Below are 71,696 nucleotides of genomic sequence, written 5' to 3'. Positions count from 1 at the left end.
CTGCATGGCTAAGCCTTGAGGAGCAGGCCTGCTCCAGACAGGTCCAGCAGGTTCTCCTGAAAAAGCAGAAAACTGTTCACCAGGGCTGCTTACCTGGTTAAGTGGAGGTCCTTCATGGCTGGGTGTCTGAACGGAATATTTCTCCAACTCAGTCATCTCTACAATCCATCCTGGAATACCTGCGTCATATAAAGCACTAAGGTCTGGCACTCTCACTGATCAAGGTGCACCTGGAAGCCATATCGGCCTTCCACCCTCACGTCCAGGGCAAATCAGTCTTCTCACATGCAATGATGATTCCTTAAGAGCCTGCAGAGGCTCTTCCTGCAGATCCATGGTCCGGTCCCCCAGTTCTGGTTCTATCTAGGTTCTATCTGGTTCTATCTAGGTTCACTGCTCCTCCCTTTGAACCTCTGGCATCCTGTTTTCTTCTGAATCTTTCATGGAAGGTTGCAACAGGGCCCCCATGTGAGGACCCTGTCATGCGATTGCAAGTGGCTCAGAAGCACATGTAACGGCAGAGAGATGTTGGGGTAAAATTCAGTCGCTTTAGCCTGTTTGCCCCAAAATTCTCCTCCCTCTCTAGGACTTTAAAACCATGTTTATACCATGTTAGCAGCTCAGGTGTTACACAAGTTATTCTCCAGTGCAGAGATTTCCAGGCAGGGAGACACAAAACCTTCAACAGCTGCTATTTTCCCAAGGCCTGGTAAGTAATTTCCCCAAATGATCTGATCCCACACACTCTTCCCTAGATAGGTCCTCTCACCCCTCCCCCGTTTGGAAAGTTTTCTTCCAGTTTCAGTAAAAAGAAACACTCAGACTGAACTTTCCCCGATCCTATGTCATGTATGATCCCATTGCAATCTATGACCCTGTTTAATAGCTAAAGAAAGGAGCAGGAGATAAGTGGGGGCTACAAAGAGCAGTGATCAGCTGCTGCAGTAAGTGAGATGCAGCATCCAATGGAGGCCTCGGGAGTATTAACTTCCAGACAAGGCCTTAGTTAAGGGAACGTCCAGGCTGCATGTAAAGGGGAATGATGCTCACAGGGTCATGCCAGGCCATTGATGGAGAGAGCCACTGACTGCATCACACTGCTCCTTAGAGTAACCTGCTGAGACCTACCTGGGCCCATCAGATTTCCCAGGCAGAGAGCACCCAGACAGGAGGAAGGGGGGTCCAGGCCTAAGGCCATAGCAGGCAAGGGTCCAACCATCACAGAGGTGTTACCTTCCAGTCTCACTCAGCAAAGCTTGTGTAATTGTCTCCACCTGATGAGGTCACCAGACCCCCTGAAGATATCTGGAAGCTCACCAGCTGGACCACAGCCCCATGAGAAGCTCTGAAGGTGCCTCAGGCACAAGGTCCCACAGGTTATGGTACAGAACAGCTGTCCCTATTGGTAGAGTGTGACCCAGAGAGTCACCAGGGTCACCACAGGGCACCCACTGTTTCTAACCCACTGCGTGAGCAGAGTGAGCTGGGCCAGCTGAGAGTTTTTTTATCTCTGTGCAGACATACCCAGAACTGCCAGCCCCAATCAGATGAGTTTTCATGAGGCTCTGACTGGAGCAGTCGACTCATAATGCTGCTGAACTGGTTGCTTACCCTCAGGTCTGGCATTTCCTAACATTTCCTTGCTTGACTTCACCAGCATGGAATCTAGTATCAGTTGTGCAAGTCTGACTGTACTGCAGGCCTGCAGAGACCCTTCACTGCATGCAAGGACAGCTCAGGGACTAAATGTTCTCCACTTTACACTGTCTAAAATCTGGGAGAATGTGGCCAAAGCCTGCCATAGAAAGCAAAGGGAGGTTCAACATGGGAGAGGCTTTGAATCTTTAGTGTTCTGTAACATTTATATTTGCCAAAATTTCCACCCCTGACTGCCTACATAAGCTTTGTGACATACCTGCCTCTCCTGGAGGAGCAGAAAAAACCCCTCGGTGCATTTGTAACCCTCTGGTGAATGTGAGTTACACATCCCCCTCTGGTCCCAAGCCACATCTTTTATACCTCTCTACTCATTGTCCACCCTCCTTCCTTCACCACCTGCTCCTTTCTCCTGCTATTAAACAGGACCTAAATTGTAATCAGGTCATAAACTTGTGGAAAGTTCAGTCTGAGTGTATCTTCGCACTGGGTGAGGAGATTGGGTGGGGTCAGATCAGTCAGGCAAATTATTTACCAGGCACTCTGAGAAATAGCAGCCAGTGAAAGTCTCGTGTCCTCTGCTTGGCAATTGAGGCATTTCTACATTTGGGAGTAACCTGCCTGTCACTGAGCTGCTAACATGGTATAAACACAGTGTGGATGGGGGCGTCCCTATTTAATCACCAGGTTTAAAAGTCTGATTCTGTTCTAGGAGAGGGAGGACAGTTTGGGGGCAAAAAGGCTGAAGTGACTAGATTTTGCCCCAACATCTCTCTGGTGCCATGTGTAATACTGAGCCACTGGCAATCACATGGGAGGTTCCCGCATGGGGCCCAGCTACAGCCCCCATTGACATCAGTGGGGGTTTTAACCATTCATCCAATGGGAGCGGGATGGGGACTCACGGGTTGAAGTATCTAGATGAGGAGTGTTGATTCCCCCTCCCAGCATCAGGAACAGACACACAACCGGGGGATGGGGGGGTGGATCATGCCAAGGACAGAAGGGAACAGGCTAAGATGAGAGGAGAAGGGTGGGACACTGGAAGGGGACACATGGGGTGGGTCGGTCGGTGACAGCAAGAGTGGGGGTGATTAGGGCAGGGTGAGAGCTTACCCCTTGAGGGGTTCTGAACTGTTATCCCTGTCCTTTGTGTGAGCCAGTATCCGCCGCTATTGTTACATTGTTCAGTGTTAGATGAAGTTTACTAATTTTTCTTCCTTCTCAAGAATGAAACTTCCCAAGAGCCAGACAGTTAATGTGTCCTTGTGCATCAAGCAACTGTTGAGTTTATTGATGTAAAGTCTGAAGGAAACAATTCCTGCCTCCAGAGACAAGGAGCCTTTCTGCACAAACTGGTGTGAAGAAAAGCTACCAAATACAGAGGTGACTCATGTCCATAGGCGGCAGGTTTATATAATTTTTGGTGGTGCCCAAAATGATGGTGCCCTCCCACCCCGCTCCCGCCCTGTAAGCCAATATAAAATGAAGCTACAACGCGTCGGCACCACAAGATTACAAGGGTCAATTAAAAGTGGAAAGTCAGAAGCAGCATTTGCCTGCTTCAATATAAAGTATTATATTTTGTTGCACCTGTTGTGATGAAGTGGGAATGTTCTTAATATTTTCTCTGAATACTGTGTGGGTGCCTCAGTTTCCCCTGCAAGGTGCCAGCTGAAGGTGTTGGGGACAAAGAGATCAGGTGGCCTCCTTCTCCGGAAGAGACACAAAGCCCAGAGGAGGGAGTGTCAGTTTGGACCTGGCTGGGGAAATGGGGAGAGGCCCAGAACTTGGGTCTAGGTTTCCTACCCTCCAAGATGGACATGACTGAGGGGTCCTGTTTTCTGTACCTACAAACTCTGTTTTAGACTGTGATCCTGTCGTCTAATAAACCTTCTGTTTTACCGGCTGGCTGAGAGTCACATCTGACTGCAGAGTTGGGGTGCAAAGACCTCTGGTTGCCCCAGGACCTGCCTGGGCACACTCGCTGTGGAAAGCGCACGGTGTGGAAGGGCATGCTGAATGCTCCAAGGTCAGACCCAGGAAGGTGTGAGCTTCTTGCTCTGGAGACAGTCGGCTCAGAGAGAGGAGGCTCCCCCAGAGTCCTGACTGGCTTTGTATGGAGTAGTTCCAAAGCATCCCAGCATCCCCTTCCACACCATGCGCTTCCTGGAAGTCCACACAGGCACTGACGCTCCCTCCTCTGGCCTTTGTCTCTTTTCCAGGCATTAGGAGGCCACCTGATCTCTTTGTTCTCCAACACCTTCAGTTGGCACCTTGTAGGAGAGCGCCCCAGGCCATCAGTTGCCCAGAGACAGGGTTTCAGCCATTCTCTGTGCAGATGCCATCACACTGGCCCTCTAGGGCTCTACAACAGTCACACCCCCTTATCCCACCATCTAGATCCTTGAGAAATGCATAGGGGAAACTGAGGCACCCACACAGTATTCAGAGAAAACATTAAGAACATTCCCACTTTGTAACACCTGTATATGACTAGTTATATACTTTAAAGGGTGTAAAATAATCAAGTATTGTGCTAAACACAATGATACTCCAAACTGACCACCAAATTTAACTTGCATGTTTTTCCCCTCAGGTGAGGGTTCTGGGGTGGGGCTGGGGATGAGGGGTTCACAGTGCAGGAGTGTGCTCGGTGCTGGGGGTGCAGGCTTTGGGGTGGGGCAGGGCTGAGGATGAGGAACTTGGGGTGCAGACAGGCTGCCCCAGGGCTAGGGCCAGAGAGGACTCCCCCCCACCACTGGCAGCAGCAAGCTCCGGGGGAGGGATCCCTCCTCTCCCCCCCTCCCCCCATAGCACACTCACTCTGCACCACAGTCACTGCACATGCTCCTAGGGCCCCTCTCAGGTCCAGTAAGCTCACTCACCTCTCCTATGGTGGGTACCGGGGGCGGGGGGGGGGGTTGCCATCACGTGTGGCCTCCCCTGCTGCTGCCGCTCACCATAGCCTCACTGGGGATGGGGCTGCCACTTGCCCAGCGTGGGGCAGGAGTGGGGGCTGGGGGGGGAGATGGTAGTGGCTGGGGGGGGAGGGTGTCACAAAATTCACCCAAGCCCCAGCTGCTCAGGTCTAGGAAGCCTCCCTCCCACATCTCCCCTGTGGTAGGTGCTGCGGGGCAGGGGGACTGCCAGCACATGTGACTTCCTTACTCCTCTGCTGCAGCCTGCTGCCCCTCACCCTTGTCTCACTGGGGATGGGGCTGCCCCTTGCCCAGCACTGGGCAGGAGTGGGGGCTGTGGGGGGAGGGGGTGGATCACAGGGTCAAACCTCACTGAAGCCCCAGCAGCTTCTCAGGTGAGTGAGGTCCACTCCAGATGTCCATCTCTTGGCCGAAAGTCCCCTTGGGGTCTCTTCCAGGTGGGTGCCAGGGGGCAGGAGAGAGGGCTCCCAAGCACATGCATGCCTCCTCCCCCCTCCTCTTTCCCTCTTCCCCTCCCCCTGCTGAGGTGCTCCAACAGTCTGCCGGCCTTAGGCAGAAGCAGTAGCAGGCAGCACAAGCAAGGGAGAGAGGCACCGGCTGGTTTTTTTTCAGGCAGGGAAGCTCTGAGGCGGGGGAAGGGGGAGACGCTCCAGGCAGGGCCAGGGGAAAAACCCAGCTCCAAATATTGGTGGAGCACAGCCCCCTGCCTTGAATATTCCTGGTGTTCGAGCACCTTGAGCCCATATAACCTGTCGCCCCTGCTCATGTCCCCCTGCCCAGATTTGCTCTCACAAGAAACCTCTGTGCCCGGGTCTCCCTGCTTCCATGTGAACAAGGCTCAGAGGTCTCTGTGGCACTGCCCACCCCCGCTGCAGAGTGTGCTCCATGGGTCCTACAGCAGATGGTGAGCGGAACAGGTGGGTCAAGAGCTGGGGGCACCTATTGTCCCTCCCTCAGCCCGGTGCATGTTCCTTGGAAAAGACAATATCACCTGGGGCTGTATGATATTTTCTGCACTCCCTTGTTCATAGTGGGGATCCCCCTTTCAGGGGTTCCCCGGGGGCAGCTGTGATCACAAGGGACTCCCTGCTAGTGCTGCTCCCTAGGAGCTGTGTTTCTAAGCAGTGGCCATAGGGACTGCCTGGGACTTGGGGCCTCCATACAGAAGGTCCTGACTTCCTGCTGATCTTCCAGCACCAGCTAGATTTGGAGCAGGTCTCCAACTCACTATGTGGTAGAGCAACCCCCACCCATTCACAGAGCTATGGGGGATCCCCTGTGGGCCCCCATGGAGACTTCCTCTAGCTACAACCTCTCCAGCAAGTTTTACCACAACAGAGGTGATCCCTTCTGCTCTATTCAGGTTCTGATACTGCACCCATCACCGTGATCTCTGGGCCCTTATTATTCATATATTTATTCTTTCATTAATTTTGGAAGAGTTTAATCAAGAAAAAGAAAGCAACCTGACAAGAAAGTAGAATATCAATGTTCCCAGCAATAATTTGTGTAAAAGATTCTGGGGAAATCCAGGGGAGATATTGAGGTATCAAAGCAGCTGGAAGTATAAATATAATCCAATGATCCTGCTTCAAAAGGTTTCTGTAGCAGAGAAGTAGCTGAGGATTGGCACGCACAAGGCTTTCACTGCTGGGGCACTGGTACAGTCGGTCACTAATAGCACAGACAATAATACGTGGACAATGTATTTCAACTACCTGAAAGGGGGTTCCAAAGAGGATGGCTCTAGACTGTTCTCAGTGGTAACAGATGACAGAACAAGGAGTAATGGTCTCAAGTTGCAGTGGGGGAGGTTTAGGTTGGATATTAGGAAAAACTTTTTCACTAGGAGGGTGGTGAAGCACTGGAATGGGTTACCTAGGGAGGTGGTGGAATCTCCTTCCTTAGAGGTTTTTAAGGTCAGGCTGGGATGATTTAGTTGGGAATTGGTCTTGCTTTCAGCAGGGGATTGGACTAAATGACCTCCTGAGGTCCCGTCCAACCCTGATATTCTATGATTCTGTGAATGTCTGGTGACCTGTTGTGTTTTTGTCTGTTTCATAGGGAACTGGAGCCCACATCACCTCATCCACCATCACAATCGGCACCGATGCAGATGCTGTTTGGAGTCGCAGCACAGAGGCAAAACATTCACTGGACACAGAGAGTGACTGATTCAGATCCCTATAGGGGGCCCAGCCCTGTCTCAGCCTGTGGGGCTGAACGAAGGGAACATGACCACAGACTCTGCTAAATTGTTTTATTTTACTTGTGCCGGGAAACCTATGAAGGAAATTGACACTGTGCAGAGGGTTTTCTCTGATGATCTTGGGCTGCTGTTGAGCTTCTGTCCAGCTGCCTGCCCTTGTCACACTCCTCACAACCAGAACTTTGTAGGGGTTTCTCTCTAGTGCGGAGGGAAGCCTGGGCAGGTGTGTGTTATATAAACATTATTTCCTTTATTATGGCTGGGCCTAGTGTATTCCTCAGTTCTTAGGCTGCAGAATTCATCTCATGCTGCAGAACTGGGCTCCAGAATCTCCATCTGTATCTTCAGAAATCATGGGGTGAGTGTGTTTTCAAAGCCACATAAAACATTTGGATGCTCATTCTCATTTGAAATTAATGGGAATTGGGCACCTAATTCATATAGACTTCAAGGCCAGAAGGGGTCATCATGATCATCTAGTCTGACCGCCTGCACATTGCAGGCTAAAAGAACCTCACCCACCCACTCCTGTAATAGACCCCTAGACTCTGGCTGGGTTACTGAAATTCTCAAGTCATGACTTAAAGACTTTAAGCAATAGAGAATCCACTATTTACTCTAGTTAAAATCAGAAAGTGACCTGTGCCCCACCCTGCAGAGGAAGACAAAAAAAACCAGGGTCTCTGCCAATCTGACCTGAGGTAACATTCCTTCCTGTCCCCCAAAATGGTGATCACTTAGACTCTGAGCATGTCAGCAATACCCACCAGCCAGACACCCAGGAAAGAATTGTAGCAACTCAGAGCCCTCCCCATCTAATGTCCCATCTCTGCCATTGGTGATATTTGCTACTAACAGTCAGAGATGGGGTACATGGCACTGTAGGCAATGTCATCATACCATCCCCTAGGTGGCTGTGAAATCTCAGCCTATATATCTAGCTTTATGGTTGCAGAGATAACTTTGAAAATGAGAACAGGCAATGACAGCCAGAGTCTGCAGACAGCCTGAGATAGTAGCTCTGAAAAGAGTGAACTGCCCCAGGCCTCTGAGTCAAGGTCTGTAGACGGGCCAGACTCACCCCTGCGGCGCCTCCTGCTGGTGACTCCGGGAATTAGCTCTGTCCAGCACTGGAGTGCCCTCTGCAGGCCAGTGATCCGCCTGTCCTCTGGCCCCTGTGTCCCTCCCTGGACCCGGTGCCCTTTCACATGGGGTGCTGCCCCTGGCAGTAACCCCTTTCTCTCTGGGTTTCCCCTCCTTGGGGAACCCCCACCCTCTAGCCCCACCTTGCCTCAGTATTGGCTACTGCCAGTCATTGTCTAGCCCCACACGCTGGGGCAGACTGCAGTATCAGCCACTCATCACTGGCAAAGGGGTTTGGACCTGCTGCCTTGGCCTACCCCTGGGCTGCCTCTGCAACCCCTAGGACCTGTTAGCCCACTGCTAGGCTGCGGCCTGGGGCTTTCTAGGCTGGAGCTCCCCAGCTCCTCAGCCTTTTCCCAGCCCTGCTTTACTCAGGTACCTAGTCTCTAGCTCCCTGCAGCCAGACCCATCTCCCTCTGAATGCAGAGTGAGACTGTCTTGGCTTCTGGCTTCCCTGGCCTTCTTATAAGGCCCTGTTGCTTAGTTTGGGGCGTGGCCCCAGCTGCAGCCATTTCCCCAATCAGCTCAGCCTTGAAAGCAGCTGCTCTCAAGCCCTGCCAGGCCACTTTTTAAACCCCTCCGGGCTGGAGCGGGGTCCACCCCGCTACAAGGTCCAATGGAGCTTATGATTGCATGTTATACTATTTGTTGTATTAATTTGGATGGAATAAATGGGCCCAAAGAACCAAATGTGTTAACATGACTCTGTCACTGTCTAACATTAAGCACTTTTAAACAAGGTTCAGGGTTTGGTTTTCAGAGACCTCAGCCTGCTGAGTCCCATGGCAAACACACCATTAAATATCCTTTTAACCTTTTATTAAAGATACAGAAAAGAAGGGCATATAGGTAAACCATTTGAAATATAAAGCCACATAAAAATTGGCTCATGTATTGAGTCAGGCTCATGTAGAGAGATTTTAGAAGGAAGCACCCCCCTTATGACAGTCTTTAGCTGGTATCACAAATGGTAATACTTTCCTTTTGAGAAAAAAGGGAAGAAGTTAGTTGAGATGGGCTGGAGCTGCCATCGCTGCTGTGAAAGTCCGATCCCGTTTCCTAGAAGACCAAACAAGACAAGCTCACGAGGGGAGAGAAAAGAACTGCAAAGAGAAAATGCAGCTTCTGTCTGTGAGTCTGACTCTGATTTGTAGCCTCACTGCTGGAGAATCACAGCACATGGTCTCATCAGCCACTCCAAGGACAGAGCAAACTTTTACCAGCGTTGGGCTCCTTAGGGCATTGCTTTTAGCTCCTTCTTTCTGGCCACAGGCTTAAAGCTGTGTTGCAAAATATACAGAAGGCAAAAGGAGAGGGATAGGACAGAGAAGTTAAGTTAGGGAAGGAAAAGGACACAGAGGGTATGTGTGTGACAAAGTCTTATAGCCCAGGTGGTGTCTGGGATTTAGACAGAGTCCATGGAGGTGGTGATGTCACCTGGATCCCTCTCTACCTCGGTCTGGTCTGCACATCTTTCCTGATCAGGACTGTGAAGGCCCAACCATGTAATGGTGGATTCTGAGGTCCCAAGAGATGGTGGGGGTGGCAGCCATGACTGTGAAGCTCGCTCTTTCCAGCTCACCCATTTCCCAGTCAGCCAGTGGCTATTTTTCCCAAAAAATTCTCTTTTAGAGGACCCCAAGGGGGAGCACTGGGTGGAATAGCCTATCCTCTCTGTATTATATTCACCAGCTAGGCCTAATTTCAGACACACCCATTGTGGTCCATTGATTTCCCATCCCGTACTTCTCATGTTTACCAGGCACGATCTGAACACAGTCCTGGAGTTAAACCAGGAGCCCGTCTGTGGGGATTAATTCAGTCGGCCTGCCTCCCACCAGAGCCGGCGCTCAGCATAAGCAGACTAAGCAGTAGCTTAGGGTCCCAGGCAGCTCAGGGGCCCCCGATTTGTGAAAATAATGCAGTTAGAATTCTCAGGGGTGGGTCAGGGCCACCCCCCACTATTCCTGCTTAGGGCCCCCAATGGGGTAGCTCTGGCTCTGTTTGCAGCTCTTCCTATCAGCATTTATTGTTATAGACTATTGTGATATTTTATTAATGTTTGCTCACTTCTCACAGCTCAGCTCACAGTTCAGGGACATTTTTACCCTGATTATCACAACATTCCCCGGTGATGGAATTTAGCATTTTTCCAAGATCCCAGAGAATTCAGCTGGTTTGTTGCATGCATCCAGGCACCATCTTGCTTTTTTGTTTCCCTAACTTGCTGGCACTTGCATCTTGGAGAAGAGCAGAGCAGCTGGGGCCCAGGAGAGGAGTGTCTGAGCCAGGCTGTCTGAACAATATTGCAGGAGCTGAGGCCCAAAGGGTGGGGCTGGGCCACCTGGAGAGTATAGCAACAAACCCTGTCCCCCAAATAGTCATTGATTAATTTTGCATCAATGCGCCACGAGTCCTGTATGTGTTTGGAGGGTGGGGCTGGGAATGAGGAATATTTCAGGGCACTAGAGTAAATTAACCTGGCCACTGAGTCTAGTGGCTGCTGAAGCAGACTTTGGTCCCATTTTTTACTCAGGGCTGAGGAAATTACAGCGATTCCTGGAGCACAAGAAAAACAGCAGAACTGACTGTGTCACCAGTCAAAGTTAAGAGCTGAGGCTGCTGGCACCAAAGCTGCTCTCTCACTAGCCCTGTGGGTGTGTCAGAGGAATTTGATCTTTGTGCCATCCTGATGAAGAATCAGTCACGGTCATGTTCCAGCCTCGATCCTTCTTTCACTTTTGAAGCTGGTGGATGTGCCAAGAGAGGACGGGGCTTCCATTCAATATAAACTGCATTAACTGAATGAAAAGCTCAGGGACAGGCTGGAGTTAACCCCTGCGGCTCCCTGACCCCTCCGGCGGGATGGATGTCACAGCCTGGGAAAGGGAACCAGTCACTGGGAGCAAGTGCTCTGCCTAGAGGGAATGGCTCTGGGTGCTAGCGAAGCTGGAAGCCCCCTGGAGAGACTGGAACGGCTCAGAAACAACTCCACAGGACTCCACAGGTAAGGGGTCACTCACTGCAACCCCAACTGAACTGCTCCCCTGAATAGTTCCAGCTTGTGGTGCTGATTAGTCAGAGGAGCTGCTGCTATGAAAGGGCCTCGCTCCTGGGATTTGGGGGATAAAGTGTCACTTTCCCACGGGGATCGCAGCTGTGGCTGTAGATATGCCCACACAGATTCAGAGGCCTGCCCAGTCCCTTCTCCACTGCCAGGTTCACATTTGTTTGCTGTTCTGCTCCATTTACTGACAGCTGTAGGAACCGGTTGCCAGTTGTAATTTTCCTGTGGGGCACTGTTGGGAGTGTGCCGCTGTTTTCATCAACTCGCTACCGTGAAGCTCCAGAGCGAGAGGGTGAAAGATGGAAGGGAAACACCTGGGGCCAGCTTGGGTGCAACTCTTTCAGGGAGGGGGAGATTTTCTAAAGCTCCTAAGGGATTTAGGAGCACAACTCCTGTTGATCCTAACTCTCTTGTGTTTGTGAAAATATGCCCTTATGAGTGTGAAGCCTGGTCTATACTAGGCGTTTAAATCGGTTTTAGGAGCGTAAAACCGATTTAACGCCACAACCGCCAACACTAGGAGGCACCTTATATCGATTTTAATGGCTCTTTAAACCGGTTTCTGTACTCCTCCCTAACGAGAGGAGTAACGCTAGTATCGGTATTACCATATCGGATTAGGGTTAGTGTGGCCGCTGATCGACGGTATTGGCCTCCAGGCGGTATCCCACAGTGCACCAGTGACCGCTCTGGACAGCATTCTGAACTCGGATGCACTGGCCAGGTAGACAGGAAAAGCCCCGCGAACTTTTGAAATTAATTTCCTGCTTCCCCAGCGTGGAGAGCTCATCATCACAGGTGACCACGCACAGCTCATCAGCACAGTTAACAATGCAGTCTCCTGAGAATCGTAAAAGAGCCCCAGCATGGACTGCATGGGAGGTACTGGATCTGATCGCTATCTGGGGAGAGGATTCAGTGCTAACAGAACTGTGTTCCAAAAGACGAAATGAAAAAGTATTTGAAAGAATTTCTAAGGCTATGACGGCTAAAGGCCACAGCAGGGACTCAGTGCAGTGCAGAGTGAAAGTTAAGGAGCTCAGACAAGGCTACCAGAAAACCAAAGAAGCAAACGGAAGGTCCGGGGCAGGTCGAAAAACATGCCGCTTCTATGCTGAGCTGCATGCAATTTTAGGGGGCTGCGCCACAAGTACCCCACCCCTGATCGTGGATTCCGAGGTGGGGGTTGTAATCTCTGCCATGGCTGAGGATTATGCAGACGGGGAAGATGAAGATGAAGAAGAGGAGGAAGACCTAGCAGAGAGCACACAGCACTCCGTGAGCCCCAGCAGCCAGGAGCTTTTTATCACCCTGACGGAATTACCGTCCTCCCAGCCCTCACAAGCCACTATCCCAGACAATGACGCCATGGAAGGGAGCTCTGGTGAGTGTACCTTTGCAAATAGCAAACATTGTTTTTTAAGCAAGCCTTTTTTAATGATTGATTTGCCCTGAGGACTTGGGATGCATTCGCAGACAGTATAGTTACTTAGAAAAGTTTGTTAACATGTCCGGGAATTGAGAGGAAATCCTCCAGGGACATCTCGATGAAGCGCTCCTGTAGGTACTCCAGAAGCCTTTGCAGAAGGTTTCTGGGCAAGGCAGCCTTGTTCCGCCCACCATGGTAGGACACTTTACCATGCCATGCATGTAGCAAGTAATCAGGTATCATTGCGTGGCAAAGCATAGCAGCGTATGGTCCCGGTGACTGCTGGCATTCAAGAAGCATCCGCTCTTTATCTTGTTCTGTTATCCTCAGCAAAGTGATATCGTTCAGGATAACCTGGTTAAAAATCAGGAATTTAAGTAAGGGGGGTGGCCATTTTTCTACTGGGTTCGTGGAATGCAGCAGCTTAAAAAAAACAATTTCCTGCACGTAGCGAAGCGGGGGGAGGGGAGGAGTGAAATGCCGATGATCTTTTCTGTGTTTGGTCACCGGCGATCTTCCCCAAGCTACCAGACACGCAGTGGGTAGGGGGGAGGGGGAAGGTTAGCAGGGAGCTAGCGTGGTATTAGCCATGCATTGGGGGGAGGGGTAAATCACTGCAGAAGCCGAAAGACAGTGGCTTACCATGGCCGCATGCAAGCTGAATTCTGATGCCTGGACCTGTGTCTGTGAGATCTGTAACTCCAGAGCTGCAAGCACTCACTATTAAGATGAAAAATGCGACCTTGTAGGGAAATCACATGTGCTAGGTGAATAGTGCTGTTCACTGTGAAAGAGTATAACCATTGTTCTGTAAAATGTATCTTTCTAAATATTTATCTCCCTCATGCAGCTGCAAATTTTTCAACCATCCCTCCTCCATCCCAAAGGCTAGCACAGATAAGGCGGAGGAAAAAGAAGACGCGAGATGAGATGTTCTCGGATATTATGGAAGTTACACGCAATGAAAGAGCTCATCTGAATGAGTGGAAGGACGTGGTTTCAAATTACAGGAAAGAGGCCAGTGAACGTGAGGACAGGAGGGATGAACGTGAGGACAGGAGGGACAACCGAGATGAGAGGTGGCGGCAGGAAGACCGGCAGGAAAATCAGCGGTGGCGGCAGGAAGATCAGCGGTGGCGGGATGCAACTCTGGGGCTGCTGCGTGATCAAACTGACATGCTCCGGCGTCTTGTGGAGCTTCAGGAACGGCAGCAGGATCACAGAGTGCCGCTGCAGCCCCTGTATAACCACCCTCAACCCTCACCATGTTCCACATCCTCCTCACCCAGACGTGTAAGAACGCATGGGGGGAGGCTCCGTGCACCTGCCCACTCCACCCCCGTGGACAGCCCAACCAGAAGGATGTCGTTACTCTGAATTTTTTTTTAATGGCCTTCTCCATCCCTCCTATCCTCCTCTCAAACCACACCCTTACTTCTCTCCCTCTTTTTATAATGAATCAATAAAGAATTCATGCTTTTTAAATGAGAGTGACTTTATTTGCATAAGTAAGCTGTACTTGAAGGGGGAGGGGGAGTTGCTTACAGGGACTGAGTCAATCAAGGGGGTTGGGTGTTCATCAACAAACACAGCAGTCACACTGTACCCTGGCCATTGATGAAGCTCGTTTTCAAAGCTTCTCTGATGCGCACCGCTTCCTGGTGTGCTCTTCTAATCTCCCTGGTGTCTGGCTGCGCGTAATCAGCGGCCAGGTGATTTGCCTCAGCCTCCCACCCCGCCATAAAGGTCTCCCCCTTACTCTCACAGAGATTGTGGAGAATACAGCAAGCAGTAATAAAATAGGGGACATTGGTTTGGCTGAGGTCTGAGCGAGTCAGTAATGTGCGCCAGCGTGCCTTTAAACGGCCAAATGCACATTCCACCACCATTCTGCACTTGCTCAGCCTGTAATTGAACAGATCCTGACCACTGTCCAGGCTGCCTGTGTATGGCTTCATGAGCCATGGCATCAAGGGGTAGGCTGGGTCCCCCAGGATAACGACAGGCATTTCAACATCCCCAACTGTTATTTTCTGGTCTGGGAAGTAATTCCCTTGCTGCAGCCGTTTAAACAAAGTAGTGCTTCTGAATACGCGAGCGTCATGAACCCTCCCTGGCCATCCCACGTGGATGTTTGTGAAACGTCCCTTGTGATCTACCAGTGCTTGCAGCACCATTGAAAAGTACCCCTTACGGTTTACGTACTGGGTGCCCTGGCGCTGCGGTGCCAAGATAGGGATATGGGTTCCATCTATCGCCCCCCCACAGTTAGGGAATCCCAGTGCAGCAAAGCCATCCACTATGGCCTGCACGTTTCCCAGAGTCACAACCTTTCGTAGCAGCAGCTTAGTGATTGCTTTGGCTACTTGCATCACAGCAGCCCCCACAGTAGATTTTCCAACTCCAAATTGATTCCCGACTGACCGGTAGCTGTCTGGCGTTGCAAGCTTCCACAGGGCTATCGCCACTCGCTTCTCTACTGTGAGGGCTGCTCTCATCTTGGTATTATGGCGTTTCAGGGCAGGGGCAAGCAAGTCACAAAGTTCCATGAAAGTGCCCTTACGCATGTGAAAGTTTCGCAGCCACTGGGAATCGTCCCACACCTGCAACACAATGCGGTCCCACCAGTCAGTGCTTGTTTCCCGGGCCCAAAATCGGCGTTCAATGGATAGAATCTGCCCCATTACCATCAGGATCTCCAAAGCGCAGGGGCCCGCGGTTTGAGAGAATTCTGTGTCTACGTCCTCATCACTGTCATCGCCGCGCTGCCGTATCCGCCTCCTCCTCGCCTCGGATTCAAGGTCCTGGTTCACCATAGACTGCACGAGAGTGCGTGAGGTGTTTAAAACATTCACGATTGCGGTATGGAGCTGAGCAGGGTCCATGCTTGCTGTGCTTGCTGTGCTATGGCGTCTGCACAGTTCACCAAGCAAAAAAAGGCGCGAAACGGTTGTCTGCTGCTCAGGGAGGGAGGAGTGAGGCTGTACCCAGAACCACCCGCGACAATGATTTTTGCCCCATCAGGCACTGGGATCTCAACCCGGAAATGCCAAGGGGCGGGGGAGGCTGCGGGAACTATGGGATAGCTACGGGATAGCTACCCACAGTGCAACACTCCAGAAATTGACGCTAGCCTCGGACCATGGACGCACACCACCGATTTAATGTGTTTAGTGTGGCTGCGCGCACTCGATTTTATAAAATCTGTTTTACAAAACCGGTTTATGCAAATTCGGAATAGTCCCGTAGTGTAGACGTACCCTAAATTGCTCCTATCTGTGCCCACAAGGCCATTTGCATCCCAGGGAGGCCCTCACCCCAAGGGAGGCAGGGGAGGCTGCTGCTGCGCTCAGGGGGTTTCTGGCAGGGAGGGGGAAGCTTTGCCTCTCACTGGCATCTATCAGCAGCTACCACTGAATGCAGGTGCTCAGTGAGTGACTCACCCACCAGCCCTGCTCTCACCTACTTCCTCCCCAGTATGGCTGCTCTTTGGGCCATGCCAGCCCCAGTAGCCATGCTGGCCTGAGGCAGGTTACAGCCACTTCGCTTTGCCACAGTCCAGAGCCAGCCAGAGCTTCCATCAGTGCTATGTAGTGTGAGCCCCGAGTCAAGTCAGCCCTTGTCGGAAGCCCACTGCCCTTTACAGCAATACAGCCTCTTGCAGGTGCCAGCGGCCATAGAGGCCTAGGGCCACGTTTCCAAGAGAGCTCAGCTCTGAACTGCTCCCAGGCAGGCACCGGGCAGTTTTCCGGGGGCTCTGAGCAGCCACACTCGGGAGGGTAGTGCAGGCAATGGAGCAACCCCTTACAGGTCTGGATTGCACCCCAAAATATCACAGACACTGCAGAAAGGGGTCACAAACATGATTTGGGGGCTGGAGCAAACACCTCACAGTAGTAGACTGGAGGAGATCAATCTGTTCAGTTTAGCAAAGAGAAGAGTGAGAGATGACTTTCTGTCATGGATTCACAAAGTCTGGTCTGTGTCCTGGCCTTCAAGAGTGATCCCTTGATTGTGCTGGACCCCACGATCCACACCATTCCACAGAGGCAAGTTCATGGCTTCAGTGATTCAGAAACTGGGCCTTTGAGCACCGGTGACCCCTGGCTTTCTCCATGGCTCCCTGCAGCAAGTCCAGCAAGCCAGGCTCCTGCTGGGGACTTGTTCTACCTCTTCAGGGTTGAATGCTCTCAGTGCAGGGCCGCCCAGAGGATTCCGGGGGCCCGGGGTCTTCGGCGGCGGGGGGCCCTTCCGTTCCGGGACCCGCCGCCGAAGTGCCCTGAAGACCCGCGGCGGGACCCCCCGCCGCCGAATTACCGCCGAAGCGGGACCCGCCGCTGAAGTGCAGCCCGGTCTTCAGCGGTAATTCGGTGGCGGGGGGGGGTCCCCGCCGCGGGCCTTCGGGGCACTTCGGCGGCGGGTCCCGGAACAGAAGGGACCCCGCCACCGAAGACCCCAGGCTGCGCTTCGGCGGCGGTGGCGGCGGCGGCGGCGGCGGGTCCCGGTCCCGCTCCCCCCCCCCCTTACCCAAGCGCGTCTCCGGCGGGGCCTGAGCCCCGCCCCGCTCAGAGCCGCGTGGTGAGGAGCCGGGCTGTGAGCTCCACACCGAGCGGAGGCAGCTGCCCCGCTCCCTCCCCACGCCGCTCGGAGCGGGGCGGGGCTCAGGCCCCGTTGGAGCTCCCAGCCCCGCCCCCTCACCACGCGGCTCGGATCGGGGCGGGGCTCCCGGGCTCGGCCGGAGTCTCGGCGCTTGATGCGCTGAGGCTCCAGGAGAGGGGCGGAGGCGGGAGCCTCCGCTGTTCTCTTGGGGGCCCCTGCGGAGCCCGGGGCCCAGGGCAAATTGCCCCCTTTCCCCCCCCCTCTGGGCGGCCCTGTCTCAGTGACTATCTGCAGTGACACCAGGCAGCCTTTCCAAACAATCTAACGATGTGTTAGTCACCTGGCCTATAGAATCTGAAAGTCCTTAGTTCAGCACAGAGAAGCAAAGTTTAAGAGAGGGTTCAGCGTGGCCAGAGATGGGACTCTGCCGAGCCAAGCTGCTGGAAGGTCCAGCTTGGCTCAATCTCTCCCTGTCCCTTATTTTGTCTCTCAGTCCCAAGTGAGTTCCTGTGTCCCTGTCAGCCCAGTTCTTTAACACGCACACCTGACACCTTCTCCCTTTGTGCTCCAGCTCTGGGATATTGCTCCTCTTCCCTGCAGAAAGGTGGGGGAAAGAAACTTGCTCTTGGATTTGATGCTAGACAAGGCCTTTGTAGTGTATCATTGAGGCTTTCCGTTGTCTTTTCAAGATCCACCACTGATATGTGTTGATTCCAGCCCAGACAATTTGAGTGGCTCTACATCTCAGATACCTAGCCTGTTCAACCATGTCCCAGTGAGAGAAACAATTCTTTCCCCCAAAGCAGTAGCAATGCCAAGGGGATCGGTACAAAGTCCTACCAATAGTTCATAAAAATATTTCAGTAAAGTTCCTCATCTGCCATCTGGTACTAAAGTTCTCTTTAATACAATGGAGAAAGACGTAACAAGAACCAATGGCTGGAATTTAAAAATGAACAAATTAAAATTAAGGCACAGAATTGTAACACTGAGGTTGATTAATCATTGGAACAAACTACCAAGGAAACCGATGAATTGTCCATCTCTTGCTGTCTTCAGATAAAGGCTTGGTGACTTTCTGGAAGATGCTTCAGTCAAACACAAGTTTGGGTTCAGTACAGGGGTAAATGGGTGAGAGTCTTTGGCCTGTGGCACAGATCACATTACATAATCTAATGGTCCCCTCTGACCTTAGTCTGTGAACACTGGGAAGTGGGCTAATGTAAACATAACTGATCAATAGACCAGGTCTATGAAAGTCAGACAACCGTGGCACTGTCACTGCATCCCACTCACTCACCCTCTGGTTTGTTATTTCTCCTGTTCCCCAGACCCAGCTACGATGATGGGGAAGGTTCCCTCATTCTCACCTGGCTCCACAGTGAGCTCCGCTCTGCCCGGCTACATCGCTCTCTGCCTCACTCTACAGGTTCACAGGCTGGTGTCAGGTAGGAGCTCCGGCCTCCTCGCTGGGTTTGCTGCTGTTGGTATTGCTGGTCATTAACATCCATCTCACATCACTGCCTTGTCTTATAAACCACTGCTCAACCTGCCAGCAACATGGAGAGACCGCAGGACGCAGCAGGGTCCCCACTGACCATGGTTACTATCTATACACCATCATGTCAGGCCTATATACTGCATCCATCCTACTGCTCTGGCTGATTTCTGTCAGCTTCTAAAACACAGAACACAGTGAGCAACACTACAGGACTCACAAACTATTTAAAAGGACACTACCCAATCCTATACACTGCACTGACAGACCGTATACGTCACAAATCAGACTCTTCAGTCATGAAGGAGTCCTGAATCCTAGGCTCTCCGGTTTAGACGTAACAACCCACAAGTCATTCATGCTGCACTAGGCACATCTGACTAGGGCTCAAAGCTAGACCTCATCTCACAGTGAGGATTTGAGGTTATTTGCCGACTTCTTCATTCTGTGCCCTAAGTGAACCCTTATAGTGACCCACTCCAGGCTCCACAGCTACTCAGGCATTTTGGTTCCCTCATGCTGTGGTTTCCATCCTGCTAATTTAACCAGCTCTCTCCTAATGCTGAGTCTGCATCGAGACCCCCACATCCTGTGCAGTTCCACAGAGACCAGTTCTCTGTTTCTTGCACTTTTCTATCTGCCTCTTCCCCCCTTCTCCATTATTTGACCTCTGACTTTACCTTTAAAGCCATTGCCTGCATAGTGATGATCCGTTTTCATCTCTTTACACCTTGCTGGCTATTATACCACCCCTCCTGCAGATGAGGAGTCCCCTGTGCTGGAGCAGCACAAAAAGGCCTTGGTGTATCAGAGACCCAGGCCCCCAGCACCATTATCCCCAGGGTGCCCATGAGAAGTTAGAGCCCCATTCAGAGATAATGGGGACAGTGTATAACACTCACGTGACCTCTGTGTGACAGATATTGCAACCACATATGGCATTTTGGGAACTATCAAATTCACTTTATGCATGTTCTGTTTATTTTTGTACCCCCTTTATCAATGGTATCGATACATGTTATATGTGTCTTTGTGAGTTTGGGATTGTAATCTATGCCGTGGGGGAGGGTTACCGCATCTCCTTCAGAATTTATAAACCATGGGGGATAATTACTTGTGGAACAGGTAACAGCTCCAGAGAAGTACCGCCCCTAGGGAGAATTGCATAAATTGGGTTAGACAAGGTCCCAGAAGCCCAAGAGAACAAAGATGTTTGGTATAAAAGCTGGATTTGAACTGACCAGAAGCCCGAGATCTTGGGCTGCAAAGTGACAGGACCTGTTAACCAAGTGGACAAATCCTTAGAGAAAGGTCTGAAAGACTTTGGAACCTACCAGAGAATCCTATGTGTCAGATGAGAATCCTTTGGGATAAGTGTAACATGTCCAGACCTTTATGGTTTATGGTAAATTTGCTCTGTCAGCCTTTTGTCTTTAAATGGTCTCACTTCTAATGCAGGGTGCTCTCTTACTGTGTGTCTAACTGCTGAATTAATGTCACCCCCAGCCCCTCGCCGATTTAATTTCCTTTTCTCATTGTACATTTCACAGCACAGTTCACTGTGGCTGGACCTGGCCACCCAGTCACTGCCTCTGTAGGTGGGGAGGCCGTCCTGCCCTGCCACCTCTCCCCCAGGATGAGCGCTGAGAACATGGAGGTGAGATGGTTCCGATCTCAGTTCTCTCCAGCTGTGCACTTGTACCGTGATGGGCAGGATCAGTACGGACAGCAGATGCCGGAATATCGAGAAAGAACTGAGCTCTTGAGAGATGACATCACCAATGGGAGAGTTTCTCTGACAATACGTGATATCCGACCCTCCAACCATGGGCAATACGTGTGGTTTTTTCAGTCCAGTGTCTTTTATGGAGATGCTATATTGGAACTACAGGTGGCAGGTCAGTAACTTCTTCTGATGATTTAATATCTTCAATGGGGTAATAAGTGGAGTCAAAGGGTTAATTGTGAGATGACACAATTTTTCTCATTATAGTGGGGCAGTAGCCGTGCTCTGGATATGGTTGATTCTAGTTTGCTGTTTAATATCCATTTTTCTAAGTTCTCTAAAACCCAGACAAATACTTGGATTGTCTTGAAAATTGCTGTGATTCACTGGAGTCTGGGATTGGCTTAGTGGCCCAAACTTGGGGTCTTTAGAGCAAGGAATTAATGAGACACACATATACCCCTAAACAGTCAGGTGATATTAACATGTTGTGGTTATTACAACTATTTTGTGCACACCTGGGACTGAACAATGACTCTGATCCTCCCCACACTGATGCCACCAGCTGGGATTGATCTCAGCTCATGTCTGGCCCCTTCAGGGTAACAGTGGTTGAGCCTGGTCTAAGAGTGGGAGAATTGAGGAATTCCCCACCCCCAGCATATGTAGAGGCAGGAGGCCTGACCCCTGAAGATGCTGTCAGAGAGACCAGCAAGGGGGCAGAGGTGCAGCTAGTTCTGTAACCATGACATGAGGTTTAGGTCAGGTGTAGCAAACTCCTGGTCTACATTCACACACTGAGAAAACACCCCTGACTTGCAAAATGTTATCACCTCATCGCCCTTGCCCTGAGGATTTCTTCTGGGACATTGCCTTCACTTACCCCTCACCAAGCTTTGGAGATCACTGGCATATCCAACACCAAACTGCTGACAATCCCCATGGCAGAGTCTGTGCTCTGCTACTGACACAACCTGCACAACTCAGCACTGAAATGAGGCATGATTGATCCCTCAAGTACACCTGCGCCTCTCCGCATATCACAGTGACAACTCTGCCAATATGCTCCAAATAATCCCCTCCACTAGTCATTACAGCTACACCAAGCACAGTGCATGCAGCTTTAGTGCATGTAGCCAATTCCCAGTGGTTATTGCCATCTCCAAAGGGGCAGAGTAAAGGTTGTTTGAGTGTTTACCTTCACTATGGATTTCCTTGTTTTAGAGGTCTGAGTTTTGCTGAACTCAGCATTCTGGAAGGGCAGGAGATAACACAAAGTGAAAGTTGCCTGGAGGTAACTAAGGCCTGGTCTACACTACACATTTATACTGAATTTAGCAGAGTTAAACCAAATTAATCCTGCACCCGTCCACACAATGAAGCCCTTTATATGGATACAGATACAGGTGAGCAACCGTTTTCATGTTCTCTCCACAGGTATTAGTGCAGAGAGTGGAGTGGATGATGCACCTGAGGGAACAGAGCAGAAGGAGACTCCACTGACTGGAAGGCATAAGATGCACCTTCCTAGGGATGGGGGTTCCACGACCACCACTCCCAAGAGGAGGAGGAGGGTGGTGGTGGTCGGGGACTCTCTCCTCAGGGGGACTGAGTCATCTATCTGCCGCCCTGACCGGGAGAACCGAGAGGTGTGCTGCTTGCCAGGGGCTAGGATTCACGATGTGACGGAGAGACTGCCGAGACTCATCCAGCCCTCGGATCGCTACCCCTTCCTGCTTCTCCACGTGGGCACAAATGATACTGCCAAGAATGACCTTGAGCGTATCACTGCAGACTACGTGGCTCTGGGAAGAAGGATAAAGGAGTTTGAGGCGCAAGTGGTGTTCTCGTCTATCCTCCCTGTGGCAGGAAAAGGCCAGGGTAGAGACCGTCGAATCGTGGAAATCAACGAATGGCTATGCAGATGGTGTCGGAGAGAAGGGTTTGGATTCTTTGACAATGGGATGGTCTTCCAAGAAGAAGGATTGCTAGGCAGAGACGGGCTCCACCTCACGAAGAGAGGGAAGAGCATCTTTGCAAGCAGGCTGGCTAACCTAGTGAGGAGGGCTTTAAACTAGGTTCACCGGGGGAAGGAGACCAAAGCCCCGAGGTAAGTGGGGATGTGGGATACCAGGAGGAAGCACAAGCAGGAGATTACAAGAGGGGAGGACTCCTGTCTCAGACCAAGAAAGCGGGACAATCAGCGGGTTATCTTAAATGCCTATACACTAATGCAAGAAGCCTGGGGAACAAGCAGGGAGAACTAGAAGTCCTGGCACAGTCAGGGAATTATGATGTAATTGGAATAACAGAGACTTGGTGGGATGACTCACATGACTGGAGCACTGTCATGAATGGATATAAACTGTTCAGGAAGGACAGGCAGGGCAGAAAAGGTGGGGGAGTTGCATTGTACGTAAGAGAGCAGTATGACTGCTCAGAGCTCCAGTATGAAACTGCAGAAAAACCTGAGTGTCTCTGGATTAAATTTAGAAGTATGAACAACAAGGGTAATGTCGTGGTGGGAGTCTGCTACAGACCACCGGACCAGGGGGATGAGGTGGACGAGGCTTTCTTCCAGCAACTAACAGAAGTTGCTAGATCACAGGCCCTGGTTCTCATGGGTGACTTTAATCACCCCGATATCTGCTGGGAGAGCAATACAGCGGTGCACAGACAATCTAGGAAGTTTCTGGAAAGTGTAGGGGACAATTTCCTGGTGCAAGTGCTGGAGGAACCAACTAGGGGAAAAGCTCTTCTTGACCTGCTGCTCACAAACAGGGAAGAAATAGTAGAGGAAGCAATAGTGGATGGGAACCTGGGGGGCAGTGACCATGAGATGGTCGAGTTCAGGATCCTGACACAAGGAAAAAGGGAAAGCAGTAGAACAGAGACCCTGGACTTCAGAAAAGCAGACTTTGACTCCCTCAGGGAACTGATGGGCAAGGTCCCCTGGGAGAATAACATGACGGGGAAAGGAGTCGAGGAAAGCTGGCTGTATTTCAAAGAAACCTTATTGAGGTTGCAGGAACAAACCATCCCGATGTGTAGGAAGAGAAGTAAATATGGCAGGCGACCAGCTTGGCTTAACAGTGAAATCCTTGCTCGTCTTAAACACAAAAGAACAGCTTACAAGAAGTGGAAGATTGGACAAATAACCAGGGAGGAGTATAAAAGTATTGTTCAGGCATGCAGGTGTGAAATCAGGAAGGCCAAATCACACTTGGAGTTGCAGCTAGCCGGAGATGTTAGGAGTAACAAGAAGGGTTTCTTTAGGTATGTTAGCTACAGGAAGAAAGTCAAGGAAAGTGTGGGCCCCTTGCTGAATGAGGGAGGGAACCTAGTGACAGAGGATGTGGAGAAAGCTAGTGTACTCAATGCTTTTTTTGCCTCTGCAGCACGGTATGGGGAGGAGGTGACCAGCTCTCTGTGGAGAAAGAAGTAGTTCGGGGCTATTTAGGAAAGCTGGACGAGCACAAGTCCATGGGGCCGGATGCGCTGCATCCGAGGGTGCTAAAGGAGTTGGCCGATGAGATTGCAGAGCCATTGGCCATTATCTTTGAAAAATCATGGTGATCGGGGGAGGTCCCGGATGACTGGAAAAAAGCTAATGTAGTGCCCATCTTTAAAAAAGGGAAGAAGGAAGATCCAGGGAACTACAGGCCAGTCAGTCTCACCTCAGTCCCTGGAAAAATCATGGAACAGGTCCTCAAGGAATCAATCCTGAACCACTTAAAGGAGGGGAAAGTGATCAGGAACAGTCAGCATGGATTCACCAAGGGCAAGTCATGCCTGACTAACCTAATTGCCTTCTATGACGAGATAACCGGCTCTGTGGATGAGGGGAAAGCAGTGGATGTACTATTTCTGGATTTTAGCAAAGCTTTTGATACAGTCTCCCACAGTATTCTTGCCAGCAAGTTAAAGAAGTCTGGGCTGGATGAATGGACGGTAAGGTGGATAGAAAACTGGCTAGATGGTCAGGCTCAACGGGTAGTGATCAATGGTTCCATGTCTAGATGGCAGCCGGTATCAAGTGGAGTGCCCCAAGGGTCGGTGCTGGGGCCGGTTTTGTTCAATATCTTCATTAACGATCTGGAGGATGGTGTGGACTGCACCCTTAGCAAGTTTGCAGATGACACTAAACTGGGAGGAGTGGTTGATACGCTGGATGGTAGGGATAGGATACAGAGGGACCTAGACAAATTAGAGGATTGGGCCAAAAGAAATATGATGAGGTTCAACAAGGACAAGTGCAGAGTCCTGCACTTAGGACGGAAGAATCCCATGCACTGCTACAGACTAGGGACCGAATGGCTGGGTAGCAGTTCTGCAGAAAAGGACCTAGGGGTTACGGTGGACGAAAAGCTGAATATGAGTCAACAGTGTGCCCTTGTTGCCAAGAAGGCTAATGGCATTTTGGGTTGTATAAGTAGGGGCATTTCCAGCAGATCAAGGGATGTGATCATCCCCCTCTACTCAGCACTGGTGAGGCCTCATTTGGAGTACTGTGTCCAGTTTTGGGCCCCACACTACAAGAAGGATGTGGATAAATTGGAGGGAGTCCAGCGGAGGGCAACAAAAATGATTAGGGGGCTGGAGCACATGACTTATGAGGAGAGGCTGAGGGAACTGGGATTGTTTAGCCTGCAGAAGAGAAGAATGAGGGGGGATTTGATAGCTGCTTTCAACTACCTGAAAGGGGGTTCCAAAGAGGATGGATCTAGACTGTTCTCAGTGGTAGAAGATGACAGAACAAGGAGTAATGGTCTCAAGTTGCAAAGGGGGAGGTTTAGGTTGGATATTAGGAAAAACTTTTTCACTAGTAGGGTGGTGAAGAACTGGAATGGGTTACCTAGGGAGGTAGTGGAATCTCCTTCCTTAGAGGTTTTTAAGGTCAGGCTTGACAAAGCCCTGGCTGGGATGATTTAGTTGGGTTTAGTCCTGCTTTGAGCAGGGGGTTGGACTAGATGACCTCCTGAGGTCCCTTCCAACCTTGAGATTCTATGATTCTATGATTCTATGATATAAAGGGCTCTTAATACCGGTATCTGTAATCCTCCCCGACGAGGGGAGTAGCGCTGAAATCGGTATTGCCATGTCGGATTAGGGTTAGTGTGACCGCAATTCTACGGTATTGGCCTCTGGGCGCTATCCCACAGTGCACCATTGTGACCACTCTGGACAACAATCTGAACTCGGATGCACTGGCCAGGTAGATAGGAAAAGCCCCGCGAACTTTTGAATTTCATTTCCTGTTTGCCCAGTGTGGAGAGCTGATCAGCACAGGTGACCAAGCAGAGCTCATCAGCACAGGTAACTATGCAATCTGAGAATCGAAAAAGAGCTCCAGCATGGATCGCACGGGAGATACTGGACCAGATCGCTATATGGGGAGATGATTGCGTGCTAACAGAACTCCGTTCCAAAAGACGAAATGAAAAAACATTTGAAAAAATCTCCAAAGCCGTGATGGAGAGAGGCCACACCAGGGACTCAGTACAGTGCCGTGTGAAAGTTAAGGAGCTCAGACAAGCCTACCAGAAAACCAAAGAAGCAAACGGAAGGTCTGGGGCAGGGCCACAAACATGCAGCTTCTACGCTGAGCTGCAAGCAATTCTAGGTGGGTCTGCCACCATTACCCCACCCCTGACTGTGGATTCCAAGGCGGGGGTAATCTTAGCCATACCTGAGGATTCTGCGGACGGGGAAGATGAGGAGGAGGAGGAAGAGGAGGACGAGCTTGCAGAGAGCACACAGCACTCCGTTCTCCCCAACAGCCAGGACCTTTTTCTGAGCCTGATGGGATTACCCTCCCAGCCTTCCCAAGCCACTATCCCAGACAATGAAGCCATGGAAGGGACCTCTGGTGAATGTACCTTTGTAAATATAGAACATGGTTTAAAAACAAGCGTTTTTTAATGATTAATTTGCCCTGAGGACTTGGGATGCATTCGCAGCCAGTACAGTTACTGGAAAAGTCTGTTAACATGTCTGGGGATGGAGCGGAAATCCTCCAGGGACATCTCCATGAAGCTCTCCTGGAGGTACTCCAGAAGCCTTTGCAGAAGGTTTCTGGGCAGCGCAGCCTTATTCCGTCCTCCATGGTAGGACACTTGACAATGCCATGCATATAGCAATTAATCTAGTATCATTGCATGACAAAGCCTGGCAGCATATGGTCCCAGTGGCTGGCATTCAAGCAACATCTGTTCTTTATCTTGCTGTGTTATCCTCAGGAGAGTGATATCGTTCATGGTAACCTGGTTGAAATACGTGAATTTAATTAAGGGGACAGAGGTGGCCTTTCCTACTGGACTGTTTGCCTGAGGCTGAAAAAAAATCCTTCCCTGCAGTTAGCCAAGCGGCGCGGGGGGAGAAGGGGGGGCGACTGGCGCTGAGCTTTTTCGAGTTTGACTAGCAGGGATCTTCCCTGATACCAGCCATGCGGTGTGGGGTCGGGAGGGTGGCTAGCAGGGATCTTCCCTGATACCAGCCACACTGTGGGGGGAGGGGTAATGCGATCATCCCAAAGAATTGGATGAAGGGGGTGGGGTTGGTTTCTGCTGCTGCACATTAACAGGAAAGACGCAGCACTCAACGGGCTTTGCTTGTATTTGGGAAAGGAGGGTGCTGGGTATATGAAGGCTGCAGAAGCTGAAAGACAGTGACTTACCATGGCTGCATGCAAGCCGAATTCTGTTGCCCAGACCTGCGTCTGTGATCTCTAACACCAAAGCCACAGGCACTCAATATTAAGATGCAAAATGCGACCTTGTACTGAAATCACATGTGCTATGTAAGGTGAGTAGTGTTGTTCACCGTGAAAGAGTATAACCATTGTTCTGTAAAATGTATCTTTTTAAATACTTCTCTCCCTTTTTTCCCTCCGTCCTGCAGCTGCATATTTTTCAAGCCTCCCTCCTCCGTCCCGAAGGCTATCTCAGATAAGGCGGCGAAAAAAAAGGACGCGAGACGAAATGTTCTCGGAAATCATGGAAGTGACCCGCAATGAAAGAGCTCATCTGAATGAGTGGAAGGACGTGGTATCAAAGTACAGGAAAGATGCCAGTGAACATGAGGACAGGAGGGACGCTTGAGATCAGAGGTGGCTGCAGGAAGATCAGAGGTGGCGGCAGGAAGATCAGTGGTGGCGGGATGCAACGCTGGGGCTGCTGCGTGATCAAACTGACATGCTCCGGCATCTGGTGGAGCTTCAGGAACGGCAGCAGGATCACAGAGTGCCGCTGCAGGCCCTGTATAACCACCCTCCCCCCTCACCATGTTACATAGCCTCCTCACCCAGACGTGTAAGAACGTGTGAGGGGAGGCTCCGTGCACCCGCCCGCTCCACCCCAGTGGACAGCCCAACCAAAAGGCTGTAGTTATTTTGAAAAAATGTTAGTGGCCTTTTCTTTCCCTCCTATCCTCCTCTCAAACCCCACCCAGGCTACCTTGTCAATTCTCTCCCTCTTTTTATAATCAATTAATAAAGAATACATGATTTTTAAACGATAGTGACTTTATTTCCTTAGAAAGCAAGCTGTAATCGAAGTGGAAGGGTGGGTTGCTTACAGGAAATGAGTCAATCAAGGGGGCAGGTTTTCATCAAGGAGAAACAAACACAACAATCACACTGTACCCTGGCCCATGATGAAACTGGTTTTCAAAGCTTCTCTGATGTGCACCGTTTCCTGGTGTGCTCTTCTAATCGCCCTGGTGTCTGGCTGTGCGTAATCAGCGGCCAGGTGATTTGCCTCAGCCTCCCACCCCACCATAAAGGTCTCCCCCTTACTCTCACAGAGATTGTGGAGCACACAGCAAGCAGCAATAACAATGGGGATATTGGTTTGGCTGAGGTCTGAGTGAGTCAGTAATGTGTGCCAGCGTCCCTTTAAACGTCCAAATGCACATTCTACCACCATTCTTCACTTGCTCAGCTTGGAGTTGAACAGCTCCTGACTACTGTCCAGGCTGCCTGTGTATGGCTTCATGAGCCATGGCACCAAGGGGTAGGCTGGGTCCCCCAGGATAACAACAGGCATTTCAACATCCCCAACTGTTATTTTCTGGTCTGGGAAGTAATTCCCTTGCTGCGGCCGTTTAAACAGAATAGTGTTCCTGAAGACGCGAGCGTCATGAACCCTTCCCAACCATCCCACATTGATGTTGGTGAAACATCCCTTGTGATCCACCAGTGCTTGCAGCACCATTGAAAAGTACCCCTTGCGGTTTATGTACTGGGTGCCCTGGTGCTCCGGTACCAAGACAGGGATATGGGTTCCATCTATCACCCCACCACAGTCAGGGAATCCCATTGCAGCAAAGCCATCCACTATGACCTGCACATTTCCCAGAGTCACTACCTTTCGTAGCAGCAGTTTAGTGATTGCTTTGGCTACTTGCATTACAGCAGCCCTCACAGTAGATTTGCCCACTCCAAATTGATTCCCAACTGACCGGTAGCTGTCTGGTGTTGCAAGCTTCCAGAGGGCTATTGCCACTCGCGTCTCAACTGTGAGGGCTGCTTTCATCTTGGTATTCTGGTGTTTCAAGGCAGGGGCAAGCAAGTCACAAAGTTCCATGAAAGTGCCCTTACGCATGCGAAAGTTTTGCAGCCACTGGGAATTGTGCCACACCTGCAACACTATGCAGTCCCACCAGTCTGTGCTTGTTTCCCGGGCCCAAAATCAGCGTTCAATGGCTAGAACCTGCCCCATTACCAGCATGATCTCCAAAGCACAGGGGCCCGCGGTTTGAGAGAATTCTGTGTCCATGTCCTCATTGCTCTCGTCGCCGCGCTGCCATAGCCGCCTCCTCCTCGCCTGGTTTTGCAGGTCCTGGTTCAGCAGAGACTGCACGAGAATGTGCGAGGTGTTTACAATGTCCATGACTGCTGTCTTGAGCTGAGCAGGCTCCATGCTTGCCGTGGTATGGCATCTGCACAGTTCACCCAGGAAAAAAGGCACGAAATGGTTGTCTGCCATTGCTTTCACGGAGGGAGGGGTGAGGCTGTACCCAGAACCACCCGGACAATGTTTTTTGCTCCATCAGGCATTAGGATCTCAATCCAGAATTCCAATGGGCGGGGGAGACTGCAGGAACTATGGGATAGCTATGGGATAGCTACCCACAGTGCAACGCTCCAGAAATCGATGCTAGCCTCGGTACATGGACGCACACCGCTGAATTAATGTGCTTAGTGTGGACACGTGCACTCGACTTTATGCAATCTGTTTCCAAATACCGGTTTCTGTAAAATCGGAATAATCCCGTAGTGTGGACATACCCTAAGTTTTTTGTCAGTGAATAGACATGAGGAAGGATTACAGGAAGGGGGCATTGTTTGTTCCACAGATTTGAATTGCGACATGTATCTGCCTGCACGGCAGCTGAATTCCCTGTGTTTAATGTAGCTGTACTGACCAGTGGAGAGATTTGTGGGAGCAGGGTCTCAGAGCTGTCACTGTGCTATGGAAGGGCAGGAGATAAAATCACCAGGCAGCCTGAACTCTGTGCTAACAAAGGTTTTGTCAGTGAATTTTCTAGTTTTTTTTAACAGAAAGGGAAACGTTGAATTAGTGGTCATTTAGGTGGTTGAAATTCTCACCTAGGTTTGCAGTTGCTACATGACTATGCCTATGTAATAATCAAAAGTATAGTATAGTGCTTTTCCATTAGTAGATCTGAAATAATTTTACATCATTATCCTCATTTTACAGATGGGAAACTGAGGTACAGAGCAGAGAAGTGAGTTGCCCAAGGTCACTCAATAGCTCAAAGGCAGAGCAAGGAATAGTCCCAGGCCTGGGAACGCTCTGTTAGGCCACTCAGTTCCTCTGTGGTTGCTCACTGCACCTTCCCCTGCACCTTCTGTGATAGGGCCGTGGGGATAATGGTTGTGCTTTGCAATGTTTGCAGTGTGTAGCTCGTAACAGGGCTGGTGAGGGAAATCTCATCCCAGGTCTCTATCCCAACACCTTGACAGTTTTATTACACAGCGGATACTCTAAGTATGTGAGAGGAGACTGGTGTGTCTGTTTCCTTCTCCACCATCCCCCACAACATGTAGCTCCCCTCTGCCCTACATTTCTGGGAGCACACATCATAGGCAGCAGCTGACTGGTGGGACACACACTACCTCGGTTATGTAGCCTGAGCTGCACACTGAACTGGGCTCCTCACCCCAACTACCATACCCAGCTGGGCCTCCGCACTCCTGTTCCAGCCAGACTTCCCCAGCTATGTTGCAGGCCCACCTAGCATGGGGGAGGGATAGCTCAGTGGTTTGAGCATTGGCCTGCTAAACCCAGGGTTGTGAGTTCAATCCTTGAGGGGGCCATTTGGGGAACTGGGGTAAAAATCTGGGGATTGGGTCCTGCTTTGAGCAGTGGGTTGGACTAAATGATCTCCTGAGGTCCCTTCCACCCCTGAGATTCTATGAATCCAACCTCCTCTTTCCCCCCCACAAGCATGATGTGTATGTAAACTATTTGTTTCAGGTGTTTACATTATCACCACATTCAGCCCACTCCCCCTTGATCACAGATCACATGAGGATTTAGAGATCCAAGAGTGGCAGGGTCTCTCAGATTCTAGGATATACAGGGGATGGAAAAAGGACCTCAGAGCTCTGCAGAAGGGTAGGGCTCCCCTAGATTCCAGCATGGGAAAAGGGAGAATTTGGGGCTGACAGGACTCCCTGCCCCTAAACCCACAACTCCAACTGCCACCCCTCACCATATCAAATCCCTCCCATCCCACTCCTTCCCCTTACCTGAGGAGACCCCAACCCTTTTTCCTCCCCTACCACCCTTTCCCATTTATTCTCCTCCCCATAATACCCACATTCCTTGCTGCAGACCCAACCCCCTTTTCCCCTGTTCCCATCTCACATACCATCCCCATCACTTCTCCCAGCGAGCATTTGCAGGTATAATTTATTTTCTTTTCAAATATAGTTTCAGCACCTTCTGAATTATCTGCTGGGCGCAGATTACACCTGATTACACCTTCCATCCTGATTTTGCTGGTGTGATTCTTTTACTTTTTTCTTTATAATAAGGTTCTTCTTTTAAGAACCTGATTGATTTGTGTCCTGAAGACAAAAGGTCTGGTCTGTGCTCACATTGCTAAGGCAACTGGTTGGTATTTTATTCTCAAGCCTCCCCAGGAAAGGGGGTGAAGGGCTTAGGGGAATATTCTGGGGGGATAGGGATTCCCAGTGACCCTTCCCTGAATATTTTGTTTAAATCACTTGGCAGTGGCAGCAATATCAGTCTAAGGAATTAGTGCCTTAGAGAAGTTTTAACCTAAGCTGGTAAAATATAGGCTTAGAGGGTCTTTCATGCGGGTCCCCACATCTGTACCCCAGAGTTCAGTGTGGGGGGGGAATCCTGACAGCACCTCAAAGAAGAAAAACAAAAAGAAAACAAAAAAAACAAAAAATTCACCAACCTTGAAGTAGGCCTTGTCTACACTGTCAAGTTTTATCGACAAACGTTACACTGACAATCAAAAAGTGCTATAATAACATCAGTTGTGCATGTTCACACTACTCTCCCTCTGTCAGCAGAGCACATCCACAGTTGGTGCTCTAGCATCGACAGTAAGAGCAGTGCACTGTGGGTAGCTATCCCACCATGCTATTGGCCACCATCTGTAGATAGGAGTTGTGGAAAGGTGGAGTGGATCACAGTGCATCATGGTGTGGGTTCAACATCCCATGATGCATTTTTTTATCCCAGCATTCCGTGAGCTTTGGACTGCATTTCGCTGCATTTTTCAACGCCTCTGTTTACTGTGTGTCTGCCATCTCTGCCTGAAAGAATGGCCCCACACTGCTCTCTACTGTTGTGGTCACTGTTATGAACACATTGCGGATGGTCATGCCGTATATCATGAGCTCCAATCTGAACAGGAATCAGAGCTGCCTGACCTTCTATGTGCCATTTAAAGAAACAACACCAGATCACTGTTGGCATTCATGGAGCAGCTGCACATGGTGGACCGTCACTTTTGGGCTCGGGAAACAAGCACTCAGCGGTGGGATTGCATTGTTATGCAGGTCTGGGAAGACGAGCAGTAGCTGCAGAGCTTTCAGATGCAGAAAGCCACCTTCCTGGAACTGTGTGCAGAGCTTGCCCCACCCACATTGCAACTCAAGGACACCAGAATGAGACCGGCCCTCTCGCTGACTATGAACTGAACATGGTGCAGTGTTGCACGAAGATAAAGGAGCTGAAGCAGACATGCCAGAAGGCAAGAGAGGTAAGCCATTACTCTGGTGTTGCGCCGAAGACCTGCTGCTTCTATAAGGAACTGGATGCCATCCTCGGTGGCCACCCCACCTTCACCACCAAGAGCCCTGTGGATACTTTGGTGGGGCTGGAGACAGTTGACAGCAGACTCAACCCCGATGACAAAGTTGTGGACGAGGAGGTTGAGTTGGAGGATGATTTGGAGCACATGGCAGGGTCGCCAGTGGTGTGGCAAGTCAGGGCCTCTTTTCCACTCCAGAGGGGTCTAGCCAGTCCCAGCAGTTCATCTCTGGTGCGCAGGATGCAGAAGAGGAGAGCCCCAGTAAGTGATCTTTTTGAGTTGATGCTACTCGGTTATATGAGTTTCAGTTGTCCTTTGGTCTATGTACTTGTTGAAGAAAAACTCAGTTCTCGCTTTTCGTTTGGGTGCAGCAAAACCAAATACTTTATTATTTCTCCAGTAATTACCATGGAGGGAGAGAGTGCCATAGGACACAGGGTCACCCCAGTCCTGGACAGGTCTCTCAACTGGTAAACAATCACAGCAAGCCTTTATACCTTTTACAGACAATTTCTAACAATAATACAGACAGTAAAAAGCAACAAATACATTTTGTTTATACATAAGCTTCTCTGCTATCTCACTAGAAAAACAAGACTGCAAGACTGCATATTGCAAGGTCGTAATAACTTTCACACAATTCCCTCTGTCTTACATTATCTTGCTTCCTCACGTCACCAGGGTCACAGTTAACCTAACTCATGCTAACTAACATTCATTAAGATCTCTTTAAAACCTTGTTAATTATTTACTGGCTTCCACACTCCCCCCTTTTGTACTTCTAGTACAACAAACAATTTCAACTCTCAATTCGCATGAAACCATGGACTTCAGAGTCTACAGCAAACATGTCAACCGTCATGGGACGTAATGACAATGCATGATTAGCATGAACATAAAAGGTATTAGTACTATAATTATGTTTTTTTTCAAAAACAACAACAATAACATAATCCTAAACTAACAACACAAAAAACAATAACAATCCTATAGGAATAATATAATGGGGCTGTTGTACAATCGTGAACACAAAGCACAAAACATCATAACTAGCACATAAAGTAAACACCCTATAAGCTGTATGAAAGGCATTCCTTTCAGCTTAATATATTCTAAAGCATGTGAATTTGCCCTTGCAATTCAGAGATTCTTTGAACCTTTGGTAACAATGAAAGCAAATTTTGAAACCGATCAGGCACCACCCTAGTCCAATCAAGATATACCTGAAATCCAAGAGCTACTTACAACATTCTATCTGCATTCTATCTGCAGGCCAGTAAATGATATAATTGCCTGCAGCAGTGGTAAAATCAATATGTATATCTTGTAAAGTGGTGGCATTAACGCACACACAGCTATCATTAGCTCGAAAAAAATGGGTGTCCCGTCAGGGTAGTTCCTTGACCTCCACCCTCTCAACAAATATTGTCATAAACAGTGACAACTTCCCCCAGCTGCAGTTTATAGATACACTGAGCTGTGGTGGTTCTAACGGCCAAAATGTTCATTGACTCTCTATTCTTATCCAAAATGTCAGATGTCAAGCTAGGGGTACTGTCTAGAAATCAGTTGGAGATACCAGGTGGTCTAATTTCCCCAGATGACTCGTAAACAATTACAGTCCCACAGGCATCCTCCCCATGGACCCAGCAGGATTCGGTATGTGGGAGCCCACACCCACCCTAACCGGTCCATATGCTTGGAAGGAGCACTGGGAATGTCCACACTTCCATCCAGAAAGTGTCCAAGTATGTCTTCATGACCACAGATCAGATGGTACTCCTGACGTGTCTGTAAGGGCAGTGGGCCAAGTCTGGTCCAGATCCCACTGCAATGCCTTCCCAGCCTCAGTGATATTCAATACCATATCTGTCAGTCTCCTTCTGGGTCATAGAACTAAGGGTGGAAATGACATGTAACTCACCAACTTCAGCCTGTACTTAAAATAGCTGAGCTTCAAAAATAAGACTAGCGGCCTTTTCTAGTTGCCCCAATTTCTTATCATGTTCTTGGCCTTTAAGAATAGTCCAAATGACTACTACACTATTGGCCCCAGCCCACAGGGATCTGGTCAATTCCCTTTTTGTCCAGAGGAAATAACCCATGCCTTTCGTTGTGCTAATCTAATGGCAGCCCCTTGTGAGCAATCTGGGTATGTAGAAAACTGGATAAGGGCAATGTCAGTTAAAATCCAATTAGGGAGGGCAATACATACTGAAGGATTTATCCAGAACACAGGGCGCAGCCTGTAGAATAAACCCCAAAATCCAATTAATACCACAGTCCCAAGCATGGGTCCCACAAATTTCTTCCTGCCAGTAGGTAATTCTTTGTTCCTTCACCAGGGTTAGTTCTCAGTGTCCTTTTCAGTCAGGAATTCCTGGACTGTGGCAATGTCAGTGGAGTGAGTGCTTCTTCTTCTTTCCCAAAACAATCAAGGTTCAGCATCCTACAGGGGAGAGGTTTCCAGCACATATCACCCTGTAATAGCTGTGCTTTTTCTAGAAAAGTCTAAAGGCACAGTTGGTCTGTCAGTGGACAAGGGAGCTTTTTCCCTGCTGTCCAGAAGCACAGTAGAACTAGAAGAAAGAATAGGCTAATCATCAATAAGAAAATTCTTCTGATGTGGAGGGGTCCGTTTGCAGTGAGAATCCTGGGTCCAAGCAGTCAGTCTGTGGCACTTCACAGCGGTGTCGGTAGTCAGCAGGACTTGGAAAGGGCCTTTCCAGCATGGAGCCAAGGCAGTCTTTCGCTGATGGATCTTTATGTAGACCCAGGCTCCTGGTTCCAACGAGTGGCAAGGTTGCACAGGATCCTTTGGTAGTGCTTCCATCACCTGTGTATAAAAAGACTTAACACATTTCATTAGTGCCTGACAATATTTAAGCATTATGTTATCCAGCAAATGAATGTCCATCTGAGCTGGGGTTAGTGGGGGTGCAGTTGGTAGTCAGCATTGGGTGTCCTGTCAAATTTCATGAGGGCTGAGTCCAGTCGTTCGATTGGGAATGGCTCTCATACACATCAGTGCCAAAGGAAGGGCATCTGGCCACTTTAAGTGTGTCTCAGCACAAATCTTGGCCAGTTCAGTTGTTGTAAGTCCCGTTCCGGCGTTCCACTGTCCCAGCAGACTGTGGGTGGTGAGGGCAGTGAGTTGCACATAACTCCTTTACAATCTGTCCAGTAAAGTGAGTTCCACGACCACTGTTGATAGTCACAGGGATGCCAAAACGTGGTACAAAATCTGTAAGCAAAGACATCTACTGTCCTGCAGGGAAAAGCTTCAACCCAAGTGGTAAATACATCAATTAAAACTAATACATATTCATAACCACAACATTTAGACATTTAAATAAAATCAATCTGAATATTTACAAAAGGTCCCAAGGAGGAGAGTGGGCTGGCCGGTGCACACCAATCTCGTGTAACTGCAGCAAGCAGTCCCCCCCCCCCTTCTCTTGGTAGGCAGCCAAGCGGTGTCCTTGACTGGGGCCAGCGCATGTTAGCCATTCTCTTCTTGGCTTTTTTTTTTTTTTCTTCATTTAACCTACAAAGGAAACTTTTACTCTTCAATTATACACCTTTTTCATACCATGAACACATAAACACTACTGTTATACAGTACAGAAGTATTATCAGTCAATGTATGCCACATATACCCTATCACTAAAATAACCTTATTACAGAACTTCGGAAGAACAAGCCAGGACAAGCACACCCACTTTGAGAAGTCCACTTAATATAACTTCTAGTCCAATAGCTATCCACCATCCCCAGCCCTCTGGCTAAAAGTCTGAGGTAGCCAGAAGGATCCCTTGTACAATATGAGGAGTGGGTTAACTTTTCATGTCCTCGCTTCCAAAGACTGTCAGTATGCAAATTTTAACAACAATTCTCAATTAAAAATTACTTTATCAGTTAGTTTATTTGTATTAACATAGATGCTTCTGGCTTGCTTTTTATTTTCAACTCCTGCTTTTAAACACTGAAAGAAAACATCACCACTTATAGTGCCTGTAGAGCCTAATAAAATTCTCATTACATAGCACTGTATACATTCTTCAACTGATTTAACAAAACTGTTCATAGCCAAATGATTGCAATCTAATAAATTCTTTGCCTGAATTTATTTACAAACATTTCATAGACACCAAAAACTGTTCTCTTAAAAATCACTAGCTTTTCCCTTCCAACAGCCACTTTTATCAACTCAAATCACCATTCCAAATATCCTCTTGAGTATTTGAAATCCTCATGCTTATATTCACTTACTCCTTCTTTCCACTACACCCTCAAAAGTTTCCAACCTGTTTTCCAAATCTCTTTGTCTGTTGCCTTCCCGCCTGGGCCCGATCCTTTTTTCTCGCTGAATCGTCCCGTCCATGGACACTAGCTTGTTCCACAACCAGTTTAGCTAGGATGGTGAGCTTCTCAACTAGCCCCACCCTACTGGTCTTTTCCCCAAAATATTTCTACTCACAAGACTACCTGAGTCCTCCCTAGTAAGGCTTGCCACCTGGGCAAAAATACATGGCCATTCACTTAACACATAATCCAGACCCCTTTGGGGGTCTACCCAGAGACCCACCCATTTGTCTGCTGACACTTAAACAGAAAAGAAAATTACACAAAAAGCAAAAAATTACAGTCTAAGCCAAATTTTTCTACTTCTATTATATTGTCCGCTACGGGGGGGCGGGACTGTAAAAATCTCAGGACAACCTCAGAGCTTCATCGCACACATGGCTTCCACCCTGAGGAATTACGAACGAGAAGTTCAGTTCCGCTCACACACCTAACGCCCAAATGAACAGAGCAGAAAAACATCAGTAACCAGTTAAACAAAACAGAGCCAAAGCTAAATAGTGTTTCCTTATTCTATTAGAGCTCACCTTTAATCATGCAACCAACAATACCAAACAAAGCAAACACAAAATAACAAGGGTAAACAGAGAGATGGTGTAAATTCTGCAGGGCCCCCCCATTATTAATTGCACACCAAACTGTGACAAATTCCTGTTACTAATTTATCCCTCATGTCAGGTGATCAGACTGACAGAGCATACAATCAAATTTTAAAGCTTCATTAAAAATAATAAAACAACAATGGAGAGTGTTGGGAATGCTCCCACCTCACACAGGAAAACATGAATGCCCCAAGCCTTAAACCACTTCAATACTCACACATGTCTCACTGGGAAGTTAAGCTTTGCAAATATAATTCCAATTCTGCAATCTGTACTGCCTTCGGTTCGCCTGTCTCTATTTTCCACAAGTGCAAAGCAGTTTTCTTTGCACTTAGCATAGTCCGCACTAATTCATGACCTTGAACACAAAACAACTTCTCCTTTATCTCTGGGCTAAGCCGAATTTCAAATTAACCCGTTCCTAGACAAATTGCTCACACTGTGTCAGAGGTTTTTCTCTGTGATTAAAGCTCCACTGAGATATATGATCTTATCTAGATTGAAGGTACCTTCTAATGGGCATTGTTTAAATGAAATTTCACGCGTGTACAAATTCCAATCATTTAAATACCTGCAGGTTTTAGAACCATAATGTACGTACATGTAATATGCTGGGGTACCCTTAGGGGGTGAGGTGGAATATTTAGACAGTCCCTTACCCATTTTCCACTCACACAGGAGAAACTCACAAGGAAAGGGGAGGGAAGATGGGTTCACACACTCCTAGACCCAGGCAGCTTCCTCGCCGGACTATGCCAGGCTGAGTCAGCCCACCGTGGGTCGGATCTCCTAAAGATCCACTAGTTACTGGGCTAGCCCGGTGACAGCCACTCACACTGGTGTACACACACACACACCAAGGCCTCTTTTTCTTCCTTTTTCTTTTTTCTTTTTAACCCTTTTTTTTTTTTTTTTTTCCATGATGCATCTTTACCTGGTCCGGACCAATACCATGAGGCGGTATGACAACCCCTCTTGAGGCGGTAAAAACCCCTCAGCACCGGTGCATTCTAATGCATTTACCTATGCATTACCTTATGCATTACCTTATGCATTTCCTTGGCCAACTCAGCAGTTCCCAGTACTGCTATAAACTAACCTTATTGGGGCCTCTCCCCAATACCACTTTGCATCTGATCCTGCTGCACAGTCAATAAGTTCAGATGGCGTGAGCCCAACAGAGACAGACGTCCTCACGGAAAGTCCTCCTCCGATACCCCAATAGAGATTTCAAAAGGTCTCATACCTCTCATGTGGCGCCATGGGGTTCGAAGGGGAATGATCCGTAGTAGCCGTCTGTGGGTCCGTGGGCGTTGCCATCCCGGACGAGCCCCCAAATTGTCGAAGAAAAACTCAGTTCTCGCTTTTCGTTTGGGTGCAGCAAAACCAAATACTTTATTATTTCTCCAGTAATTACCATGGAGGGAGAGAGTGCCATAGGACACAGGGTCACCCCAGTCCTGGACAGGTCTCTCAACTGGTAAACAATCACAGCAAGCCTTTATACCTTTTACAGACAATTTCTAACAATAATACAGACAGTAAAAAGCAACAAATACATTTTGTTTATACATAAGCTTCTCTGCTATCTCACTAGAAAAACAAGCCTGCAAGACTGCATATTGCAAGGTCGTAATAACTTTCACACAATTCCCTCTGTCTTACATTATCTTGCTTCCTCACGTCACCAGGGTCACAGTTAACCTAACTCATGCTAACTAACATTCATTAAGATCTCTTTAAAACCTTGTTAATTATTTACTGGCTTCCACATACTGTAGAAGTGGGTGAAGGGATACAAATCTGCAAGACTAGCTGTGTTTCAGTGTGCTCCACATTTCCTTGTGAAGCTAAGAAGTGCGGCGGAACAGTGTGTTAATGCACACCAAGATTTCAGAGGAATCCTCCAGAGAGATCTCTAGCAAACTTTACAGGAGATACTCACCAATCCTCTGCCGAAGGTTTCTTGTCAGAGCTGCTTTGTTCCTTCCACCATTGTAGGACACTTTCCTGCGCAACTCAGCAATCACTTGTGCTGGGACCAGAGTAGCACACAGGTGAGTAGCATAGGGACCGGGTGTGAACCCACATGCGAGCAGTAGATGCACCCTTGCTTACCCTCAGGAGTGAGATATCGGCTTCAGTGATCCCTGCCTGTGGAAAATGGAGGCATAATTTACATTATTCTCTTTGATCACCCTCAATGATCGCCTGAAAACATCACCTATACCCTTGCCTCATCTGGAATGCCCGCCACCCATCTGGGCCTCACTCATCATGCTTAAGGTGTTTGTGGAGATGTGTGCTTTGCCAGAGTTCATAGAGAAAGTGATTGGTATGTTACAAGAGGTAAATTTTTCTGTAAGGATTGAATGCTGTGTGTGAATTAACAATGCTGCTTCTGTATATTGTTTCTTGTGCAATTGTGCCGTGCATTTTATGAGCCATGGCAGTAAGGGGAAGGCAACCTGAACTCCCTAGTAACAAACCTTTTTGGTAGTGAATTAATTTAAGGTTTGTCTATACATACACGTGCACTGGTTTCAGTGAAGTAGTTCAAAACCTTATATGGACAATCTTAAATGGTCTGGAAATGGCTTATATTAATTTAGATTGAGTTGATTCCTTCTTGATTTAAAAGAGTCAACAAAGGGGTTTGCTTTAATCAAACCACTTTAACTAAACTGGAGTAAGTTTGTGAATAGAACAGCCCTAGCATTAAGATTAATTCTATCAAATTGGAATCTGGCCAGTTTAACTAATCAACCACACCCATGGACTCACATTCAATTCTTAGTTTAATAGGAAATGGCTTTTAATAATAGGGTAAAAACTTTTGGCTCATTACTGGGCACTGCAGGAGTATCACAAATTCATTTGTATCTTCTGTAGGTTTGGGCTCTGATCCTGTCATCTCTGTGGAGGGACATCAGGATGGAGGGATCCGGGTGGTGTGTCGATCATCTGGATGGTACCCACAGCCTGAGATGCTGTGGAGAGATCTCCATGGGCATCTCTTACCAGCAGCCTCTGAAAAAATATCCCAAGAAGCTGATGACCTGTTTCAAACAGATATTGCCATTGTTCTAACAGAAGAGTCCAACCAGAAAGTGTCCTGCTGTGTCAGGAACCCCCGACTCAACCAGGAGAGATTGTCAACAATTTCCATAGCAGGTCAGTGCCTGTCCCAGCCACACATGGATAGATTGAGACACTGCAGATGTTGGTGGAGAGTATTTATCATTGTGTCTTCTATTCATTGTCCTGGACCTTCAACGTGCTGAGCATGTCTTGGAAAGTCCTGAGCAACCTCTCAAATCTCTTTGTCTCCAGTAGGAGCTGAAGGTGTTAAGCACTTTACAAGCTGGGAGGCCATTGGCTAGATTTTCATAAGAGCTCAGCACCCAGCAATCATCATTCTTCTCAATGGGGGTGGGGCAGAGGGGAAATTCTCCTTTGTTCTTGTGCTGTAGCGAGGACTGTGTTGGAACTGAAAGCTATCACTATCAATTTAAAAATGGGGGTTGGGTTGCAGGTTTTCCAGGTCCTGTTTGCAGGCTAGAGGGCTCTGCAGCAAAACGAGCAGAATCAGGGTTTGTCTACAGGAACAGTTAGTTTGTGGCAAGCTGGGGTGTAAATCTGCCTTTCACCAGCCTGCTGCGCACTGTCTGTGTGGAACCTGCTACATGCACTAACAACTCCGTAGTGTGCTTTGATCTACCCTGCTTTGAAATGGGAACAGTTCAAAATGCACCAGGGAACTTTTAGTGCAGTAGAGGAGGGTCCACACAGACTGTTAGTGTGCAGCAAGCTAGTGCAAGGCAGATTTACACCCCAACTTGCTACTCACTAACTGGTCCTATAGACGAGCCAAGTTAAAGCAGGGTGAGGTGAGTTGTGCCCACTGCCTTAGGGAGCAGCCCCTCTCTCTGTTGGGGGTTCTTGTGTGTTAAGATTCTGGATTCTAAGAAATAAAGTCATGTTACCCTGCAACCTTCCAACAGGAGTATTTATGTTTGTATCTAACCTCTCGGTGTGTGCTTGAACATCACAGTCAATAGGGATGGGGAAGGGAATTCTCCTGTGTTCTCAGTGTGAGCTGCTGAGTGCTGAGTTTTTATGAAAATCTGGCTAAAAAGTCATTTTTCCCAAACAGCAGAAGAAAGCACTAGATATGGTCTGAGCATTGCTATTTAGATTACATCTGAAAATACCAGCAATAAAAGTTCAGGCCCAAAATACGCAGAAACAAAATATCTAAGAGCATCTTAATTGTTAGGGGGAAAAGGTCCTGATTTTATCTATTATTATCTGCCAAATAACTTGGTTAATACCGAATGAATATTTCATCTCCATAATAATAAAAGTGTTGCATTTGTAAAGCGCTGTTCATCTGAGGTCTCAAAGTGCTGGTTAATTTATGATATGCCCAGTATTACCTGACTGTTATGTTCATGGCATAAACACCGAGAGTTGAAAACAAAAAGTAAATATTCTTCCTGTAAGGCTGCAATGTCACATTGCTTTATTGCTAAGAATCCAGAATGCTAACACACCAGAGCCAAATACAGAGAGAGAAAAAGCAGGCTGCTCCCTAAGGCAGAGAATCAGAACTCAGCCTGCCTTGCTCTAGGCTGGCTTTTTGCAGAGTGACTTCAGAGGACCCAGATGCACACTCCCTACAGAGCCCTCTAGCCTGTAAGAAGAACCAAGAAACTCCTCTGTATTTAAAATGTAAGCTCATAATTTTTACACAATTTTCAATACACCAATCACTTAACAAGGACCATCTAGTCAGCAATTGCTCCAAGGCCCAGGGAAGAGGAGTCTGGAAGAATTTTTAGTCTGAATTTCCAGGCTTAAGATTTGTTTTTATTAAAATTCTGCATTAACATATTTTGGGCCAGACTCTCCCATGTGGCTCAGCCCCTCTGAGCACAGGAGAGTCAGGGGTGTCAGGTCACAACTCTCTGATTCTGAGGGCCAGTCTGCACTAGCTGCAGTCTTGGGATCACTTAGAACAGCCTAGGGCAGGGATAATTGATTCTTGCTCAAGGTATAGTCAAGGTCCAGACTCCAGAGAAAATAATAAAAAAATAACAATGATAATAATAAGTAAATAAAAAGATTCCAGGGTCCATTCAAAAGCATCTGGTAGTCTAGATTTGGCCTCCAGTCCACCTACTGACTACCCCTGGCCTAGGGAATGCTTGAACTTAGGAGGTAGGTATAGCATAGCAGAGTCCACCCTACCCCCTCCCATTAATTAACTATGTTCAGTAACCAGGCTAAAGTTTGGACTTTCATTGGTTTAATAATAAAGCACAAAGGAGCCACATCTCACTGTATATTTCCCTGTGACAGTCTTTTAACTAGTCCCAGAGTCGCCACTGTCACAGTGTCCTGCCTTCATTCTGCATGTGTTTGCTTCCAAGTCAATGGCACTTTCTCTTGCGGAGCTGTTTTTCCCGAGGGTCAGTCCCTGGATGGTGGCTCTGGGGATGATCCTGGCTCTCCTGGCTGTTCTCATTGGCCTGGCCAGTTGCTGCTTCTGGAGACAACACAGAGAGAAAGGTGAAGAAACGAGAGGGGTGAACTTGGTGAGAGAGAGAGAGAGAAAGAGATTTAAAAACAAAAACAAAAATAGAGATACAGGGATTGAGGGGCTTTGATTCCATGTTTGGAGGAGTTTCAGGCAATGGGAGCCAGGCTGAGGGTGGAGGGGAGCTGAATAAATTATGACTTCACATGTGAACCGAGAAGTGTCAAGTGGTTTCAACCATTCAAATCTCACTCCGGGATCCCAATCAAATGTGATTCTGAACTATTCCCTGGGGATCAGTATAAGTGCTCAATTGTAGTTTTTCCTCTGGTCACAAAGGGCAGAAATTGGCCTTCAGTGATCTGTGCATTTATAGGGAGCTGGGGTTTTCAAAGCTGCCTAAGGGGTCTGAATACTCAATTTTTGTTTAAATTAATGGGCACCGAGTGTGCAAATCCATAAGAGTGCTGTGAAAGTCCCATCCAGAGGGTTTTTTCACCTGAAGAGCTGTGAACTTTATGTAGAAATTTGCAAGTGTCGGAAGAATTGGGAAGGGGAAATGTCTGTTAAAATTATTTCCCAGTGGGGACAGAAGCGGGTAATTCAGAGAAGCAGAAAGGAGCTGTGCTTTGTACTTGTGAAAGTTGGAACTGGGTATTGTACCTTTAGAGATGTCACCACTATATGTGTACTGGTTTAGTTCGTGACTCTAACAGATACATTCAGGTGACAGAGATTTGCTCATTTTGAGTTATATGTAAAGTTTGTGTTTGTGCCCTGAGAGAACTCTATTGGGCTCATTTCCAAACACTAAACAGTCAGAACAATTAACTGTCACTGTCTTGTTCCCTGGGCCTTTCAGAGAATTATCTGCACCAGCTGCACTGGTGAGCTGTGGCTAGGATGCTGTAATAACACAAACACACTCAGGACTTGCACAGCTGGTCTGAGATGCTGCTCACACTGGGCACAAGATGGTCTCGCTCAGGCTGTTCTCAGCAGTGACTGGCAGACATGATGCTACCACCATTTCCTGGGTGTTGGTACCCCAGGGCTGGCACAAATGGACGAGCTCCCAGTGGGAAAGAACTGATCATAGACGCAATGCCTGTAGAGGCCCATCCACACACTCCTCCCTGGCTCATGCTGACCTGAGCACCCAGCCAGAGAAAGGCACCTCCACCCTGTTCTTAGCTAGGGCATCTCCCAACTAACATGGTCTTACAGGGAGCTGTTCTCATGTGTCACTAGGATCAGGGGACAGGCACAAGCTGACAAGCTCAGGAGTTGGCCTAGGATGGGAGTACGGGGACTTCCACAAATGGACCTGTCTGTGTCTCTCCATTTGTTTCTCTGTTTCATAACTACAGCAGAGCTGCATTAAACAATAATAGGAACTTCACTATAAACATGATGGAATGAAATCTCACGTCTCACCCTTTTCTCTCCCTAGAGACGCTGCAATCTGAACTGGAGAGCAAGAAAGGTCAGTGTTTGGGCTAGTTACATTAACTGATGTAAGGGTCATTCCCATAAATGTGACAGGGCAATCTTACCTCTCCCCCTTTTCTCCCCCTCAAGCAGTGGTTTTCAACCTGTGGATCACAGACCCCGGCAGGTTTACAGACTATGTCTAACATTTCCAAAGGGGTCTGCACCACCATTCAAAATTTTGTAGGGGTGTGCAAATGAAAGAAGGTTGAAAACCACTGCCCTAGAAATGCTGTGATCTGAACTGGAGAGTGAGAAAGGTCAGTCTCTGGGTCCAATGAGGTGACATAAAGATTATATGAGAATGTTTCCCAAAAATGTGGTGGATCAGTAAACTAAAGGTTACCAGGTAGATGAGACATTTGGAATGAGGCCAAAGGGAGGCTCTGACTTAGGCTTTGTCTACACTATGCAGCTTTTAGCGACATGGCTACAGCCGTTCCGCTAAAAGGCATGCGGTGTAGCCACTGTTTGTCGGCGGAGGAGAGCTCTCCTGCAGACAAAGTGCTGCTCACACCCGTGCTTTTTGCCAGCAAAATGTTTGTCTTTCGGGGTGTGTGTGTTTTTTTAACAACTCTGAATGACAAAACTTTTATCATTCAGTTGCCAGTGTAGACAAAGCCTCAATGTAAAGGTCATCACAGGATGGGGATTCCTTCCCTCAGCCTTGGGACTCAGCAGTGCCTGGAGGCCCATGGGAAGTGATGGCTCAGGCTGTGGCTAGGGAACTGAGTGGGCTGCAGTACCTGAAGTGGGGACACAGCAGAGCAATGGGAAGATGGGTGGGAAATTAGCAGAACCCCCATTTCAGCAGGGGTTGTGGAAGGGGAGGTATTTGCACAGAGATGATTATGATGGGGCAGGAGGGGGCTACACGTGTGTGCTGGGGAAAGTGAAAAAACACAGCTGGGATGGAACAATTACAAATAACATGCTGGTGTTTGAACAGGTGATGGGGAATGTCTCCAAATCAGCACCAGAGCTCAAGCAGTGAGCTCAGGGCTCCTCGTGCTGACACAGATGGGCTCTGAAGAGGAAGGGGCCATTTGTCCTAAAACCCCATGGAAATTACAGACACAGCACCCTGAGCCCAGCTAGCCCGGCATGGCCAGAGTCATTGCTGGGGACTGTGAGATGTGTCCAGTGTTTAACAGGATCCCTCACATGCGATCCGTCATTTCCTGGCCTTTCCACAGCCATGTAACATGAGACAGGGCAGGATTTCACCCTCAGTGACCATGTGCTGTGTATATGTATGTATATTTGTTCTGGTATCAAGGAGACATTTGGTACTTGGGGAAGAAGGGGCAATGTATCTCCTCTCTCCACACTCTGTTTTAGCATGCACAGAGATCATGCTGTATTTGGATGGAGGTGGGAGGGGGTTAAATTCACTGTTCCTCACCCCAGCAAACTTTGATGACAGGTAGATATCCCACTGCCCTTCTCCCCAGTATCTGTCCTTGAATCCAATTGTGATGAAGAAGCACAGAAGTTGGATGTTTCCAGTGAGATAACTGCAAATGGTGACAACTGATCAGGTTTTCGTGTGACCATCCCAACCTCACTGTGCTGAATGTGAACAGCAAACAGCGCTGCCTGCAGACTCAGGCAGATCGCATTGGGCTGGTGCACTGCTTACACCCAGGTCACTTGCTCAATGCTACCTTCATTCGCAGAAAGGCTGGACACTTTTTAATACATGGAGGGTGAGATTTTCACCCCCATCTCAATCCCGTTATGTTAGTAAAAAGACCAGAGCAGCACAAAAGGGCTCCAGAAGGCCTGGATCCAGCTAGGGGAGGATTCCTCCAGTGCAGGCACTGCAGAGAACAGCTGCAGGCTGCAGGGCCACCCAGAGGATTCAGGAGGCCTGGGGCAAAGCAATTTTTGCCCCATAAAAAAAAGTTGCAGTAAAATAGGATACCATATTCTCGTGGGGGCCTGAGGCAAATTGCCCCACTTGCCCCCCCCCCCCTGGGCAGCCCTGGCAGGCTGCCCTCTGAGGACCAGTTCACAAGCCCTATTGTAGAGGTTTAGGGGAGATGGGACTGGGAACAAGACTGGGGGGTGTCAGGGCGGGGTCACAGCGTACAGTGCTGCAGAGATTCTGGGCCATGCTGCTGCCCATATGCACCCAGGGAAAGGCTGCTGTGACTAAAGGCACAAGCTAAACTAGAAAAACTTACTCCCATTATGGAATAACAGCGCTGACATGGGGTGTTATACCGGTGTAACAAGAGCAGTTTAAATTCCCCCCTTACCATGTACTGGTGTAACCTTCCCATGAAGACAAGCCCTGAGTTACAGCCAGAGCTGCTTTGGCATCCAGAGCACTCAGGGTCAGGAGGATGTGGGGTTCATGGTAAAAGCCACAGTTGCCCTCATGTGCCCTTGGGCTGCAGGTTCCGAGCACAGAATCTCGCACTGAGAGTTAAAATCATAGATCACAATTATGCGGCAATTCTTTAACTAGAGGGTCATGCACTTTGTTGCTTACATAGGACCAGTGGTGCATCCATCTGGGCTCCTCAAACCCACCCTCCCACACCTTCAAATGTGTCCCTCCCCCTCAACTTTGGCCATAACCCTACTGATTATTGTGAAAAGCAGAAAACTGGAAAAACTGATTTCCAATAAAATCAGGTTTTTCTGATTTTCACTCAAATCAACAGAGTTCTGACCAGAGTGGGAATGCAAGGGGCCTGGCTGGAATAAGGGGGGGGGGAGAGAAGAGGAGGCAAGAAGTGCAGCTGGAGGGGCTGACTGGAGTGGTGTGAGGGGCCTACTAACCCTAACCCTAACCTCACCCTCAGCTTAAACCTTAACCCTGAGGTCACTGCCGCAACCTGTGACCTGAGGGATCAAATGGTGATTTTAGTGGAAATCAGGCTGAGACAATTCTCCAGTTTTCACCAAAATCATGAGGTTTCTGCCCATTGATAGCTAGAACAGGCCCTGAAATGCTGCAGTTGATGGGATGTGGTTTTCAAAAGTTATCCCGTTCCAGACAGACAGAAACACCATTGAGTTCAGTGTGGGGCCTCAGGCAAAAGGGAAAGGAGAGAGCCATTTACTCAGTGTTTTACCTGCGCTAGGCCTTGTGTCCCCAGTATAACATGGGCAGTGGGAATAGCTAGAGGCAGAGCCCCTGTGTGTGTTCTACTGTCTACCAGCAGAAAAATGACTCCTATGAGTTTGCAATACTTACAGATAAATCTACCTTGTAATTCACCTCTCCTATTATTCACTTCCAGCGGCACATTGTGCAGAGAAAGGTAACGTCACTTCGTTCATTGCAGTGGAGGGGAGGGGAATCTCAAACTTTGCAACAAGTTTAATAGACCCTCTGGGCAGGTATCGGAGCTCTCACTGTGAACAGAAAGTCAGTTTGGTTTGTGCCCTGTGCCAAGAAGCTCTGTCCCTTGTCCCTCACTCTCAGGACATGAAATTAACAGACCCAAACCCCACACACTGAACTCACAGGGGTTTATTGCTCCCACACAGCCAGGGGAGGGAGTGGGTTTGGCTCACTCTGCTGTCTCTGTGTCTAGCACTGTGCCCAGGCTGTGAGCTGGCTGTAGTTATTAACACCCCTGGTGTGACCTGCCAGGCAGAAGGTGGCCAGGGACATGGAGGGTATTGATGTCATCATGCTGCATGCTACAGTGTCACTCTGCTTATTTGTTCTCCTGTGCCATGGGCTGCGGGCTTCACCCCCCTCCCACCCAGTCCCATCACCCCAATGATCAACTAATCTTCTCCCAGGGAATCCCTCCTGACTCAATGACATTTAATAGATTAGTGAGACACAAGCCTAGTCTATTCTAGAAATTTATATTGGTATAGCTACATTTCTCAGGAGTATTAATCCACACCCCAAGAGATGTAATTTATATATACCAAGCTAACCCCTGGTGTAAACAGTGTTAGGTGGATGAAAGAATCAATCTCGCTACTCACTTTGGGGGAGGTGGGTTACCTATGACAATAGGAGAATCCCTCCCCTCGGCATAGGTAGTGTCTATGCTGAAGCCCCACGGCAGAATTGGTGCAGCTGGACTGTCTCTAATTTATCCACATCCTTCTTGTAGTGTGGGGCCCAAAACTGGACACAGTACTCCAAATGAGGCCTCACCAGTGCTGAGTAGAGGGGAATGATCACATCCCTCGATCTGCTGGAAATGCCCCTACTTATACAACTCAAAATGCCATTAGCCTTCTTGGCAACAAGGGCACACTGCTGACTCATATTCAGCTTTTCGTCCACCGTAACCCCTAGGTCCTTTTCCGCAGAACTGCTGCCCAGCCATTCGGTCCCTAGTCTGTAGCAGTGCATGGGATTCTGCCGTCCCAAGTGCAGGACTCTGCACTTGTCCTTGTTGAACCTCATCATATTTCTTTTGGCCCAATCCTCTGATTTGTCTATGTCCCTCTGTATCCTATCCCTACCATCCAGCGTATCAACCACTCCTCCCAGTTTAGTGTCATCTGCAAACTTGCTAAGGGTGCAGTCCACACCATCCTCCAGATCGTTAATGAAGATATTGAACAAAACCGGCCCCAGCACCGACCCTTGGGGCACTCCACTTGATACCGGCTGCCAACTAGACATTGAACCATTGATCACTACCCGTTGAGCCCAACCATCTAGCCCGTTTTCTATCCACCTTACCGTCCATTCATCCAGCCCAGACTTCTTTAACTTGCTGGCAAGAATACTGTGGGAGACTGTATCAAAAGCTTTGCTAAAGTCCAGAAATAGCACATCCACTGCTTTCCCCTCATCCACAGAGCCGGTTATCTCCTCATAGAAGGCAATTAGATTAGTCAGGCATGACTTGCCCTTGGTGAATCCATGCTGACTGTTCCTGATCACTTTCCCCTCCTTTAAGTGGTTCAGAATTGATTCCTTGAGGACCTGCTCCATGATTTTTCCAGGGACTGAGGTTAGACTGACTGGCCTGTAGTTCCCTGGATCTTCCTTCTTCCCTTTTTTAAAGATGGGCACTACATTAGCTTTTTTCCAGTCATCCGGGACCTCCCCCGATCGCCATGATTTTTCAAAGATAATGGCCAATGGCTCTGCAATCTCATCGGCCAACTCCTTTAGCACCCTCGGATGCAGCACATCCGGCCCCATGGATTTGTGCTCGTCCAGCTTTTCTAAATAGTCCCGAAGTACTTCTTTCTCCACAGAGAGCTGGTCACCTCCTCCCCTTACCGTGCTGCAGAGTGCAGCTGTCTGGGAGCTGACCTTGTCTGTGAAGACAGAGGCAAAAAAAGCATTGAGTACACTAGCTTTCTCCACATCCTCTGTCACTAGGTTCCCTCCCTCATTCAGCAAGGGGCCCACACTTTCCTTGACTTTCTTCTTGTTGCTAACATACCTGAAGAAACCCTTCTTGTTACTCCTAACATCTCCGGCTAGCTGCAATTCCAAGTGTGATTTGGCCTTCCTAATTTCACTCCTGCATGCCTGAGCAATACTTTTATACTCCTCCCTGGTTATTTGTCCAATCTTCCACTTCTTGTAAGCTGGTTTTTTGTGTTTAAGACGAGCAAGGATTTCACTGTTAAGCCAAGCTGGTCGCCTGCCATATTTACTTTTCTTCCTACACATCGGGATGGTTTGTTCCTGCAACCTCAATAAGGATTCTTTAAAATACAGCCAGCTTTCCTCGACTCCTTTCCCCGTCATGTTATTCTCCCAGGGGACCTTGCCCTGGGATAGGGAATTTTTCCTATCATTATCATATAGCTGATTTAGAATTCTGTTTTAGTTTTTGTTCCAGCCAGTTTACCAGATAATGACATAAGGTTCACTGCGCTGTAATTCCCAGAATTACTCCTGCCAAATTTTTAAAGCTGGGTACAACTTTCCCAACCCTCTGAATCTCCAGAACAGTAGCTGATTGTAATGAGAGATGCGTATTATCATTAGCAGCTCAACCATATCACTCTGACATCATTTCAGAACTCTTGGGCATTTGCCACCTGGCAGGGATCTACACTGCTCTTGGTGGCTGCTGGCTCCTTAACTTATCAGTTGTTCCAAAATCTCCTCTTCATATCTCGATCCCTGATCTTTATTTCCTGAACAGAGCAGCTCCAGGGCAGGTCTCTCTCCAGCAACCTCTGTGGTGAAAACTGATGCAAAGAAACCATTCAGTCTCTCAGCATTGTCCTTACCCTCCCCAATTGCTCCTTTTATCTCCTGCAGACCCAAGGGATCCATCAATTCTTTCACAGGGTTCCTGATTCTGATGGACTGAAATAATTCCCTGGAATTTGTGTAATATCTCTGGCAGTTCACTCTGTTAATTCTATTTTAGCCTACTAATTCTCATCATACACTTCACACAATGTACTGTATGCTCCTTTCTACTGGCTTCACAGGGTTAATATTTTCCACTTGCTGAGGGATCCCTATTTGTCTCTAACAACCTCTTGCACCTGGCCAGGTGGGGTTACTATATTTCTCCCCTTGCTAATTCCTTTGCTTCTCAGGAGGTGCCAGGCTCTGATTGCTGTCCATGCTGAAACAAAGGACATGGCTACACTTGCAGATGTAAAGTGCTGTGAGTTAAACCAGCCTTCAGAGAGCGCATTAGGGAATGCACTGAAGTGTGTCCACACTGACAGCTGCAAGCACACTGGCATGGCCACATTTGCAGTGGCATTGGGAGCGGTGCATTATGGGCAGCTATCCCACAGAGCCCCTCTTCCCATTCTGGTGCTGTGGCTTGTGGGAAGAGGGCATGGGGTGCAGGACATCCTGGGTCCTGTCCCAATGCCCCGTAATGCATCAGTTCGCATCCCAGCAATCTCTGTGCTTCCATCCACATTTGGTGCCATCTTTCAACGTTTTTTGTACTGCACACTCTGTCTTCCCTTTCAGTCTGCGGGAATGGAGGCCAAACTGCTGAGGAATTTGCTGACGAGTCTCGTCAGCACGTCACGTTTGGCAGTAGAGTTACTCCTTAAGATCCAAACTAACAGTGAGGGCTCCGATGATGATATTGATGCGAGTTATGCATATGACACAAGATTGCTTGTGGCATTCATGGACATGCTGACCACCGTGGAATGCCACTTTGGGGCTCGGAAAACAAGCACTGAGTGGTGGGATCACATCATCCTGCAAGTCTGGGATGATGAGCAGTGGCTGCAGAACTTTCAAATGAGAAAAGCCACTTTCATGGGACTGTGTGAGGAGCTTGCCCCCACCCTGCGGCACAAGGACACGAGATTGAGAGCTGCCCTGCCGGTGGAGAAGCGGGTTGCTATTGCAATCTGGAAGCAGGCAACTCCAGACAGCTACTGATCAGTCGCTAACCAGTTTGGAGTGGGAAAGTCAACCGTTGGAATTGTGTTGATGCAAGTTTGCAGGGCCATTAATCGCATCCTGCTAAGGAGACCCGTGACTCTGGGGAATGTGCAGGACATTGTGGATGGCTTTGCTCAAATGGGTTTCCCTAACTGCGGAGGAGCGATAGATGGGACACATATTCCAATTCTGGCACCAGCCCACCTAGCCTCCGAGTACATTAATTGGAAGGGGTATTTCTCTATGGTTCTCCAGGCGCTTGTGGACCACCATGGGCATTTCACTGACATTAACACAGGCTGGCCCGGAAAGGTGCATGACGCATACATCTTTCGGAACACTGGCCTGTTCAGGAAGCTGCAAGCCAGGACTTTCTTCCCAGACCAGAAGATCATCGTAGGGGAAGTCGAAATGCCCATTGTGATCCTTGGAGATGCCCTTACCCATAATGCCGTGGCTCATGAAATCCTACACAGGAAGCCTTGACAGCAGCAAGGAGCGGTTCAACAACAGGGTGATCTGGTGCAGAATGACTGTGGAGTGGGCTTTTGGCTCTTTAAAGGGACACTGGCGCTCTCTGTTTGGGAAACTTGACCTGGCCAATGACAGCATCCCAGCAGTTATATCCTCATGCTGTACCCTCCATAACATTTGTGAAGGGAATGGTGAAAGATTCACTCAGGCATGGAACTCGGAGGTTCAACACCTGGAGGCTGAATTTGGACAGCCAGAGAGCAGGGCTTTTAGAGGGGCCCAGTGCGGGGCTGCAAGGATTAGGGATGCCTTGAGGGAGCAATTTGAGGCTGAAATCCACCAGTAATGTTTGGTGCCCTGCATGGGAGTGAAGTGCAGTGGTTCCAATGTTAGTTGGAATCTGTGTTTGCTACGCTGACTTGCAGCGCCTGTTATTTTCCTGGGCTAAGGTATCTTTTACTTTATGCAATAATAAAGAATATTTTCAAAGCCAAAAAATCCATTTATTGAAAAGAAAATTCATTTATTGAAAAGAAACACAACTGCTTGGGAAACTTAAAGGGCAAGGGGGTGTACTGTCCTCTGGGTTTCTGTGCCTTGGGGAGAGCCAACAGCTGCAGGAGGCCCCTATACCGAACACTGTCCCCACATTTTCCACAGGAGTTCATCCTGGAAGATATCTTGCTGATAAGGGTGACCTGGGAAGCCAGGGAGGGTCTTCCACTACAATGCGGCTTCCGCCCTGGTCCATATGCAGCTTGCTGGTGTGCAGCAATGGACTCTCCACACAGTGGCATGGACATGTTAGCCTGACTGTGACAAGGACCACAGTGGCTCTCCCGAGAAACCTGCGCAAGCACATTGCCCAAGTTCTGGCTGAGACCTTTGAAGAGATCACTGAGGCCGATTACTGCAATGTGAGAGAGCACATCAATGCGCTATTCTGCATCTAGGCATGCATGCAGCCCTAACCCTCCTTGCCCCAAGAGCCCGCACCAAATAACTTCCTTCCCAAAATAAAAGTTGCTTACTGGGCACCTCCTCTGGTGTTTGTCCTTCCCCAAGCACCGGCCACCGTGACTGGCTACCTTCCTCCTGGCTTGAGAACAGCTCCTGGCTGCATGCACCTAGGGATTCTGGGGTTTCTTCCTCCTCCTCAGAACCCTCGCTCCCGCTTTCCTCCTCCTCCTCCTGCCTTGTTGAACTGGGCTCTGAAGTGGCCAGTGGTGGTCCTCGGAAAGGAGGTGGGGTCGCCCCCAAGGATCGCGTTCAGCTCTTTGTAGAAATGGCAGGTCACGGGGGCAGCACCAGAGCAGCTATTTGCCTCGCGGGCTTTGTGGTAGACATTCCGCAGCTCCTTCACTTTTACCCAATCATGACCCCTTTCCATCATGTCCCTTGATATCTGCCTGAAGGTATCATAATTCCTATGGCTGGAGTGCAGCTGGGACTGGACAGTTTCCTCCCCCGAAACACTGATGAGGTCTAGCACCTCGCCATTGCTCCATACTGGGGATCGCCTGGCGCGTGGAGGCATGGTCACCTGGAAAGATTCGCTGAGAGCGCTCCACGCCTTGCTGAGCAAACAGGAAGGGGATTTTCAAAATTCCCAGAGAATTTAAAGGGCAGATTTGATGGTTGGTCACCTAAGGACAGGGCAGTAGAGTTCAAAGTGATGACCAGAGTGGCTAGAACACGCATTGTGAGACACTTCTGGTGGCCAATCAGAGCGCATTAACAGACCAGGGCACCCACACTGGTGCTGCGGCACTCCAGCGGGGGCACATCAAGCATTATTCCACTTGCCGACATGGAGTACCAGAAGCGCTCCAGCCGCGGAGTCCGGGAACTCTACGTGCCTTGCCAGTGTGGACGGGTAGTGAGTTAGGGCCCCCAAGGCTGCTTTAATGTGCTCTAACTCACAAGTGTAGCCAAGCCCTAAGGATTTTAACTTCCATGCTTTGAAGTCTTTTTGGCTCACTTCTCTTCTGCAAGATAATGTGATATTAGGGTGATCAGACAGCAAGTGTGAAAAATCAGGACAGGGGATGAGGTGGTAATAGGTGCCCATATAGGAAAAAGCCCCAAATATAGGGACTGTCCCTATAAAATTGGGACATCTGATCAATGTGTGTGGTATTGACTCATTTCTCTTTGTTTTATTTTTAGACAAACTCCAGGCTGAGCTCAGTAAGTTTCATTCCCCCCTGTATCACCCTGTGTGACATTGTCTCCTGCTCAGCGTGTCGGTGTTCAGGGGTGTTCTCACCCCTCTGTCTGTGTTTGGTTGCAGGGTGGAGAAGCGCCCAGATCTATGCAGGTACTGTACATAGCGCTGATATTTTATCAATTGTGAGACCCATCTCCCCCTGGGAGCTCTCTGCTCCTTTCCTGGCACAGAGCATTTCCTATGACATTGAATAGGCTGGAAACAGCAATGTCACTGGGGGTGGGTGGAAAGGGGCAGACGACACCCCAGGTTTATTGCGGAGCAGGGACACGGCCTCTTTGGGAAAGGGCTGATTGGTGATGAAATGCTGCCCCCTGGTGTCATCTTTCCAGGGCGGTACCTGGGCTCCGCAGGATGGACATTCTTATCTGGCCATAACTTTCACTGAACTGCTAAGCTCTCTCCTCCCAGCAGCAGCATCACCATGCTCAGACTGCACTTTAGCCACAATTTCCTGCTAGCACAACATGCCCAGATAGGAGCTGTTCAGTGCCCCCTGGATTTGGGGTGAGGAAGGCCCTGTCCCCACTGCAAGGGCAGACCGCTTTTTATAACTGGCTTGTGACACTCCCCTGAACCACTTAGAACAAACTGTGCCCAGCCTACGCGGCAGCTTTTCTGTCTCACAGCTGTGGCTGAACTGTGTGTGTGTGTGCGTGCATGTTTGTACCCAGCCTGCTGTCTGACCGTGTGCGCGCCCTGGTGCATGCTGGGAGAGTCTGGGCAGCTCCAGCAGGGATCAGAGAGCTCAGGGGCCATGCACACACATTGCAGCACAACACAGAGCTGGGAGGGAGGGGGGAACCCAGGGCAGTTACACAAACACCACTGGGGGTCCTGTTAGGGTCGCCACCTCTGAGGTGCAACAAAACAAGTAATCTGCCTGCTTCATGTACACCACCTGTCCCCTCACTCAGGTACTGTCTCCCCATCCCAATCCCAGGAGAGGGCACCAGCCAACACAGGCTCCCGCTCCTGGGCTGCCTCTGGCGCCAACCTCACCAAGCAGGACATGGCGCCAGATCTACCCCGCTGCCCCCGGCAGTGACCCCCACAGCTGGTACCTGCACAGCTCCTGCTGGCCCTGAGCTCCCGATCTCACTCACTGCTCCAAGCTGCCCCGTCTCTGCAGCTCCCAGACACTCTGGACCCAGCGCTCCCTCTGCATAGACACCGCTACCCCGCAGCTCCCCCACTACAACCACTGACGCACCTAGAATCATAGAATCATAGAATCTCAGGGTTGGAAGGGACCTCAGGAGGTCATCTAGTCCAACCCCCTGCTCAAAGCAGGACCAAACCCAACTAAATCATCCCAGCCAGGGCTTTGTCAAGCCTGACCTTAAAAACCTCTAAGGAAGGAGATTCCACCACCTCCCTAGGTAACCCATTCCAGTTCTTCACCACCCTACTAGTGAAAAAGTTTTTCCTAATGTCCAACCTAAACCTCCCCCTCTGCAACTTGAGACCATTACTCCTTGTTCTGTCATCTTCTACCACTGAGAACAGTCTAGATCCATCCTCTTTGGAACCCCCTTTCAGGTAGTTGAAAGCAGCTATCAAATCCCCCCTCATTCTTCTCTTCTGCAGACTAAACAATCCCAGTTCCCTCAGCCTCTCCTCATAAGTCATGTGCTCCAGCCCCCTAATCATTTTTGTTGCCCTCCGCTGGACTCTCTCCAATTTATCCACATCCTTCTTGTAGTGTGGGGCCCAAAACTGGACACAGTACTCCAAATGAGGCCTCACCAGTGCTGAGTAGAGGGGAATGATCACATCCCTCGATCTGCTGGAAATGCCCCTACTTATACAACTCAAAATGCCATTAGCCTTCTTGGCAACAAGGGCACACTGTTGACTCATATTCAGCTTTTCGTTCACCATAACCCCTTTTCTGCAGAACTGCTGCCCAGCCATTCGGTCCCTAGTTTGTAGCATGCATGGGATTCTTCCATCCTAAGTGCAGGACTCTGCACTTGTCCTTGTTGAACCTCGTCATATTTCTTTTGGCCCAATCCTCTAATTTGTCTAGGTCCCTCTGTATCCTATCCCTACCCTCCAGCGTATCAACCTCTCCTCCCAGTTTAGTGTCATCTGCAAACTTGCTAAGGGTGCAGTCCACACCATCCTCCAGATCGTTAATGAAGATATTGAATAAAACCGGCCCCTGTACTGACCCTTGGGACACTCCACTTGATACCAGCTGCCAACTAGACATGGAACCATTGATCACTACCCGTTGAGCCCGACCATCTAGCCAGTTTTCTATCCACCTTACCGCCCATTCATCCAGCCCAGACTTCTTTAACTTGCTGGCAAGAATACTGTGGGAGACTGTATCAAAAGCTTTGCTAAAGTCCAGAAATAGCACATCCACTGCTTTCCCCTCATCCACAGAGCCGGTTATCTCATCATAGAAGGCAATTAGGTTAGTCAGGCATGACTTGCCCTTGGTGAATCCATGCTGACTGTTCCTGATCACTTTCCCCTCCTTTAAATGGTTCAGAATTGATTCCTTGAGGACCTGTTCCATGATTTTTCCAGGGACTGAGGTGAGACTAACTGGCCTGTAGCTCCCTGGATCTTATAGCTCAGTGGTTTGAGCATTGGCCTGCTAAACCCAGCATTGTGAGTTCAATCCTTGAGGAGGCCACTTAGGGATCTGGAGCAAAAAATTGGTCCTGCTAGTGAAGGCAGGGGGCTGGACTCAATGACCTTTTGAGGTCCCTTCCAGTTCAAGGAGATTGGTATATCTCCAATTTTTACCTTTTTTAAAGATGGGCACTACATTAGCTCTTTTCCAGTCATCCGGGACCTCCCCCGATCGCCATGATTTTTCAAAGATAATGGCCAATGGCTCTGCAATCTCATCGGCCAACTCCTTTAGCACCCTCGGATGCAGTGCATCCGGCCCCATGGACTTGTGCTCGTCCAGCTTTTCTAAATAGTCCCGAACTACTTCTTTCTCCACAGAGAGCTGGTCACCTCCTCCCCATATCATGCTGCAGAGTGCAGCTGTCTGGGAGCTGACCTTGTCTGTGAAGACAGAGGCAAAAAAAGCATTGAGTACACTAGCTTTCTCCACATCCTCTGTCACTAGGTTCCCTCCCTCATTCAGCAAGGGGCCCACACTTTCCTTGACTTTCTTCTTGTTGCTAACATACCTGAAGAAACCCTTCTTGTTACTCCTAACATCTCCAGCTAGCTGCAACTCCAAGTGTGATTTGGCCTTCCTAATTTCACTCCTGCATGCCTGAGCAATACTTTTATACTCCTCCCTGGTTATTTGTCCAATCTTCCACTTCTTGTAAGCTGTTTTTTTGTGTTTAAAACGAGCAAGGATTTCACTCTTAAGCCAAGCTGGTCGCCTGCCATATTTACTTTTCTTCCTACACATCGGGATAGTTTGTTGCTGCAACCTCAATAAGGTTTCTTTAAAATACAGCCAGCTTTCCTCGACTCTTTTCCCCATCATGTTATTCTCCCAGGGGACCTTGCCCATCAGTTCCCTGAGGGAGTTGAAGTCTGCTTTTCTGAAGTCCAGGGTCTCTGTTCTACTGTTCTCCTTTCTTCCTTGTGTCAGGATCCTGAACTCGACCATCTCATGGTCACTGCCTCCCAGGTTCCCATCCACTATTGCTTCCTCTACTATTTCTTCCCTGTTTGTGAGCAGCAGGTCAAGAAGAGCTTTTCCCCTAGTTGGTTCCTCCAGCACTTGCACCAGGAAATTGTCGTCTATACTTTCCAGAAACTTCCTGGATTGTCTGTGAACTGCTGTATTGCTCTCCCAGCAGATATCGGGGTGATTAAAGTCACCCATGAGAACCAGGGCCTGTGATCTAGCAACTTCTGTTAGTTGCTGGAAGAAAGCCTCGTCCACCTCATCCCCCTGGTCTGGTGATCTGTAGCAGACTCCCACCACGACATTACCCTTGTTGTTCATACTTCTAAATTTAATCCAGAGACACTCAGGTTTTTCTGCAGTTTCATACTGGAGCTCTGAGCAGTCATACTGCTCTCTTACATACAACGCAACTCCCCCACCTTTTCTGCCCTGACTATCCTTCCTGAACAGTTTATATCCATCCATGACAGTACTCCAATCATGCGAGTTATCCCACCAAGTCTCTGTTATTCCAATTACATCATAATTCCTTGACTGTGCCAGGACTTCTAGTTCTCCCTGCTTGTTCCCCAGGCTTCTTGCATTTGTGTATAGGCACTTAAGATAACTCACTGATTGTCCCGCTTTCTCGGTCTGAGACAGGAGTCCTCCCCTCTTGCAGTCTCCTGCTTGTGCTTCCTCCCGGTATCCCACTTCCCCACTTACCTCGGGGTTTTGATCTCCTTCCCCCGGTGAACCTAGTTTAAAGCCCTCCTCACTAGGTTAGCCAGCCTGCTTGCAAAAATGCTCTTCCCTCTCTTCGTGAGGTGGAGCCCGTCTCTGCCTAGCAATCCTTCTTCTTGGAAGACCATCCCATGGTCAAAGAATCCAAACCCTTCTCTCCGACACCATCTGTGTAGTCATTCGTTGATTTCCACGATTCGACGGACTTGTAATGTCCTGGGTAGACTCACAGATTTCCCAGGAGAGTGACATAGACACAGGGACAATCCTGGGAAAACCTGGATAGGTAGGGTTGCCAACTTTCTAATCTCACAAAACCGAGCACCCCTGTCCCCCCCGCCTCACCTGCCCTGAGGCCCCACCCCTGCCTCTTCTCCAAGGCCCCACCCCTGCTCACTCCATCCCCCCTCCCTCCGTTGTTCGCTCTCCCTCACCGTCACTCACTTTCATCAGGCTGGGGCAGAGAGTTGGAGTGCAGGAGGGTGGTGAGGTTCCTGTCTGAGGGTATGGGCTCTTTGCTTGGGCTGGGGATGAGGGGTTTGGGGTGTGGGAGGGGGGTCTGGGATGGGGCAGAAGATTGGGGTACGGGGGGTGAGGACTCTGGCTGGGGGTGCAGGCTCTAAGATGTGTCCGGGGATGAGGGGTTTGGGTTGCAGGAAGGGGCTCCGTGGCCAGAGCCGAGGGGTATGGAGTGAGGGAGAGGTGCGGGCTCTGCCTGGGAGTGTGGGCTCTGGGGTGGGTCTGAGGATGAGGGGTTTGGGGTGAAGGAGGGGGCTTTGGGATGGGGCAGGGGGTTGAGGTGAGGGAGGTGGTGAGGGGTCAGACTTGGGGTGCAGGCTCTGTGGTGGGGCCGGGGATGAGGGGTTTGGGGTGAAGGAGGGGGCTACGTCTGGGGCAGGGGATTAAGGTGTGGGAGGTGGTGAGGGCTCAGGTTGGGGGTGTGGGCTCTGGGGTGGGGCTGAGGATGAGGGGTTTAGGGTGAAGGAAGGGACTCTGGGCTGGAGCAGGGGGTTGGGAGGTTGGTGGGGGTGTGGGCTGTGGGCTCTGGAAGGGAGTTTGGGTGTGGGAGGGGGTGCAGGAGAGGGTGCAGGGTCCTGGCAGCGCTTAACACGGCTCCCAGGAAGCGACTGCCAGGTCCATGCTGCCCCTAGGTGCATGGGTGGCCAGGGAGGCTCTGCGTGCTGGTCTTGCACCTGCAGACACTGCCCCTGCAGCTCCCATTGGTCGCTGTTCCCAGCCAGTGGGAGCTGCGGAGCTGGCACTCAGAGCAGCGGCAGTATGTGAAGCGTCCCTGGCCACCCATGTGCCAAGGACCTGGCATCTGCTTATAGGAGCCGCACAGACCTAGGATAGGCAAAGAGCCTGCCTTAGCCCCAGGCCCCTGCTGCGCTGCCAACTGGACTTTTAATGGCCCAGTCGGCGGTGCCAACCGGAGCCACCAGGGTCCCTTTTCGACCAGGCGTTCCGATCAAAAAACGGAAACCTGGCAACCCTATGGACAGGTGCCAACCCTAGGTCCTGTCCACACAGCCCAGTAACACCCAGCTGAGCCGGGTACAGGCAGTCACATGCCTGCCCAGGCCCCTGGCAGGGATGCTGAGCTGCCAGCTGCCATGGTCACTAACAGTGTTAACTCTGTCATGTGCCACTCACCAGGCTTACAGCCCCCTGGACCCAGCCCCAGGAACAGCTGTAACCTTGAACCAGAGCAATGCAGGGCTGGAAGGGCCCTTGAGAAGTCACCTAGTCCAGACCCCCACGCTGGGGCAGGGCCTAAACTATCTCTGGCAGAGATTAGTCCAACCTGGCCCAGAGCTTCACTGCCCTGAGAGTTAGAAAGTGTTTCCTCATCTCCAGACTCAGTCTCCCTTGCTGCAGATTGTGCCGACTGCTTCTTGGACAGGCCCTCGACCTGCCCTCTGGGGGCACTGGGGGTGTCACCAAGCCTGAGCATCTCTGTTATTGCACTGAATGGCTGGGGGGCGCTGGTCTGGCTCAGGGGGGTAATGAGGGGAACTGGGGCCTTTCACTCCCCAGTCACTGATCTCAGCCCAGACTCAGAGTCCAGTTCCCAGCGGACAGGAGCTCAAATCATAACTCACATTAAAGGCAGTCACCGGCCACCTCCGCAAGGAGGCCAAGGCCTGAATGGGCCGCAGGGACAATTCTTCCCCAGGGAGATGCTCCAGCAGGTATCAGGGCTGAGCCATGTTGGCAGGACAGTGGGGAGCTCACGTGGCCGCTGTGTCGTCCTTATACCCTCGATACACAGAGCTCCAGCAGCCAGGGTGTAAAACCCCACTCATACCCCCAGCAGTGAACTCACTGATGCTGTCCCAAGGCTCCTCTCCTCCTGGTTTTTTTTGGGGGGGTGACTAAGGGGCATCAGAAGAAGGGGGCCAGGGGGCCAGGGCTCCATCACTTTTAATAATGGGATGGCTATGCCCTCCCACTTTTTACCAGATGTAAGGGTGAGTGATAGCGGAGGAGGGGGCAGAGAGGAGCGACCAGGGGGCAGGGTCTTGGGGAGAAGAAGCGGTACAGGGGTGGGGTCTTGGGGGGGAAGAGGTAGGTCGGGGCTTCAGGGAGAAGGGGCAGTGCGGGGGCAGGCGCTCAGAGAGAAGGACCCACATGGGAGGGCAGGGCCACGGTTCGGGCACCGGTGGCCCCTCTACTTTTAGGGAGCTTCTATCACTCCTGGGGAGAGTACTGTCCCAGTTCCTGATCCACGGGCACATCTGTGTATTTGCCGGGTGCACAGAGTTCTCTGGGTGGAGACAGTTTCATACTGAACCAGGAATTGGTGCTGGGAGGCCCCACCACCCAGGAGGCTGAGGGCTCTCGCTCCCCTGCCCTGGGGGTGAAGGGAGGGGCCCTGGGGCTGCTGTTCCCCATCCCAGGAAGGGATCTGTTCTGACACTCGCTGTGGTGGGCTGTGTAGACGAACCCAAAGTATCTCCAGAGTTGGTGTGAAAGTTCCCAGCGTGTCTGACTCAGGGCTGGTTAATAAGAGTGAGGGGGGTGGCTGGCGCAGTCGTTAGATGGAGACACCTGAACCCCTGGGTCTCTGAGATGATCTTGGTGACAATTATCCGTTCTGGGAGATGCCCAGGTGCAGCTGCAGGGGGTCTGTGCCGCTCGCAGCATCCATGGTACAAATTGCTCTGAGCAGAGAGTTCAGGCTGGAGCCGAGTCTCTATTTTCAGCCTGATTTGTGGGGGTGAGATCAGGGGGAATTTGTCTGCCAAGGGCAAATTAAACAGCAGCTCTCGAGTATTTCATAGCTGATGTCCTGAGCCTGGCCTGCCTGTACCTATGCGTTTGTGGGGATGTTGATAGTCACTCACTGCAAGTCACTGGGATTAGGGCTCATAAATTGCTCAGACAGGTTTCCAGTGGAGCTGGGTGAAATGTTTTGGACAAATAGTTTATTTGCTGCAAAATTATATTTCGGGTCGACTGAAACTATTCGTGAATCCATGTCAAGTTTGCTGACTAGTTTCAATTAACATAAAAAGGTGCCGCCGCTTCCCTTCTAGCCTTTAGCCCAGCTGGGAGCCCCAGGTTCAATTCCCCTGTGTGATATAGAGGAAGGAATTGGAATGTGCGTCTCCCCCCTCAGGTGAGGGCTGAAACCGCTGGGCTCTGGGTGTCTGACGTGGGGCTTCCTCAATCTCTCCTATGAAGACGTCTAAACACTGCCATGGGCACTGGGCCAGAGTGTGGAGGTGAATGACTGCAGCCCAGGGGGTCAGGCCCCCACCTGGGAGCCCAGAGTCCAGCTCCCCTGCTCCAGTGCCCCTGTAATTACTGATCCATAACCCCAGTGAGGGGAGGGGATATGGACCCTGGCACAGCAGTGTCTCAGCCATGTTTGCCAGGGTTTCCTTGCACCGATGTAGCTGCACCAACACAAACCTCTAGTGCAGATGTGCTGTGCAGGTGTGAACTGGGACTGGCCCCTGGTGCAGCTTCTCCCAGATGGAGGAGGCAGTAAGTGGGGAAATGCCCCCTCCCCTCCCGCCTGCTCTGGCCTCATTAGCAACAGCCAATTAAAAGCAGCAAAGAATCCTGTGGCACCTTATAGACTAACAGACGTTTTGGAGCATGAGCTTTCGTGGGTGAATACCCACTTCGTCAGATGCAAGTAGTGGAAATTTCCAGGGGCAGGTATATATATGCAAGCAAGAAGCAAGCTAGAGATAACGAGGTTAGTTCAATCAGGGAGGATGAGGCCCTGCTTCTTGCTTGCATATATATACTTGCCCCTGGAAATTTCCACTACTTGCAACCGACGAAGTGAGTATTCACTCACGAAAGCTCATGCTCCAAAATTTCTGTTAGTCTATAAGGTGCCACAGGATTCTTTGCTGCTTTTACAGATCCAGACTAACACGGCTACCCCTCTGATACTTAACAGCCAATTAGTACGTATTTATATGCCTCTCCCGAATCTTCCACTCTACTGCCCCCCCGGTGAGCCCAACACAGGCCATTGCCCCGCTGGGACAGGTGAGGGGAGGTGCCGGCTGTGGGATTTGCCTGGCTGGAAGGTGGTGCCCGTGGGGCCGGCCATCATGGAGAGTCCCATCTGCGCCCCCTGGGGCAGGGCTGCATTCCCAGTGTGTGTAGGGACAGCACCAACCTGCTCTTAGCAAGAAACCAACCACACATGACCCCAAAGCAATGGAGATTCTGTGGGGCCTGCATCTCCCTCACCCCTCTCTGGTTCTTGCCCCTCCCTTACCCTTTCCTCACCCCTGTGTCCACCTGGACCCTGCCTCTATCCTTACCCCTCCCCTTCTTCTCATCCCCTTTCTGCTCCCCTGGGCTCCTGCCCCTCTGCCCCCACTTTGCCTTCCTGGCACGTGCCCCTGCCCTCCACCCCCACTTCTGCCTCCTGGAACTCCCCCTCCCTTCTTCCCCTGCCCTCCTGGGGCCTTCCCCTCTCCTCCAAACATCCTCCACACCCTGGATCCCACCCATCACTTCACACCCTTCTACCTCCTAGCATCCACCTCTCCCCTTTCCCTCCTCTGCTGCCATGTCTCCCACCCCTCCCCTCACCTCCATCTGCTTCCCTGGTGCTTGCCACTGCCCACACCCCTCTGCCCCCTGATGGTCACCCCACCCCTCACTCTCCTCTGCTGTCCTGACAACCTCCCTTCTCACTCCCCTCAGCCCTCCTGGCACATGCCCCTCTCCCCACCCTCTCTGACCCCTGGCACCCGCCCCTTCCCTCACCCCCCTGTGCCCACCCCTCCTCTAGCCCCACTCTGACCCCCTGGCACCTGCCCCTCTGCAATCCCCTCTCCTAACACCTCCTTCTACCATCCTGCCCCTGCCTCGCTGCTCACCCCTCTCTGCCCCCTGGTGCTTGTCCCTCCCCTCCTCTGCCCTCCCTGTGTCTACCCTTCTGCTCAACCCCCTCAATCCCCTGGCACCTGCCCTTTCCCTTCCCCCCGCACCCTTCTGCTGCTGACCCCTTCCCTCACTCCCCCTGCCCCTCGACACCTGCCCCTCCTGTCGCCCATTTCCTCCCTAGTGCCTGCCTCCTCACCACCCTCTGCCCCACTGACCCTGCTGTCCTCTCGCCCCTCTGCCACCATCACCCATGCCGCCACCTTCTCATTATTTCTCACCCCTGCCCCTCCCCTCCCCCTCTGGCTCCATGACACCTGCGCCCCTCACCACCCCTCCAGTCCCCTGGTGCCAGCTCCTCCTCTGCCCCAAGCTCCAGCTCTACCCTGGCCCCATCTGCCTCCCTGGTGCCTGCCATTTCCTTTGCCCCCTCTGCCTGCCTGGTGCAAGTCCCTTCCTTCACCCCCCTTTGAGACCCCTGGTCTCAGCCCCTCCCCTCATCTCACCCTCTCCCAATATCTGGGTCCCACCCCTCCCTTCATCCACCCCCTGGTGCCCACATCTCCCTTCACACCCCTCTGCCCACCTAGGGCCTGCCCTTCTCCACACCCCTCTCTCTGCCTCCCTTCTGCTGACCTGCTCCCTCACCCCCCATTCTGCCCCTCTGGCACCAGTGCCTGCCCATTCGCTCCCTTCCATGGTTCCACCTGCCCCACTCCTCATCATCTCACCCCCTGGCAGCTCACCCTCCCCTTGATTTCCCCTACCCTACTGGATCTCCCCCATTGCCTCACACCTCTCTGCCCCCTGGTTCCCACCCCTTCCCTTGCTTCCCTGTGCACCTGGGATCTGTCCCCCTCTTCTCTCCTGGTGCCCACCCCACCCCCTGAAGCCCCCTGGAACCTTCTCTTCCCTTCATCCCCCTCTGTCCTCCTGGTGCCTGCCCCTTCCCTTGCTCTCCCATTGCCCTTGTGCCTGCCCCTGTCCCCTTCCCTCCCCCACCGACACCTTCCCCCCATCCCCTCCCCCCCGCCACCCTTTCCCCCTCATTGTCTCCTCACAGGCACACGGGCCCTGACTCCCCTCAGGCAACAACCCCCTCCCTACAGTGATTAACGGGATGCAGGTTAATTTCCCTTTGATCCCAGTGACCAGATCCTGCCTCCGGCACTGACTCAGTGACTCTCTCCCCAGTGGATGTGACTCTGGATCCAGACACGGCAAATCCCTGGCTCGTCCTGTCTGAGGATCGGAAACGTGTGAGACTCGGAGACAAACAACAGGATCTGCCTGACAACCCTGAGAGATTTGATTATTGTCACTGTGTACTGGGCGCTGAGGGGTTCACAGGCGGGAGGCGTTACTGGGAGGTGGAGGTGGGAGACAAGACTGAGTGGACTCTGGGGGTTTGTAGGGACTCTGTGAGCAGGAAGGGGCAGGTCAGACTCTCACCTGAGGATGGATACTGGGCCGTGTGGCTGATAGATGGGGAATACAAGGCCTATACCTCCCCCAAAACCCCTGTCCCCTTGAGCGTCAGGCCCAGCCGGGTGGGGATTTTCCTGGACTATGAGGCAGGCGAGGTCTCATTTTACAATGTGACTGACAGGTCCCATCTCTTCACTTTCACTGGCACCTTCTGCGGGAAGCTCCGCCCTTATTTCCATCCTGGTTACAATGATGAGAGTGAAAACGTAGCTCCCCTGATAATCTGCCCGGTCCCAGCTCAGGCCAGAGAGAATCTTTGTCCCTGACAGTGACACCCGCAGCACAGACTGGCCCCTCCCAGCACTGACTCGCCCCCATACCCGTTCCCATGGGGATGGTACAGAAAAGCAGGAAAATGAGTGAAAGTGAAACTATCAAGAAGTTGGAGCTGTGCAGATTATAGGCCGAAGAGAGGGGGGAAGAACATATGAGACATGGAATGAATAGGGCAGGAAATTGAGATAAAGGAGGGCAAGCAAAAAGCTGCACACCAGAGTGTTTTTTAACTGAAACAGATAGAGGCTGACAAAATAATTGAGGCCCGCTAGCCCTAGAGAAGAAAGAAAGAGACAGGAAGCATCAATTGGACTTAACAGAGAACCAGAACCCCCATTCTCCAGTGAGTCCCACTATGACACTGTATATCTTGGAGGAACACCGTGCACCCCCATGTTCATCCTTCTAATATGACTGTGTGGTATCCAATGCAAAGTTTGTCATGTCGGGTGTCTTCAGAAAGCTCATGATGCATTGAACATTGTTGTTATAGTAATGTTATGTTACAGGTTATAATTTCATGTACATAGTTATGAGGCTGAAAATGTGTCCTCACGGCTTTAAAAAAGCCCAGGCAAAACTCTCCAGGAGCAGAGGGGCAGTTCAAACCTCATCAGGGTATGGGTGGGACAAACCCAGCCCAGCCTCACAGGATCAAAGGACACTGGCCTAGGCAGCAACAAAGGATCTGTTGGACTCTCGAGTGAGTCACCCCCCTTCCCTTGGCCAGTCTGGGACTATGATGAGGTAATGCTCACCTGACCTTGAAGGGGGCGGGGGCAAAGCCAAGAGGAAAGAAAGAACATGATAAAAAGGAGAGACGTTTGCCATGCTCTCTCTCTCTTCCACCTCCATCTACAGACACCACGCCAAGTGACTGAACATAAGAACATAAACATAAGAACGGCCGTACCGGGTCAGACCAAAGGTCCATCTAGCCCAGTATCTGTCTACCAACAGTGGCCAATACCAGGTGCCCCAGAGGGAGTGAACCTAACAGGCAATGATCAAGTGATCTCTCTCCTGCCATCCATCTCCATCCTCTGACAAACAGAGGCTAGGGACACCATTCCTTACCCATCCTGGCTAATAGCCATTTATGGACTTAACCACCATGAATTTATCTAGTTCTCTTTTAAATGCTGTTATAGTCCTAGCCTTCACAACCGCCTCAGGTAAGGAGTTCCACAAGTTGACTGCGCTGTGTGAAGAAGAACTTCCTTTTATTTGTTTTAAACCTGCTGCCTATTAATTTCATTTGGTGACCCCCTAGTTCTTGTATTATGGGAATAAGTAAATAACTTTCCTTATCCACTTTCTCCACATCACTCATGATTTTATATATGTCGGAGAAAAACTCAGTTCTTGCTTTTTCTTTGGGTGCAGCAAAATCAAATACTTTATTCTTTTCTCTAGTAATTACAATAGAGAGAGGGAGTGCCCTAGGACACAGGGTCCCCCCAGTCCCGGACAGGTCTCTCAACTGGTAAACAATTACAGCAAGCATTTATACCTTCGTTACAGACAATAACTAGCAATAATACATACAATAATGAGCAACAACTGCATTTTGTTTATACATAAGCCATCCTGCTATCTTATTTTTCTCACTTCTAGGAGACGCCAGTCTACATATTTGGTTATCAGTTGCAAGGTCGTAATAACTTCTTACACAGTTCTTTCCCTCTCGCCTCACACCATCCTCGCTTCTACAAGTCTCACGTCATTAGGGTTACAGCTGGCCTAACTCTTGCCAACTGACTGACATGCATTAAAATCCCCTTAATCCTTGTTAATTCTTTCCCTACTTCCACACTCCCCCGTTTTGTACTTCTAGTACAACAGATATTTTCAAATCTCTATTTGCATTAAACCATGGATTTCAGATTCTACAGCAGATATTTCAACCTTAGGGGTTTTCATTGAATGTAATGACAATGCATGATTAGCATGGACATGAAAGGTATTACTATTATTACGTCTTTTACAACAACAATAACATAATCCTAAACTAACTAACAACACTACAAACATTCCCATAGCAATAATATAATGGGGTTGTTGTACAGTTTTGGTTACAAAGCACAATACATCATACTGAGTACATAAAGTAGACACTCTATAAGCTGTATGAAAGGCATTCTTTTCAGCTTGATATATATTTTGAAGCATGTGAATTTGCCCTTGCAATTCAGAGATTCTTTGAACCTCTGGTAACAATGAAAGCAAATTTTGAAACCGATCAGGCACTGCTCTAGTCCAATTAAAAAATACCTGGAATCTAAGAGCTACTTGCAACATTCTATCTGCAGGCCAGTTAATGATATGATTGCCTGCAGCAGTGGTAAGATTAATATGTATATCTTGCAATGTGATGGCTTTAACGTACACACAGCTATCATTAGCTTGAAAAAGTGGGTGTCCTGTCAGGGTAGTTCCTTGACCTCCACCCTCCCAGAAAATATTGTCATAAACAGTGACAACTGCCCCTGGCTTCAGTTTCCGTACACACTGAAGCTGTGGTGGTTCTAATGGCCAAAATGTCCATTGATTTCCTAACCCCATCCAAATATCAGCTGTAATCCCAGGAGCACTAACTAAAAATCAATTAGGCGAATCAGGCGGTCTCACTTCCCAGATATCTCGGTGAATCACCCAATCCCATATGCATCCTCCCCATGGACCTGGTAGGATTCGGTATGTGGGCGCCCACACCCCCTTAACCGGTCCATATGCTTGGAAGGAGCACTGTGAATGTCCACACTTCCATCCAGAAAGTGTCCAAGTATGTCTCCATGGCCACAGATTAGATGGTACTCCTGATGTGTCTGTAAAGGCAGTGGGCCAAGCTTGGCGCTCAAGATCATTCCGAATGGCCATCAGCTGGTCATTCAGGAAATCCTGAATTTCCGAACATGCTAGATCCCACTGCGATGCCTTCCCAGCCTCAGTGATATTCAATACCATCTCTCTCAATAACTTCTGGGTCATAGAACTAAGGGCGGAAATGACATGTAACTCACCCACTCCGGTTTGTATTTGGGTTAGCTGTGCCCCAGAAATTAGGCCGGTGACCTTCTCTAGTTGGCCCAATTTCTCATCATGTTCTTGGTTCTTAAAAATATTCCAAACTGCTGCTGCACTATTGGCCCCATCCCATAAGGATCCTGTCAGGTCCCTCTTCTTTCTAGAGGAAATAACCCAGGCCCTCTGTTGTGCTAATCTAATGGCAGCCCCTTGTGAACAATTTGGATATGTAGAGGTGATCTGAAAATTAGATAAAGGCAATGTAAACTTCACAGTCCCTAGTGTAGTGTTAATTACAGTCCATCGATATTCCGCTACAGCTCTCTTTAGTGTAGGCCTATACCACATCTGTTGGTTGTATACCTTTATATATTTCCGGGAGGCATTAATATTAATAGCATAAGAGGGAGTGTATTGCAATAAAGTACAAGTTACATTATCAGTCACTGGAATGGTTTCAATACAGGTAAAATTTCCAATAGCAGAACAAACTCTTTCGGTATTTGTTTGATTATTCACTAATTGGGTAACCAAATAACAATAAGGGCCTCTTTTAGGTAACATAGCACAAATTCCAGGAATAGCAATCATATCTACTTCACTATGGAACCCATCAATTTCATTTATAAATTTTTGGGGCTTATTTGCAGTAATATTATGGATCTCTATTTTCACTGATCCATTTGTTTTCCACTCAATTGTTCACTCATATGAATTCTTTTGAACTTTAAAAAATAGTCTTTCTGAGCAATATTCTAATAAATCACTAAGATGGAAAGGCCTTGGCCAATGAATTTCATTAGAATATACAATTTTGTTTGTATCTGGATAAGTTACAGAGATGATGGCCATGGTTGAGGGGCTAGTGGGGGTAACCTTTGTGGTAGCAAGGTGCTTTCGGTATTCATCAGCTGAAAGCCAATTAGGGAGGGCAGTACATCCCCAAGGTACTTGTCCATAAGCACAGAGCCCTGCCCCTGGAAGAAATCCAAGCCACCATTCAACCCCACATTCCCAAGCACGATCCCCACAGTTCCCTCCTTGCCAATTAACTTTCTTCCACCAGGGCCAGTTCTTAATGTCTCTTGTAGTCAGGAATCCCTGGACTCTGGAGGTTTCTGCAGAACGAATGTTTCTTCTTTTCTTCTCCAAGGACAATTGTGGTTTAGCATTATAAAGGGGAGAGGTTACTAGCACTTCACTCTGTAATGTTGGAATTCCTTTAGAAAAATCCAAAGGCACAGTAGGTCTGTCAGTGGACAAGGGAGAGGTTACTAGCACTTCACCTTGTCCTCTTTCTCCGCTGTCCAGAAGGTACAGCAGGGCTAGAAGAAGGAGTACGCTAATCATCAGTAGGAGTGTCCTCCCGAGGTGGAGGGGTCTTTTTGCAGTGAGATGCATGGGTCCAGGCAGGTAGTCCTTGACACTTCACAGCAGTGTTGGTGGTTAACAGGACATGGAAAGGGCCTTTCCAGCATGGAGCCAAAGCAGTCTTTCGTTGATGGATCTTTATGTAGACCCAGTCTCCTGGTTCCAATGAGTGGCAAGGTTGCACAGGATCCTTCGGTAGTGCTTCCTTCACCTGTGTATAAAAAGACTTAACACATTTCATTAGTGCCTGTCAATACTTAAGCATTATGTCATCCATCAAATGAATGTCCATCTGAGCTAGGGTTAGTGGGGGTGCAGCTGGTAGTCGCATTGGGCGTCCTGTCAAAATTTCATGAGGGCTGAGTCCAGTCTTTCGATTGGGAATGGCTCTCATACTCATCAGTGCCAAAGGAAGGGCATCCAGCCACTTTAAGTTTGTCTCAGCACAAATCTTGGCCAGTTTATTTTTTAAAATCCCGTTCTGGCATTCCACTGTCCCAGCAGACTGTGGGTGATGAGGGCAGTGAAGGTTGTGCTGGATCTGCAAAGCTGCACATAACTCCTTTACAATTTGTCCAGTAAAATGAGTTCCATGATCACTGTTGATACTCACAGGGATGCCAAAACGTGGTACAAAATCTTTAAGCAGAAGTTTCACAACAGTCCTGGCATCTGCTTTCCTGCAGGGAAAAGCTTCAACCCAATTGGTAAATACATCAACTAAAACTAATACATATTCATAACCACAACATTTAGACATTTGAATAAAATCAATCTGAATATTTACAAAAGGTCCCCAAGGATGAGGGTGGGCTGCCCGCTTAGCTTTAACAACTTTACCAATATTGTGCTGTTGACAAATCGCACAGTATTGACAGTAGGAATGTGCTACAGATGGGAAACGGTGCACACCAATCTCGGTTAACTGCAGCAACCATCCCCCCTTTGCTCACGTGTGCCATTCCATGGTATATGCGAGCGAGATAGGGCATTAACATCTTCGGTGCCACCAGGCGACCATCTGGGGCACGCCATAGATGATCAGTATGTAAAATGCATCCAGCAGCACTCCAAGAGTGTTTCTCGGTTCCTGATGCTGCCTCCTGGATCTTAGCCAGATCCTCAAGGGTGGCTAGTGAAGACTGCTCAATTAGGACACAAGTATGTTCAGCCTGAGATACGGAAAGGACGGCTGCTTTGG

The 71,696-nt window shown here is 49.5% G+C and overlaps 1 protein-coding gene across 1 annotated transcript; it reads left to right on the top strand.

Moving 5' to 3' along the window:
* Positions 1-20,179: 20,179 nt before the first annotated feature.
* On the top strand, positions 20,180-66,087 carry LOC123346043 (butyrophilin subfamily 1 member A1-like). Its single transcript, XM_044983241.1, has 6 exons — positions 20,180-20,441; positions 40,450-40,731; positions 40,778-40,779; positions 43,017-43,131; positions 54,688-54,714; positions 65,528-66,087. Exons 1-6 carry the CDS (start codon positions 20,180-20,182, stop codon positions 66,085-66,087), a joined length of 1,248 nt encoding a protein of 415 aa, XP_044839176.1.
* The last annotated feature ends 5,609 nt before the right edge of the window (positions 66,088-71,696 follow it).

This window comes from Mauremys mutica, chromosome 12 (assembly GCF_020497125.1).
Source record: "Mauremys mutica isolate MM-2020 ecotype Southern chromosome 12, ASM2049712v1, whole genome shotgun sequence".
NCBI lineage: Eukaryota > Metazoa > Chordata > Testudines > Geoemydidae > Mauremys > Mauremys mutica.
Note: the sequence above shows the minus strand (reverse complement) of the source record. Positions and strands in the feature narration are given on the sequence as shown.

Excerpts from the sequence above, each read along its gene's own strand:
- LOC123346043 (XM_044983241.1), top strand. The coding sequence starts at position 20,180 with ATGAGCGCTGAGAACATGGAGGTGAGATGGTTCCGATCTCAGTTCTCT. Across the intron at positions 43,132-54,687 it reads GAGACAACACAGAGAGAAAG|GGTGGAGAAGCGCCCAGATC; the intron begins GTGAAGAAACGA and ends GTTTGGTTGCAG. Across the intron at positions 54,715-65,527 it reads AAGCGCCCAGATCTATGCAG|TGGATGTGACTCTGGATCCA; the intron begins GTACTGTACATA and ends CTCTCTCCCCAG.